Genomic DNA, 72089 nt, shown 5'->3' with positions numbered 1-72089 from the left:
AAGAATACACATGGGGGCTTTAGAATAATTACAACTACAAGCAAGGAGCTTTTATTAGCTATTAAGGAACATAGATGTGAATCACTGTCAACTGGTAGACCAACATGCTGGTCTACGGATTGAAACAAGATCATTGATTTAATAGACTGCATCACTAATAATATTTCAATATTATTTACCTAGACATTGACGACTGTTGGAACTTAAATTCTGATCATTTAACCATCGTACTGACTATGAGTGACAAGATTATTAATATGGAAAGTACCTACATTCATTTTACAAACAGTTTAAAGGATAGGGCAAGTTTTAAGCTGAGCCTAAAGAAAGAGGATTCTGAGTGAAAAATATTCAGCCAGCAGTATTGCAAAACACTCCTATACTGAAATCTAGGTTAGAGGGATACAATTATCTAGAGGAAGAAAGTAACATGATACTGTAATTGAGCAAAGAATGCTGAGAAGAATTTGACAACAAACAAGGGTTCCTCAAGATAAGGCTTGCGGTCAATTCAAATAAAATCGTGCAAGTCAAAAACTAAAAGGACTATACTATAAATAATGAATAATACATTCTAGATGGTCTTTGGTACGTGGTCAACAGTAACCTTCACAACTACCTAGGAATGGTCTTGGGCCTAGGAATGAAATTGTGAATATAATCATCAAGAAGATGTCAGAAAGTCACGACCAACGACTTCATAAGCACGAGAATATTAAGGCATATTAAGGCAATCCAACTTCTCGATACTATTGAGTAAACTAGAAGATTAAAAAGGACAAAGTCTTTTGAATTAGTTTGTGTTATAATAAAAAGCAAAGCATAGTAATTGTGCGCATGAGCATGTTAGAATATTGCACTATCTTGTTTAGATAAAAAAGACTATTGGGTAAGCCCTTAACTTTAAGTAACAGTAGAAATTTAAATTAAATTACTCATTGTATTGAATTATTATATTAAATTATTGGTCATTCATGACCACATTATAATGTAAATAATTTAAATTATTTAATTTAAATATAAATTTAATTTAAAATTAGTTTAAATATAATTTAAATCTACATAAAGGTGAAGCAAGCTTTGCAATATGACTAGTATGCTGTTAACGTAATTTTGTTTTCGTTCTGAAATAATATTGTGGAATTTTGCAACTGTTTTCATTTCTTTGCTGTTGGAGGATCTTCACTGCTGTTTCGGTTTAAAGTATGAAGAAGATTAGATGCTTTCTTTTGCAACACAGCGACAACTTTGGGTTCCATGAAGGCCAATGTAAGCGTTACCACGACGGACATTTTGAATTTACATAATGGTTGGTAATCGCTAACACCACCAAATTTCTTATCAATCTTTTATTGTTTCTTCCAATATACTTATTGAATACATAATTATGATATTTAGTTGATGACGGTAACCATTGTATTTTTCCCGAAGTGCCACTCTCAGGCAAACCCAAAACTAACTGATTCTGCGTAATCTATTCGCGCATTTTTAATTTATTGGATAGATCTGTTTGTATACTTTTTTACTTTCCTATTTGTGTCAAGTTTAGGTATGATATAATATGTTATTGCTTACTTAGCAGAAATCACTATGTTATCAAAACACACCTCGTTGTGTGTGCTCTACATTCGTCGGTAAACAATTGATCATCTGTTTTGTTATTTAGGATTCTATGAATAATACCCTATTAACCATGTATTTTAAAGGATTTCAAAACTCTCTGAAATATATAATATATTACAGTTTCAGATCTTATACTGTTTGTTTTGTGCGCATGGAAAAAACTGTGAAATCTGTGCGCTATTTTTGCTTTTTTATATTTCTAATTTAAAAGGTTTTGGTATGAGAATTTTTTGTTACATTTAAATTTTTTTTGTCTATGATACACTGTTAAGATGTAATTTAAAAATTTTGTTAATCTCTTCGACCAAATTTCTTTAGTTGACTTAATTTCTTTTCATGTGTTTCTGTGGATAGTTGGATTGGATAAAATGTAGCCCTAACTAACCACATTCTTAAATTTTGAAACAAGCTCAAATAAACTCCGATCTCCGTTGTCACACCCCATATTACTTAATAAAAACTTTACACTCTGGTTCCTCCTGTAGCTTCATAAAAGTGTTTTTACGACACACGACAAACAACGCGCCAACCACGCAAAAACCACCCTTCCCTACAAAGTAAAACATTTTTAATACGCAGTTCGAGGTCGACATATAAATTCTCCAAAATTTATACTGTCATAACAGGAGGTAATTGCACTATTAATTACTCTGATATCACTGGTACATCATGCACGGCATAATGAAAATACGACTTAGTTCTGTTATGTAAGAGGGCTGGAGGGTGGATTTATGACGGATTGTAAAATGTACAATGTTAACGGGAAATGAGTTGAACTACTGAAGCAAAATTCTCCAAAAGTTTTTCTTTGACTGATAGCCCAGGAAATGACCGTTTTGGAGTGTAATTTTCAGGGGCAACTCCGAATTTCATGAAAATTTGGATTTAGGTTCTACTTACCCTATACTTCAAAATTGAATTTGTGCCGTTAGTTGCTTTTACTTGTGGGGTGACAGTTACTTCTTCTCTGGGGTGAAAAAACGCGTGCTTAAAAGAAGCACAGAAATGGATAAACTGACTGATTATAAGCAACTTTTTCAAGGCAGTACTTTTCGGGTTATTTGCGATTGAAAATGTTTTCTTTTCGACAAAACTTTCGACGGCTTTTCGCAAATAACTCAAAAAGTAAATATTTCACCGAAAAAATATTCTTAGCAAAGGTGAAGCTTATAAAAAACGAAAAGATGGTATATCAGTAAAGTCTATAAACAAAGTAAAAGCAAAGTTGTAGCTCATGAAAAATACTTTTTTATTCGTCTAATTCCAAATCGAATATGTCAACATGAAATCACCAAAAAAATAAGCAATTTTCGGGAAAAATAACATTAACATTTTTTATAGTGTTTAAAAAAGGCTTTATTTTTATCTTTTTACAAAAGTTTCTAGAACCAAAAATAAACGAGTTAGTTTAAGACCCCTTTTTTTGATGAAAAAAAAAATCATGAGAATCTCCCTCTATTCTGCTTCTTCTTCTTCGTCTAGCCATTCACGTCCACATCTGAACATAAGCCTCTTCAAGTCTTCCTTTCCATTGTTTTCTATTGTACGCTACTTCTAGCCAATTTTTCCCGGCAGTCCATTTCAGATCATCTGTCCATCTCATAGGAGGTCTGCCTCTGGGTCTTTTGTGTTCGTATGGTCTCCACCATACTGTACCATATGTTAAGATCGCTCCTAGCTACATGTCCAGCGTATTCCCATTTTAATTTTAGTGATTTTTGTACCACATCGGTGACTTTGGTTTTCTGTCTTATCCATGTGTTTGTTTTCCTGTCCTTAAGTGATATGCCAAGCATTGCTCCTTCCATCGCGTGTTGAGTGACTCTGAGTATGTTCATATTCCTTTTTGTGATTGTCCATGTTTGTGCCCCATATGTTAATATCGGAATAATGCATGCATCAAAAACTTTAGATCTAAGATGTAGTTGAATTTGCTGATTTCAGAGTATAATAATAATAATAATAATAATGACTTTATTGCTTTTTTTTTCAAAAAAAAATACAAACTAGACAAACAGTAATAATTATAATAAAGCAAAAGGCGACGTTCGCTCTTAGATGATGTTCCTAGAAACACCAGCTAAGAAGCGCTCTTCCACGTAACCGCAATACAAATAATTACTATGCTAGTGTAACCTAAAGACCTTATTTACATGCTAAAATAAATTTATCGTATATGATAATAACACTAATTATCTATTTTTATTGAATAAATTTTTATTGAATAAACTTTGCAATCATTCAAACGAATGCAGCCTTTACTTGTTTATAATCTAAATTTAAATTTTATGCTATTATTAAATAGAGACTTTTTACGTTGGATTTAAATTGAGAGATGGGTAAAGTTTTGAAATTTTCAGGGATCATATTGTACAGATTAGCAATATTGTAAGAGAAGCAAGATCGAAATAACGAGGTTTTATGTTTCGGTATATTAAGTTTATTTTTGAATCTGACATTAATATTATGTACTTCTGACCTTTTTTTAACTTTTTTATATAAATAATAGGGCTTTTTGGTTAGCATTATTTTATGAAATAATACTGATCCGTGAAGAATACGCCTGTTACTAACATTTAACCATCCTAGATCCGCAAGATGCTTAGAAGTTGGATTTCGACGTCTGATACCACAAATGAAACGGACACACATATTTTGAATTCGTTGCAAACGATTCTGATCTAGTTGTGTTAATGCTGGTCCATATATTACATCACAGTAATTAAACTGTGAAAGCACTAAACTATTGCAGAGCATAATTTTAGTGGTTCTATTAAACATTTGTCTATGTCAGAATAAAAGTTTTAAATTACAAAATGCTTTCTGAATTATTGATGAAATATGATTAGAGAACGTTAGGGAGTCATCTAATATGAGTCCCAGGTTTTTTTCACAATTAGATAGAATTACATTTTCGTTATTGATTTTTAAATGTATTTTATTATTTACTCGATTTTTCTCAATTCTACGTCCAAACAGCATGGCTTTGGATTTTGAGGGATTTATGCTAAGCAGAATTTGTTTGAAATGTCTGAAATAGATTTTAGTCCAGAAGCGTTTGATTTTATTGAAAGTATTTTTTCATATACCTTTAACTCATCAATTACTGTAAAACTAAAATTATCAACACCAGGAAATTTAGAAGAAGAATAGTGGTTTAAAACGTCAGCATCAGGAATGTCGTGACCACCAATTCCATGAACGAAATAATTATTTATAGAATCCGGATCTTGCAAATGATCAGGAATAAATGACGACGATTTTTTATTACTAATGATGTTATGCTTCTTCATTTCTTTCCACATATTTTTCCTCGCCGTAACTGAAATTCAAAATACGCCTTCTTTTCGCGTTTAATTGCATGATTAACTTCATTACGAATTGATTTGTAAAAATTCCAATGATTCTCATTTTTTGATTTTTTAAATTTTAATAATGCTTTATCCCTTAATTTCATCATATACCTTAATGTGTCTGTTAACCATGGAGCCTTTTTTCTTGTAATTTTAATTTGACGAAGAGGTGCATGAATTTGAAATAAATTTAGAATAGTGGAATTTAATACGTTGATTTTACTTTCAATATCATTAAGTAGATAAATTTGTTGAAGGTCGGAAGCTGCTAGATCTCGATGAAAATAATGCGGTTCAAAATTTCTAAAGTCACGAAAAGTGAATTCAAAAGGTTTAAATTTTTTTATACCCGGTGATCCAAAGTAACAAGATGGCATGGAGTGATCTGATACTAAAGGACACTTAGTAACTTTTACATTACTGATTTTTAAAGCTTCCGTACATAATATAATATCGAGTAGTTTTGGACCTCTTGTTGGTTGGTCAACAACTTGAGTAAGGCTGTAAGTGTCAAAAATTGACTGTAGAGTTCTACATTGTAGGCTACTCGGTTCTAAAAAATTAATATTAAGATCCCCAGCAAAAACAATATAGTCATACGATGGCGATAATGTACCTAAACATAAGTCAAGATCGTTAGCGAAATCGTGATAAGAAAAATCATTAGTGAATTGGCCTGTAAAGTGAACCCAAAGCGTAAGTTTTATTATTATAACAAAACGAAATCCATAACTGTTCGGAAGTAATATTGTCCAGATTAGTAATAGGTTTAGGCTTTAAACTATTTTTAATATATACAGCAGTACCTCCACCTATTCTCAAAGATCTATCCCGTCTGAAAATTTTGTATCCCGGTAAATCGACTACTCTATTTACAATATTAGGTTTTAGCCAGGACTCCGATACTGTAATTAAGTCAAATTTATTAAACACAGCATCTTTAAAAGCAATAAAGTTAGCCAAGATAGATCTTGCATTTATATGACAAACAGATAATGGCTCATTCATTCTATTAAATAAGTACAAAATCCACCAAAATATATTCAAACTAAATAATACCCAAATTTAAGCGTGCTGAAAAGACGTATTATGAAAATAAAAAAAAAAAAATTTACAGATATACTAAGCTGAAAAGAATTGAAAATAAATGTACAATTTTAAAATATTGTTTTTTTTTTAGTTAATGTCGTCTATATAAGCATTCATATAATTTTTAGTTGTTATATTGACGCATAGTTACAAATATTGATATGAACGACATAAAACTCATTTAATTATAAAAATAAATAAATTCCCTAATCACCAGAATACAAAAGAAGAAAAATAAATTAGTATAATCTAGCATAAAAATCTAAGAAACAAAATTAGAGTTCATTCCACCAAAAAGAAATAAAGGAGCCTTTATTTTCTAGCGTTCGCAGTTTGTTTCTGATTTCTCGTTTTAGGGCTGTAGTTAATTTTTCCTCGCTTCCGTTTCTTGAACACTGGCTTCTCACTCTGTTAGATCGAAGTGCCGGCCTCAGTATGTTCATGAACAGTAATATTTTGGTTGGATTTAGTGCTACATGTATCACTTTCATCTGAAGACGGCGAGTCTACTTGTTGTTCTAGGTCTTCCAAATCATCTACTGTGTATATCTGGTCCTCTATTTCTAATTTATAACCTCTTATCTTAGCTCGCAGGTTCTGTTCCCTGGCTAACTTTAAATGTTTTGAGAGTTTTTTTTGTATTACCCGGTCCTCAACGGATGCGTCATTTACTATTGATATACCTGTTCCTTTTAATTTTACATTATTTTTATACAGATCTTGCTTTCTTAAAAAGGAGACAAACTCGAGAAATACAGGAGACTTTTGAGGATCTCTTTGTGTTTGATAGACGTTGTTGATGTCTTCTGCTTTGAGATTTATCTCTAAAAGGGAATTTAATTTTGCAAGAACTTCTGACAGTAAATTATTCTTATCTGTGATTTTGAAGCCAAATATAACCACATTATTTTTTCTTATCTTTTTATCTAGAAAGCAAACTTTATTTTCAAGTTCAATTACTTTTTTATTTTGTTCTATTATTTGCGAAATGTTGTCCAAACTAGCAGCAATTTCATTTTTAATTTCAAGTGTTTGTTTACTAGTAACTTCTTTAATCGCGTTATGTATAAGATTGGTCAGGTCTGAAACGGTAAGTTGAGATATATTTGTAGCTTCGTTATTAACGTCTACCATTATTTACCGCAGTGACTCGTCTATTAATTTTGGTGGAATTGATGTCTAGCCAGAATATTCGACAAAAAGTGACTTCAGCTACTTTACTGGATTTTAGTCTTTATTCGCTTCTATTTAAGCATTTTCTGCAATTTAGGTGTATTTATCTAATATTTTAACTCACTTTTTAGATGAAGATGTCCGTGCACTTTTGTGGATTAGTTGTTGAAGAACTCACTTGTTTTTATCATTTTTGTACCACTTAAATTTACTAAATAGCAGGAGCGATTTTATACACGTGTATACACCAGCAATTACTAATGGGTTTCTATATATGGGTATATAGTTTATTTTGCCGAATGATGCCCATGCTAACTTTCTTCTTCTTTTTATTTCTTCCGTTTGAATTTCCCTATTTAGTAAAATTTTTTGTCCTAAGTATATATATTCTTCAACTTTGTCTATAACTTTGTTGTTTATTATTGTCATCGTTTCTTCGGAGTGCATGACTTTTGTTTTGTTTAAATTCATTTTCAGTCCTATTTTAGAAGATTCTGTGTGTAGTTCTGAAAGCATGGTTTGTAGTTCTTGTAGGTCAGTAGCTATCAGGATTATGTCATCCACAAATCGTAGATTACTGAGGAAGCACCCCAAATAAAATTAGTCGTTACCGCTTTACCATTTACTTTAAAAGTAATATTTGTTTTTTTATATGTGTTTAAAAGTAATATGTTTTTACGATCTGTATGTTTGACCGGTTTAAAGTGTTTATTTTTAAAAAAATTTGGTTTTATAGTAAAAAAAAATTCTAAAAATTTTAGAAAAAATTCTTTTTTTTTAAATAAATTAAAAAGTATTAGTGATACGAAAAATCTAAAAGAGTAAATAAATGTAGGTTTTGCTGTTATAAATATGCTATTTTTATTTTGTTTTTCTGTAAGACAAAAATTGGTTAAGATATTGCTGTTCAAAGTTTGCATACACTCGTGATTAGTGACTCGTGCGACCCCTTTCAACTATAAGCCTTTCAAAAATACGCACTTTAAACCAGCTAAACTGACAGATTATACAGGGTGTTTCATTGGGAAAGTAACATACGTAATTGTAGAAAGAGGACACTTAGACGGTCTAAAAATAGCATACTTAATGGGTCTTACTCCATCAATAACAAAGATACTGAGTGTTTTATCTATTTTGCCATTTTCTTACTTGGTTCATAACTTTTTAACCACACTGTATATTTATTTTATATTTGGCAAGCAAATATCACTTAAGGTGTACAATAAATTAGTTTATTTACAAATGTAAAAAATCCAGGTACGGATTAAAAAATATTGGAAAAATCTTCCAACCCAAAAACAACACCCTATACATTAAATTTTTTTAAAATGGATTTTTCAGTTGAAAAGAAGATGAAAAACTAAATTTAGTGGTATGCTTTAAATTTTCGGCAAAATGATTTTTCTGGTAAAATTTTGATTTTGAATTCTGAAATTATGTTATTTGCGAGAGCTCTAAGTAGAAATAAATTGAAATACAGCTTACAACTTGTCAACCGCACTGTACATTTATTTTATATTTAACACGCGTATATTTTTTTAGGTGTCCAATCAATTAGTTTATTTGCAATTATAAAAATCCAGATCCGGATTAAAGAATATTGTATAAATATTCCGACCCCAAAAAACACCCTGTATATTAAATTTTTTAAAACGAATTTTACGTATGAGGAGAGGATGAAAAACTAAATTTGGTGGTATACTTTAAATTTTCGGCAAAATGATTTTTCTGTTAAAATTTTTAATATGAATTCTGAAATTATGTGAATTGCGAAGCTCAAAGTAAGAAAAATTAAAATATGACTTAATTTTAAGTAATAGAATTATTTAATCTAAATTGGTAAAATATTAACATTTTGACACATAACAATAATTTTTGATGGTGATAATTTTGAATAAGTAGGTTTTACTATAGTTCTACTTTAGTTTTGGATATGTAGTTATTATGCTGCAAATTTTCGCTGTTTTGTTATAACTTTTAGATACTTTGTTGATTAAAGTGATGTCTTTATTGACTGTTTATTATTTATTCATTATTTAAAGATGAATATTCGCCATAAACTATTTGTCACACATAATAAAAAAACGCTGAAATGTTAACATTTTACCAATTTAGATTAAATAACGGTATTAATTAAAGTTAAGTCGCATTTTAATTTTTTCTACTTAGAGCTCTCGCAATTGACATAATTTCAGAATTCAAATTCAAAATTTTATCAGAAAAATTATTTTGCCGAAAATGCCAAGTATACCACTAAATTAAGTTTTTCATCCTCTTTTCAAATTCAAAATCCATTTTAAAAAAATTTAATATACAGGGTGTTTTTTGGGTCGAAATATTTTTACAATATTTTTTAAACCGGACATGGATTTTTTATAATTGTAAATAAATTAATTGATGGGACAGCTAAAAGAATATTCGCATGTTAAACATAAAATAAATAAACAGTGCAGTTAACAAGTTGTAAGTTGTATTTAAATTTTTTTCTACTTAGAGCTCTCGCAATCTCATAATTTCAGAATTCAAATTCAAAATTTGACCAGAAAAATCATTTTGCCGAAAATTCAAAGTACCTATACCACTAAATTTAGTTTTTCATCCTCTTTTCAACTGAAAAATCCGTTTTAAAAAAATTTAATGTACAGAGTGTTGTTTTTGGATCGGAATATTTTTCCAATATTTTTTAATCCGGACCTGGATTTCTTGCAATTGTAAATAAATTAAGTTATTGTACACCTTAAAGGGTATTTTCGTGCCAAATATAAAATAAATATACAGTGTGGTTAAAAAGTTATGAACCAAATAAGAGAATGGCAAAATAGATAAAACACCCAGTATCTTTCTTAATAATGGGGTAAGACCCATTAAGTATGGTATTTTTGAGACCGCCTAAGTGTCCTCTTTCTACAGTTAACGTATGTTACTTTCCTAATGAAACACCCTGTATATAAAATAGATAAGTAAAGTAAATTGTTTGTAAAGCGGTATCGATTAATTATATTTGAGGAACTAAAGACGGGGAGATTTTCTTGATTTTTTTACCAAAAATAAAGGGGGCCAACTTTATTTTGAATTTAACTCGCTTATTTTTAATGCTAGAAACTTTTGTAAACAATTAAAGTAAAGCTATTCATAAACACTTTAAAAAAGTTTAAATGGGCTTTCCCTGTAAAGTGCTTCATTTTTTGGTTATATTACGATGAAATATTTGATTTGGAATTGGACGAATAAATACCTAATTTTTATAAGCTACAAATTTGCTTTTGCTGGATCTATTGACTTAACGAATACACAACTCCATTTGTTTTTTTAAGCTCCATTTTTGCTAAAAATATTTTTTTGGATAAAATATTTACTTTTTAAGTTATTTGCGAAAGACTTTATAAAAACGTAGTAATTTTGTCGAAAAATAAACATTTTCAAACGCAAATAACTCGAAAAGAATTGACTTAAGGCCATGGGTACATAATTCGCAAATATTTTACGGCTATCCCTACTTTTTCTGTGTTTACACGGCAAATTACGTGTAGTAAAATTCACACTGGTATGGATATGTAAACATTACTAGAATGTCATTCTACTTGAAAATGCCTTGATTAACTTAAAGAGATGGCTTTTGAATGTTCTTGGATAACTGTTATTTGTATAATTGGAAATTATTAATTCAGTTAATAAATGTGATAATTTTTTCACTAACTTTGTATTCAGTGAATTTAATAATTTATTTGTAAAACAAAAACTAATACTCAATCGAGAAAAGAGGAAAAGTGTTAAAGTGATTTTTTAATAATATATTGTTACTATGCAACGCTTACAATTTGAAACATCTTTAACAACAAAATACTTGGATCACAGAATATATTATCCTGATGTATTCTCTGCTTGGATCGTTCACAAATAATACACAATAAATAACTTTTTATTAAGTTCACGTCTTAAATCAATTATTTATCAAATACACTATATATCAATAGTATTTAATTAACAACTCAAAATATTCCCGATGCCATGTCAAATATTTAAAATTGTCACTGATTGTCAGTGTCTGACTGACAATATATTGACAATATTCTATTCGGCTGAGTGCGTTGTAAGACAAAGATAGATTTGGAAAATATTACCACGGACATTGTGTTCATTTTTTTCGAATCCTGAAAAAACCAATAAATATTTTTGAAAAATTTAAACGCAGAATGAAAGACTAAATTATTACCGAGGGCAGAAAGTCCCTTAGAATAAATAAAAAGTTTATTTTGAATCAGATATTTGAAATTAAAAATCACATTAAATTTTCTTTTATTTTTTCACCCCTGTAACTTATTAAAATAAACATTATAGAAGCTCTAAGGGACATTCAGCCCTCGCTAATAACGTAATCTTTCATTCTGCCTTTAAATTTTTCAAAAATACTTATTAATTTTCTCAGGATTCGAAAAAAATTAATCCCGCTTTGAAAACCACTGCAGCCGAAAATACGTACTCATCCCCTTAAGTATATAAAAAAACTCTATAGAACGAAAGTTGCTTATAATCAATCAGTTTATCTATTTCCGGGCTTATTTTAAACGTATGTTTTTTCACCCCCGAAATGGGGTGATTGTCACCCTCATGTAAAAGCAATCAACGGCACAAATTCAACTTTGAAGTGGAGGATAAGTAGAACCTAAATCCAAATTTTCATGCTCTGAAAATTACACGGAATCGCCGTATTTTTCGTTCATTTACTGAACTGTGAACAATAAAATGCAAATTGCAAATGCAATAAAACTTCGTTCATTTACTGCAGGGGATAGAGAAAAATGGTCAAACGTGATCTCGAACACCCATTTGTGGATTGCGTAAGAAGAAGAAGAAGAAGTTTTATCATAAAGCCACTATAGTCACTATAGCACACAATTATTAAGGATAATTTTAACAATAATTCAATTTGTTATATTTTTTAAACTTGCTACCTACCCTCCATGAATTTTTTAGTGTCTAAAAGGAATTACGATGTTACTCTAAATACTTCGTAGATTCGTCATTATATCTTACCGAAAAAGATACGTTCTCATGATTTCTATATAAAGATCTTTGTGAAAGTATACTTAGTCTCTTTCAAAAGTTAGAAACAAAATCTCTTAGAGCAGTTCTTTGTTTCGCAGTTTTTATTAAAGGGAAGTGACGGGTGATTATAAGTTAAGATAAGAAAAAATCCACAATCCAGTTTCGAAAGTTAATGCTCTTTTGCTTATTTCTTTATAAAAGTTTCAACGACAAGTTTCGTAGGCCAGTTAAGGGTTAAGGCAACGATACATTCATATGCTTTATGTATCTTTAAAATGTTATCTTTGTATTTCTGAGTTGTGTTTCTAGGACGAATTTATTGGAAGATATTTTATTAGATTACATAAAATCAACTTTAACTAAGAATATACCAGGTAGACAAATAATGATTAGCAAGTGTCTGATGTTTCACAAGATATCATAGCGATTATGAAAATAAAATTGTCATACCAGTGACATTAAAAAAATTAGACATCTTGGATATTAAAGCACCCTATGTAACGCACCGCCGGCACAGCTGAATGTGGCTGAATTTTTATGTACAGTGTTGCCATGCTGTTTTCTATATATTTCTTTCATAATTTCAATCAATGTTAAATGTACCTACAAGAATAATAGAATAATAACATTTACTTCTCCGTCATTATACTAGGTATAATGACAAATGAGGTGTCAAATTAAAGCTTATAATCCAAGGATAGTACTAAATGTGGGAAATTAGATCTAGGTTGTCTGTCCGTCTGTCTGACCGCGAATATAACTCCTCCGTCACTATAACAGGTAGAATGACAAATGAGGTGTCAAATGAAAGCTTATAATACAAGGATCGTACTAAAGGTGAGAAATTTCTCACCTTTAGTACCATCTTTGGATTATAAGCTTTCATTTGACACCTCATTTGTCATTCTACCTGCTATAGTGACGGAGGAGTTTTATTCGCGGTCGGACGGACAGCAGGACAGACAGCCTATGTCAAACTTCTCACCTTTAGTACCATCCTTGGATTATAAGCTTTCATTTGACACCTCATTTGTTGTTCTACCTGGTATAGTGACGAAGGAATCATATACGTAGTTGGACAGACAGACGGACAGACCGCCTAGGTTAAATTTCTCACCTTTAGTACCATCCTTGGATAAGCTTTCATTTGACACCTCATTTGTCATTCTACCTCGTATAATGACGGAGGAGTTGAGTTTGCAAACAGACAGACAAGACGGACGGACGGACAGACGGACGTGGACAATTCAATGTTTTCACATTTTTTCAAAATTGGTGAAAACAACAACATAATAAACTTTACTTAATTGGTGTTTCAGAACTACTTACTTTTAACACATTACACAATATTACAAGGTTTCTAGCAAGTCAAACGTCACAATAATTTAAAATAATCAAGTAAAAACCTATACATATATACATAATATATTAGAACACACCTAAAATACACAAAAGTGATACATTTCACACACAAATATAATATCACAAAAGATTGTAACGTGATAGTATGAAAAAATAGAGGATACGGCAACGGTGTTACATGTGACGGTCGGACCGAGTCGGATCCAATGCCAATATCTACACAGACATATTTGAGGGTGCTTTAATATCCAAGATGTCCAAAAAATGTGCCCAATACATAAGACTACAATATGATTTCCATGTATATTCACATTTGTATCTCGTTCTCCCTACAAGGTGTCTCAAATTTAACAAAAGAAAAACGTTTCTTTTCTTCCACTTGGTGTACAATAAAGAAGTTTGAGTAAACCTTTGTCAAACTGTGTAAATACTAAAGAAACATCTAAAATAATAAAAAAAATTAACGGAATCTGTTAATATGTTCACGAAGAAATCAACTATTAAAATCAGCATAATTTTCTATATCCCTAACTTCTATCTATCCCTAACTTTCTATATGCCTCGCAGTAAAATATGTCTGAATTGTTAATATGAATGAGGCGAATAAAATATACAAAATAGTTATTTACGTCAGTCAATGAGAGCAAAAACAGGACGTTACCTCCGAATTATATCTTACTCCATTAGTCCAGAAAGCCACTGCGCATCCGCTAGAAAAAATATTCTAATTCGGATTTTTTGCACAATCTTACTCAAAAAGGGCTCCTTTTAACAAATTTGCATGTTGCAAGGACCAAAAGGTGGTCAAAAATTTTTTAAACGTTTTTTTTTTGTTTTTATCCTAAAATTATTTCTTTTACATGGAAAAAAATTTTTTTAGGTTTTTTGGATCATTCCAAACAGAAAAGATCTTTAGTGACTTTTCTCTAAAAGTGATAGTTTTTGACATATAAGCGATTAAAAATTGAAAAATTGCGAAATCGGCCATTTTTAACCCTCAAAAACTATGTGAAAAACTGAAAATTTGAATGTTGCCAAGGTAGGTAGATATTCTTTAAACATCGATTGATGAAATCCCGAAGAGTTTTTTGCAATACAATATTCAAAACTCCTTTGTTTTTTAATTGCTAATCAAGTGTGCGCGACACTATTTTCCACCGACAGTATGGTGCAAATGAAAGGAATAAATTCGTTATTTCGTAAACTGGCGACTTTAAGAAAAAACTCCGAAATTGGTCGATTTTTATTTTTAAGTTGTGATATTGTGGCATTTATGGTATACTAGTGACGTCATCCATCTGGACGTGATGACGTAATCGATGATTTTTTTAAATGAGAATAGGGGTCGTGTGCTAGTTCATTTGAAAGTTTCTTCAATTCTCTATTCAGTAATATAAACATTTACATAAATATTTATACAGGGTGTCCAAAAAACTTTTATTAAATTAAATTATTTGGCAAAAAAAGAAGTAGAAGCACACCCTGTATGAATAATTATGTAAATGTTTACATTACTGACTAGAGAATTGAAGAACCTTTCAAATGAGCTACCACACGACCCCTATTCTCATTTTAAAAAATCATCGATTACGTCATCACGCCCAGACGGATGACGTCACTCGTATACCATATATGCCACAATATCATAACTTAAAAATAAAAATCGACCTGTTTCGGGATTTTTCCTTAAAGTCGCCAGTTTACGAAATAACGAATTTATTCCTTTCATTTGCACCATACTGTAGGTGGAAAATAGTGTCGCGCAAGCTTGATTAGCAATTAAAAAGCAAATGAGTTTTGAATATGGTATTGCAAAAAACTCTTCGGGATTTCATCAATCGATGTTTAAAGAATATCTACTGACCTTGGCAACATTCAAATTTTCAGTTTTTCACATAGTTTTTGAGGGTTAAAAATGGCCGATTTCGCAATTTTTCAATTTTTAATCGCTTATATGTCAAAAACTATCATTTTTAGAGAAAAGTCACTAAAGACCTTTTCTGTTTGGAATGATCCAAAAAACCTAAAAAAACTTTTTTCCATGCAAAAATAATAATTTTAGGAAAAAAACAAAAAAAAAACGTTTAAAAAATTTTTGACCACCTTTTGGTCCTGGCAACATGCAAATTTGTTAAAAGGAGTCCTTTTTGAGTAAGATTGTGCAAAAAATCCGAATTAGAATATTTTTCCTAGCGGATGCGCAGTGGCTTTCTGGACTACATGGATTTTAATGAAATTTTGGGAATAGCCTCTACTTATCTCCTAATTCAAAGTCTACCATATTATACCGGTGTGCGATTTTATCTTGGTGGTGGTGGAAAAATTTTTTTGGTCAAAATAACCACGGAAGTTGCTAGAGAACCTAATTCTAAGCAAAATCTATTCCACAATTTCTTTTTGAAAACTCAATCCTTTTAGAGTTATTTGTGGTTGAAAATTTGTCATTTTCATTGATAAATGTCCCATTTGTGGACGTTTTTTACGAATACCTTAAAAATTATGAACCTAGCGAAAAAACTGTATAAAATATTTTTGTAGCTTATGAAAAAATGAGAGAGATTTGTTTCTTCATAGATCTTTTAGTTATAATACAAAAGGAGAAAAGAGATTTTTTTTGGTGCATGCTTAAATTGGTTGGTTCAACTTAAAATAACAGAGAAATTGTTGATTTTAAGGTATAATAGTACCAATTACTTTTGTAGTGCTTGACAAGATCTTTAAAACAAGCACTGGTAAATGTCGATTACATTCAAACTAAGTGAGATATGGGCAAAAAAAATTGATGACTAATGTATTTTAAGATAAAATTCGAAGTATATTTATGCACCCTCAACCACCAGATTTAAATGCGTCGTTTTACTTCTACAATACATTTTACCATAGTGTTATTTCTATGTTCAAAAAGTTGCACCGGTTTAAAATGATGGTTTTCGAAAAGATAAGGTCAAATTGTAGAGCGCATTTTTAAATTTTCTTAAAAATCTTCCTTTTTCTCCATGTAAGTTGAAAAAGATAAGAGATGCAGTAACGTAATGAAAAATAAAATTGTTATCTGAAAAAACCCTACGTTTTTGTGCTGTGTCTTTTTTCATACCTCTTATCCTTTTCGAGTTATATAGAAAAAAAGGAAGATTTTTAAAAAAAAATTTAAAATGCACTCTATAATTTATTCTTATTTTTTTTCAAAAGTCAATCATTTTAAACACGTTTAACTTTTTAAACATAGACATAACACTATAATAAAAGGTATTGTAGATTGAAAACGATGCATTTAAATTCTGATGGATGAGAGATTAAATACACTTTTCATTTTTCCTTAAAATACATTAGTTATCAATTTTTTTTGCACTATATCTCGCGTAGTGTGAATGTAATCGACTTTTAACACTACTCATTTCAAAGGTCTTTTTAAGCACCACAAAAAGTAATGGCATTATACCCCTAAATTCGACCATTTCTCTATTATTTTAAGTTAAATACACCGATTCGAGTACGAGTACAAAGATTCGAAAATCTTTTTTCACTTACCATATTATTTCTTTTTGTGTTATAACTAGAATATTTATGAAGAAATGAATCTCTTTGATTTTTCGTAGGCTACAAAAATGTTTTATATAGTTTTTTTTTTCGTTAGATGCCTAATTTTTAAGATATTCGCAAAAAACCGTCCGAAAATATGTAATTTTTCAATGAAAATGGCAAATTTTCAATAACTAATGCCTCAAAAAGTATTGAGTTTAAAAAAAAACTATGGGACAGTTTTCGCTTAGAATTAGGTTCTCTAACCACCACCGTGGTTAATTTGATCAAAAAAATATCCACCACCGAGATGTGGTGGGAACCACATCCCAAGATAAAAGTGCCATAGGATATAGAGTAGACTTGGTTTCTTGAGCTATTCTTGAGATCGGAGCCAAATACCCAAACTGACTGCACTAATGAATGTTAACTTGCCTAATTTGCAAATTTATATTTTTAAAATAATTCCTGAGCTGAAACATGTTGGTCTTTTTTGCAAAAATATATTATTAATTAAAAAATCGTTTAAATTTTTTTCGAACGGGTCTAAAATATCGAAAGCATAAAAGGGACAAAGACTAAATACTAAAGACGCACCAGCACGAGCAAAGAAAGACGGCGATTTTATGAGACATCTTTCTTGATAATAGAGTGAAGATTCATTATATGCTATTAATTATCGAAAACTTCTGAACAGGAAACAGCACTTTACCTTTGGGAAAATTAGCAGGATTTGGCATCACTTTCAAATTGCTGCAGGCCCGGACCGATTAGTCGCCGATTAAGTTTCACAGTTAGTTAATACTTTATACCAAGTGTTTTAAAATTATCTTCGATTCAAAAATAGTGAAGGCACTAAATAAATATTTTTGGAATTAAATATACTAATATTTCGTTAATCGGTTCCACATATGCCCATCTCAACAAGGTTAAAATAAATAAGTAAATAAATAAAAGCAAGAAAACAAATACGTGAGAACAGAAATAAATAAGAGATGAAGAATCGAGGAAGACTTCAATAACCAGTAGGGGTTCTAGAAATGTGCCTTGGATGGGGAAATTTGCCTTGGAAACCTTCAATGAAACGCCAAACAAAAGACATAAAAAAGATAAACACAAACTACATATTCGCCATAAATAATAAACTGTAAGCATTAATTTTTCTTAACTTTCCTAACTAGCGAGCTTATTGGGTTGATTTTGTCTGTCTATGGTATAAGTTTCATGAACTTTGGACTTTCTTAGGGGAAGAATTTCCCTTATTCCCTTGTAGATGCACCACTGTCAATAACATAATAGAGAGTACAGAAAAGTTATGTCAGGCTCTAAATAAAGGATCATTTAACGATAAAAAAATCAATAAAAAAATGACAATATATAAAATAATATACGGGGTGTTCGGTAAAGACTGGGCCATAGCTTAACCTTAGATTCCTATTTTTGTTTGTTTTTATGATGATGTTATTACTCCACAGTATCGGCTTCAATTTCTGGTATGAAATCTCTTATTTGTCGTAGTCTATTTTATATATCTTCGTCAGTTGTTCCTCTGTTTAATATTATGAAAACTAAATACGTGTACTTGTATGTTCCTTTAATTTGTTTACCTTCGTATATGTGTTAGGTATTCAGGTTCGCAACTGTGTTAGTTATTCAGTTTTCGTTAGTTTTATTTCCATCTCATTATTTGTATATTCCTGTTCCAGTTTTCTCATAATAAAATTGACACTTTCTGTTAAGCAAGTTTTTTTAATTTTATAGCTTAATCTCATTTAAAAGGTATTTGTGCTCCAATATTTTGTTTTTGATTTAAATTTCCTTTACTTACTCCATTAAAATGTTACATTTTTTAAGCCATACCTTGCATTTGTTAGAGGAGTCAATTTAATTTCTTTAATATGTAGGGGGGATCAATAGAAGCTTAAGTTCAAGTTTTTGGGGTCGCCACCATTGTTCCCCGGCCGCCATCTTGGAAATGGGGTGCCAAAAGGTTTCGCGCTATATCTCGTAAACTACCAACCCTACTGAAAATCTAATAAAACATAAAATATAGCAAATTAAATTTTCCACAATTTTGTTTCTATTAGTTTTTATCGTCAAGTGACTAACAAAAAGGATATAAACAAAAATATATAAAAAAATTTTAACAAGTTTCCTGTTGGAGGTTATAACTTTTTTTTCAGTTCATTTAAATAAAATAACATTATAGCTATTTTTTAGAGGGTTTTTTAGCGAACAATTTCCACTATAAAGTTGTTTAATTCTATTTATTTATATAGGTTTTACAGCGCTCCAAACTTTACCACATTCTCGAATGCTCATACAATAAAAATAAAGTTGGCTTACTTTTCTATCTATACATATTATTTATTCATACAATTTATTATGATTTTAACATTCCTATGCTATTATTAATTTGTTTTTGACCTTTCTCCCTACTATAAAACTTATAACCCTAAGCATATTATATAGAAAAAGCCCAAGATGTTGTTTGCCGGTTCAGAAGAAGAATGACGAAAACGCAAAATGCAAAATTCTCAAGAGGAGCAAAAAACGAATTTTTGATATCAAAATCATAAAGTAAGATCAAAATTAGCCATTCACCACACCGTGGTCAGGATCTCGAGATACAAGCGTTTTTTGAGGTGTGCCGCTTGTCTATGAAGTAACATATAACTTTTTTCCTATTGTATATTTTGACTTAAAATTTTCCCAAAAACTTCTTCATGATTTATATTTTATTGTTGTGTTGGTTAAAATTGTAAACTAAAAAATTTGTCACTCAACTTTTTTAACCTTCCGCCGGTAACGTGAATTCTTGTAACATAGTTGGTAACGTCGGTCTACGACACCGACTTTTTTAATAATGAATATCTTAGGTTGTGATTTTGTGTTAATATTTTGATGTGACTAAATGATTAATATAACTATATTTAAATAACAATATAGTAAGAAATGATCAATATTTATTTATATTCGGGAAAAAAAGCACATTAAAAAAAGTGGCTTCTTTTAGATACTAACATAATTGACAAATAATTTACAAAAACATGTTAAGTTTTTGAATACAAAATATCAACAAACATATCGACAAGGGTTAAAATGTCACAAAAAAAATAAAATTATTCAACAAATGTCCAACACAAACTGAAATTATTGTCCGTTTGTTTCCTCACTTTTTTATACACTCCACTGCACCGCACTGTACGGTTCTGGTTCGGAATTAGCAACAATTTCATCAAAAAGTTGTTGCAACCTGATTTGTTCTCTTTCATAATCAATATTCATATACAACTCCTAAAATTAACATCTATTATTTAAACTGACTATGGACCAAAAACGACAAAAACCCACCGTTAAGTATAACATAAATGGTAACCTCGGTCTCTCACACCGTCAGGTCAAATAACATATGAACTATCCACACTTGGCCACAGATTTTTCAAGACTAAATAGTGTGATGAGAATTTGAAAGCTACCTGGCCGCGGGGACAAAAAGGAATGCGCATTCGAGTTTTACCGCGAAAAATCCGCTACGTCGGTCTCAGGGACCGTACGTTACCACTCGAAGGTTAAGTAAACATTAAACTAACGAAATAGGATGACAAAATGTTTAAAAACTAACAACTCCTTTTTTAATGTGTTTAAACATTTTGGACAAATTCCATTGTTATTAACATACTTCAAAGATGACACAGTAAAATTTCCAAAAGGAAATATTTACAGCGACCAAGGATACAGCGAGGTAAATTTGAAAAATCATCAAAGCTGATTTTCGGCAATTTTTGTATAAAATTTGATTTTTGAACATGTTCCACCAAATTTAGATAAAAATAAACTGCGTATTCGGATTCAGAGACCTCGAAAACATAAAAATAGACCAAAATTGGTCATTCACCTTAAATTTGATTTTCGCGGTCGGCATAACGATTGCTGCCGCTCGACTAAATATAGATAGAAAAGTATTTTTTTTATTGTATTCCTATGAGAATTCGAGAATCTGGTCAAGATTGGAACGCTGTAAAAACTAGAAAATAAACAAAAAATTATAGACTATAGGTGAAATTTCTTAATCATTTTAGGCACGATGGGACCCTATAACTTAAATAGTAGAACCTAAAAGACAACGTTTGAACACTGTGCCGTCACTTTTCAGTGGCACATGCGTCGACAGTGGCGCATCAAACATTCCACTTATGGACACGGGAATTCCGGGATATTCCACTTATTCCGGGATAAATAAATTAAAAGTTAACAGAACTTACTAACAGAATTAATTTTTTTTATTTTTTTAAGTTCTATGTGATTAACACATAGGATTCATCGTGATTTTAACCCACCACCCCCTTCCCCCTGCCCCCACCATCAAAAACTTCATTTTTCGTTTTTATTTTTCTTGGTGGGATGCAATCAATTTTAAAATTTAAAAAAATTCACACGCATAGTTGAGGCTTTTATAAAACATGCCTATTTTTTATAGACCCATAGGTAGAGTGTACATAACCTCAAAAAATTAAAAGAAATTTTTTTATCCAAAAAAGCGTATAACTTTTTTTGAGGAATAGCTGCAGGTCTAAGTTTTTCTTAATCTTGTGTGTTTTATCAAACACTATATTTTTAATTTTTTTCAGATTTTTCCGTAAGTCTCCCCACCTTCAAAAATCCGAAAAACTGTTTTTTGGGGGGTTTTGGGGGATTTTCCCTATTTTATAGACTTCATAATATATCAAATCAATTTTGTTTTTATAGGTTATATGTAACTTGAAGTAACTGAGTTCTTTAGAATATTTAAAAATCAGAAAAACACGTTCAAACCCCCCAAAACCCCCTTAAAAAACAGTTTTTTGGATTTTTGAAGGTGACTGACGTTACAGAAAAATCTGAAAAAAATTAGAAATATAGTGTTTGATAAAATACACAAGACTAAGAAAAAATTAGATCTGCAGCTATTCCCAAAAAAAAGTTATATACTTTTTTTCAAAAAAAAAATTTTGAGGTTATGTACACTCAACCTACACGTCTATAACAAATAGCCTAAAAAATAGTGTTTTATAAAAGCCTTAACTATGCGTGTAAATTTTTTGAAATTTTAAAATTGATTGCATCCCCCCAAAAAAAATTAAATCGAAAAATCAAGTTTTTGATGGTGGGGGTAGGGAGAAGGGGGTGGTGGGTTAAAATTACGATGAATCTTATGTCTTAATCACATAAAACTTAAAAAAATGAAAAAAATTAAATTCTGGTAATGAGGGAGGGTATTTTTTAATTTATGTATCCCGTCCATAAGTGGAAAGTTTGATGCGCCACTGTAGACGCATGTGCCACTGAAAAGTGACGGAACAGTGCTCAAACGTTTTCTTTTAGGTTCTACTATTTAAGTTATAGGGTCCCGTCGTGCCTAAAATGATTAAGAATTTTCACCTATAGCGGCTCTTAGTCTATTAAACAACTTTATAGTGAAAATTATTCACTGAAAAATCCTCTACAAAATCGCTATCATGTTATTTTATTGTGAAATGAACGGAAAAAAAGTTATAACCTCCAAAAGAAAACTTCTTACAAAATTTTCTCATATTTTTGTGTATAACTTTTTTGTTGGTCACTTGACGATAAAAAGTAATAAATATAAAATTGTAGAAAATTTAATTTGCTACATTTTTTGTATAATGAAATTTTCTGTAGGATTGCTAGTTTAGGAGATACGGCGCGAACGCCCTTTGCACACCGTTTTCCAATATGGCGGCCGGGGACAAGGGTAGCGACCCCAAAAACTTGAACTTAAGCTTCTACTGAACCCCCCTACACATTAAAAAAATAAAATTGACTCCTCTAAGAAATGCAACCTAAATGTAACATTTTAATGGACTAACTATATTTAACAAAAACTAATAAACTGCGTCTTTGTTATTCTTCAGATTGAAAATTGCTTTTAAATTAATGCTTATAACTTTTTCTAGTAATTTAGCGTTTGGTTTAAAGGTCCTATAGCTTTTACGTAGTAATTAAAATACGATATCTTGAAAACTTTAAGAAAGAAATGAAAAACTTGCGAACTTTTCTTCGGGCCATCTTGTCCCAGTTGCATACGAAATTCCCCAGTTTGCGTCCCTGATTAAAATTCCAGCGAGGAGGGCCATGCATCGTCAGAGTCTCAAAGTGAAAAGAGAGATAAGAGTGCTCAAACGCTCTCTTAACACGTCTGGAGCATATGAAAAGGTGTCGAAATTGCTATTTATGTAGTTCCAAATGAAGGCTCGGTATGTACAGACCCGAACAAAGAGATGCTATCTAGAAATGAACCGTTTTATGAAAGGGAGTGGTCTTTCCTCCCTCTTTCCATCAGAATCTCCACGGAACAAGACTAGTCGTTTAACGACAGGGAAAGATGTCTGTCATGAATGCGAAATACACTGATTCTAACTATTGATATCCTGCGTATATAATCTGTTGGAAAGATAGTGTAATATGATAATGTAGATGAAGCTATTTATTACAGAAAATTAAAATGCTAGTAAGTTATATACAGTCGGAAAAATGAACGATTACCCATCAACGATCACATCAATCATTTATTTTGCCTTTCCTGTCTTTTTCTATAACAAACGTGTGTTATTTATAGAAAAAGACAGCAAATACAAAATAAGTGATTGATATGATCGTTCATGGTAATCTTTCATTTTTCCGATTGTAAATGAAAAAGGATAATGAAATATTTAAGAGGGCAGAAGCAAATATTTTACGACTATCCCTACTTTTTCTTTCTTTATATGGAAAATTACGTGTAGTACAGTAATTATTACTGGTACTTGGATATAGTATTTGGATATGTACATAAACATTACTAGACAATGACATTGTCACCCTTAACTTAGAGATGACTTTTGAATGTTCTTGGATAACTGTTACTTGTATAATCGCTTAAATTATTAATTCAGTTAATTAATATGATAATTTTTTCACTATGCAAAGTTTTTGAAAGACTGATGCTACAAAAAATGTACGCAGATCATGAATTCCTAACATTACTACCAGGACATCAGTTTGGTTTTGGGAAAAATCTGTCTACTACACAACAAGTCTATCGAATAATAAATGAAATATCAAAAACTCTCGAAGAAAGGAAATTCTGCAACGCTATATTCCTAGATACCTCACAAGCGTTTGACAAAGTTTGGCAAAGAGGTCTGCTTTACAAAGTAAAATTAGCACTCTCCAGTAACTATTTCCTCCTAATCATATCCTACTTATCAAATAGATATTTCTCTGTAAAATTCAAAGACCAACAATCCAGCCTCTGTCCTATTAACTCCGAAGTTCCTCAGGGTAGCGTTCTCGAGCCGCTGCTTTTCTCACTCTACACAGCCGACGTAGCAATACTAGCTGTAAATGAAGATTCCATACAAGCCTTATAAGACCTATCTGGACATACTCAGTGAATGGTAAACAAAATGGCGAACAAAAGTAAAGAAAACAAAATCATCTCAAATAACATTTACCAACCGAAAACCAACATTAACAGACGCTAAATACCTTGGCCTCCATCTTGACCGACGTCTCACTTGGAGGAAACATATCCAGACCAAAAGAATACAGCTCGACTTAAAATTCCGGCAAATGTATTGACTTCTTGGACGCAGATCAAAACTCAGTATCCAAAACAAAATTCTTCTGTACAAAGCTATGCTCAAACCTATTTGGTACTACGGACTACACCTATGGGGCTATGCAAATTTAACATCACTGAATATCATCCAAAGATTTCAGTCTAAAGTTCTAAGATTAATAGTGGATGTACCATGATACGTAAGTAATCAATCACTTCATGAAGACTTAAATACATCTTTCATCAGAGGTCTGCTTTCCTACTTTCCATCGAGCCACGGAGTCAAAAATTGAGCATACCACCATTAAAATCAGTTAGTAAGGGAACTATTCCACAATGGCCCTGCCACAAGGAGACTAGATAGAACCTGGCATCAAGACCTATTTTAAAACTTAAAAAAGGTGAGACATCATTGGAAATCTCTTCCTCATGCCCAAAAACATGGAGCACGTTTACTTAATACTATTGAAATAATGTGGATTGTAAATAAACATAGTTATATTAAAAAAACTATGTATTCAGTGGTTATAATATTTTATGTACTATGCAATAAAAACTAATACTTAATCGAGAAAAGAGGAAAAGTGATAAAGTGATTTTTTTAATATGCATATTGTTACTGTGGAACGCTTAGAGAAATTTTGAACATCTTTAACAACAAAAGAGTAGGATCAAAGAATAATTATATCCTGGTGTATTCTCTGCTTAGGATCTTCCATAAAATAATAAAGAATAAATAACTTTGTATTAATCAAAAATGAATCCGTATGGCTTGAAAATTGTAGAAGCCTCAGAGGTGTAACCAGAGAAGGTTCCCATTGTTTTCAGTCTGGTGGGATGTAGAGTAGCATTACGTTATTTTATATGCCATATAAGTGATAACTTAATTGGCTTATTCTGAACAAAAAAGGTCTCGTCATTTTTTTCTAAAATTGATTGTTCTCGAGTTATATGCGATTAAAAATTTGAAAAATGCGAAAATGGCTATTTTCAACGCTTAATAACTCGATTAAACATTATTATTTTGAAATTCAAAAAGTCACCCAAACAAGTTTCAAATCCCTTCTTCAAGGTTCTAAAGAGATTTTTGTCATTATTTTATTAGAAAACTGTTATTTTTAATTATTAACAATTAGCGCTGTAGTCCCGGATTTATCGTCGCCCCCGTTAGTGAAATTATTCCGATTCAATTTTTTTGCAGAAACTTACTCAAAACGAGGTCCTTATAACATATCCACAGGGTGCTCGGCGGTGACGTGGTCGAAAAATTGTTTAAATAATCTTTTTTAAACAAATTCACAAAAATAATTTTTTCACTTCGAACAAATTTTTTTTAGATAAATTGGGACATTTTGAGCAAAAAATGTCTCTTGTGATTTTTTTCTAAAATTGATTGTTGTCGAATTATACGCGATTTATAATTTGAAAAATGCGAAAATGGCCATATAACTCGACAACAATCAATGTTAGAGAAAAAGCACAAGAGATCTTTTTTGCTCAGAATAACTCAAATTATCTAAAAAAAATCGTTCGAAATAAAAAAAATATTTTTGTGAATTTGTTTAAAAAAATTGTTTAAACAATTTTTCGACCACGTCACCGCCCGGCACCCTGTGGATATGTTATAAGGACCTAGTTTTGAGTAAGTTTCTGCAAAAAAATGGAATCAGAATAATTTCACTAACGGGGGCGACGATGCATCCTGGACTATAGCGGTAATTGTTAATAATTAAAAATAACAGCTTTCTAATAAAACAATGACAAAAATCTCTTCAGGACCTTGAAGAAGAGATTTGAAACTTGATTTGTGGACTTTTTGAATTTCATAATAATAATGTTTAATCGAGTTATTAAGCATTGAAAATGGCCATTTTCGCATTTTTCAAAATTTTAATTGCATATAACTCGACAACAATTAATTTTAGAAAAAAATTACAAGAGACCTTTTTTGCTCAGAATAAGCCAATTTATCTAATAAAATTTTGTTCGAAATGAAAAAATAATTTTTGTGAATTTGTTTAAAAAAAAATTTTTAAACAATTTTTTGACCACGGCACCGCCCGGCACCCTGTGGATATGTTATAAGGACCTCTTTTTGAGTAAGTTTGTGCAAAAGAATCGAATCGGAATAATTTCGCTAGCGGGGGCGACGATACTGTCCGGTCTATGACAATGATTTCGATTTGGAAAATAATACTAAGAACAAATTGTTCATTTTTTCGAATCGTGAAAAAACTAATAAATACTTTTGAAAAATTTAAACGCAGAATGAAAGATTAAATCGGGCCGAAAGTCACTTAGAACAAATAAAAAGTTTCTTTTGAATGATATATTTGAAATTGAAAATAACACTAAATTTTCTCTTAGTTTTCACCCCTGTAACTTATTGAAATAAACATTCTAGAAGTTTTCAGGGACTTTTGGCCCTCGGTAATAACGTAATCTTTCATTCTACGTTTAAATTTTTCAAAAATAGGATTAAAAAAATAATCCCATATAAATAGCATTGGAGCCGAAAGTTTGCGCCTATCCCCCTAACTGAGTAACACAATACAATTACATATTTACAACAAAATCGATTGAAACACTAGTTAGACAAACTAAACTTTCTAAAATCAAGTTGGAGAGCTTGGGTTCTAATAAAGAAATTTGGAGATGGTAAAAGCTTTCAACAACGGAAGGCAGCTATCAACCCAAACTCAGTGGCACTTCATATTATTATTATGACATCAAGAGCGATCAGAGATAAAGATAAAATACGAGACGTAAACAAACAGTTAAAATTCTTGATAATCGATAAGATCCAAAATTCTCACTTTTTCATATAAGTGAAGAAATAGAGACCAGTCTTACAGACGTTTTTGCATGGAAAAGTTTTCGAGGGAAAAAACTTGGCTAGTATATTTCTTCAAAAACATCATTCAGATTTTCAGAATCCTAAGAAAATGTATACATTTAAAAGTTATAGATACCTATACTAAAGCCGGGAAAATCAGCTGACTATGGTTCTTTTCACAAGCATTTTTCAGTGCGTCACAGTTTTTCGATTTCTCTCTAACGCATTAAATTGTATGTGACAGAAAAAACTGCACGTCGCTGATTACATTTTGTCGGTGACATTTATAAAATTTGATCTAGTTGTCAATAGATGGCGCTAATAATATAATATTAAATAATATTATATTATTCTATACAAAAAAACTTTAATCTGTACAATTTATAAGACTATACAAATCAAAGAAAATACCATTTTATAAATGCAATAAACGCAATTGATTTGTTTTTATACCAAATTGCAAATAAAATGTGACAACTGTCAGATTTAACTAAAATGTCATGTTAGAATAAATGTCATAAATGTGTATTTATCAGGGACTAACCTTTTTTTCTATTATTTGTGACGCACTGAATAATGCTCATGAAAAGAACCATACCCAAAAACCTATCGACCAACTGTTCTATTGTCTATAGAGCATAATAGCCTACTTAAAAGATCAGTTTTTGATATAATTAGGCCAATAAATCGGCTGAGATCAAATCATTTCCTTACGCCATCTTACATGCAATCAGTTTAACAGAAAGAAATCTACGAGTAGTATAATATTTGAATGATATTTTTATGATAAAATGATAAAATTTATTTTTGAAGGAAATGATAAGAGCAAAGTGTGGATCGTAGAAAGATTGGATGAGCATAGGCAGTGGCGTGCTGGAACCTTTCAAGCGGCCCGGGCGATTTTTTAGAAAAGCGGCCTCCCGTCCTCATTTTACCTTCCATTATCAAGATTTTTACTCGTTATTTATAAAACAAAAACAAAATAAAAAATATAAATTATTTTTGATTTTCAATGCATTTATTTCATTTATTCAATGAATTTTTAAAAAAATTTGCTGTCTTTTTATATCTTACATATCTTTTTATATCTTATTTTAAATCTTACAAATAATAAATATTATCAAATGTATGACAATATTGTTTACAGTAAGGAAGAAATCATAATTTCATGGATAAATAAATATGATTTTTTTGTAAATTAAGATAAAAGTAAAATAAAATTTTGAGAATTTCTCAATTATGCATTCAGTTGAATTTTAGTAAATCAATTATACAAGAGAGTACAAATACAAGTAGGTACAGAACAAATGCTTTAATTTAGCAATATTTAAATGTTAATACAACCTAATAATCTAAACATTATTTTTTTGAGCAGTAGATTTTTGAGCAAATCCGTCGATTATTTCATCCTTTTGAAGCTCATATAAAGCGTCTTTTTCTATTATAGCCATTAGCATAAATGTTTTCAAGTGATTTTGTGTTTAAGTACTTTTTAACCGATTTTTTTTATGTATTTCAGTGTTAAAATACTTGTGTCATTGAAAGAGTTGATAAATGCTTATATACTACATTTAAATTTGGATAAGCACACTGATCTTTTGTGCTTATGCAAAACAGCGTAACAGCAAGCTAAAAAATAACCTTAACACTTTTTAGAACCACACGGAGGTGAAGCTTTCACGGTATCAACAACATTGTCATTAGTTACTTCATGTTAATTATCACTTAGATTAATACTTCTTTCATATTTTCTGTAGACTGAACATATTCATCATTAACTCGATCTTTTATAATTTCAGTATTTTGCAAAATCCTATTTTTTAATATAATCTATTTATCAGCAAAATCAAAGAGTTCTTCTCTAATTTCAGTCGCAGATATGGTAGTTTATCTTTAAGTTTCATATTTGTGGAAAACTTATGAAATTTTTTTTTCCAATTTTATTTTCTGTAGAGAACATATTTATTAGCTGTTAGAAGAAAAATGGAAAACCATAAATATACTTACGAAAATAAATATTGTCTGTAGCAATCATTTATGTATATAGAGTCTTATTCACTTACTTAGACGGTATTTTACAATTGAAAAAGCTTTAAATGTTTTGTTAATATCATTCGATTAAAAATTAATTTTTTTTGTTACATCTAAAATTTTTTGTGAAAAAAGTTATTTGACCGGCCTCAAGAGGCCGCGGTCTCTCGGTGATTGCACCGTTTCATTTATATGGCCAGCACGCCACTGAGCATAGGAGAAAAATTTGGTATTAATGTTAGGTGAGCATGAGGTTGGAGAGATAGTTTTCCTAGTATGACTAGGCATATGATAGATAAAAAGATGGAAGAGACACAGTGTCGAGCTGAGACTAGAGCGTTCAAATCAAATTTTTGTGGACACTACAAAGAATTACGGAAAGAAGGAATCAACATACAGTATCTAATGGAAATGTGCAATATAGGGGACATTTGGTGACTGCTCAAATTAATATGTAAAGTTCTGTATTTAAATGATCGACCTAGCAGAAATAGTGAAAGGTTTTGTTGAATGTGTAACTCGAGGGAAAGGGAAGATGTTATATATTTGGTAGGCAGTGCTACGATGCTAGATCTGCTCTGTCCTTTTTATGGTGTTAAATCGTGGATCTTAAATGAAGATATGTGCAGATGTGCACCATATATCGGAGAATACTTAAAATCCCATAGACTTACCAGGTCACAAATAATGAAGTTACTCAGAAGAAAGAAAAAGAACTGAGATGTACTTATCACCATCGCATTTTGAAAGTTAGAATAGTAGTTCGGACAACTCCTACAAGCCATCCTACAAGGAAAAACTATTTGAACAACGGGATATAGAAAGAAGAACATCTTGGTTAAAACAGAACCTGGTTCAAAACAACATCTATGCAGCTTTTTCGCGTTGCTGCAGATAAGATAAAGATTGCCATGATGGTGGCAACATTCGTCGAGGAACATCAAGGAGAAGAAGTAGATTTTTTTTAAAGATAGATTTTCTTTACATAAAACAATATGTGCTATATATTAACAAGTAGCGGATAACTAAATTACAGGTATCTTTAAGGTGTCCTTTGAAAAGGACGATTTCCTTGTTTGGGATAAAATAGAAAAATCTTGACTATTGTTTGTATTTAAAAATGGTCAAAAACCGGCCTAGTAGGTATTTATACAGTGTGTCAATTTTAAAATTTATAATAGCTATATCTCACGAACAAAAGCTGAAAACGAAAAATGCTGGAAACCGTTTCTAGGATAGTAAGGGGGAACTAAAATGACATGAAAGAGAACTCACCCCCCATTAACCCCCTAGGCCCCACCCACCACAACCAAAAAAGTTTAATTGCAAACCGCTACTTGTGATACATCATTGAAAAGGCTATAAAAATGCTATCCAATGGTATAAATAATAATTATACAGGGTGAAACAATAATTGTGAAACTTTGGCTTAAATGAAAAATTTAATGAGGTTTTGTTGAATTACAAATTTGATAAAAATGTCAATTAAGTAAATGTTCAAAGTGGGTTCCGTTGTTTTGTAAACAATAATACAGTCTATTTTCAAATTCTGCACGAAATTTGACAAACGTTTTTCTAGTAATAGGGCGACATGCTTGAGTAATTATTTCTCGCAAATTTCCCAAGTGACGCAAGTTAAGTTTTATAAACAACTGATTTAAGGCAAAAATGGCAAATTAAGTTTTAATTAACAAAAAAAAGTACGAGCGGACACTTACCATTTAAAATAATAGTCCGAGAGATAGCATTACAAATGCAAAAGTCATAGTAAGCCAGCCGATATTAACACCCTGTATAATTATTATTTATACCATTAGATAGTACTTTTTATAGTAGGATAGTATATTACTTTTTTCCATGGGGTTACCCTAAATCAGTCGTTTATAAAACTCAACTTGCTTCACTTGGGGAATTCCGAGAAAGAATTACTCAAGCATGTCGCCCTATTACTAGAACATTTGCTAAATTTCGTGCAGAATTTGAAAATAGGCTGTATTATTGTTTACAAAACAACGGAACCCACTTTGAACATTTACTTAATTGACATTTTTATCAAAGGACATCGCACACATCTTATGGAAAATATAATGTCACTCAAATTCAATAAAATTTATACGAATAGATTCGTTTTAAATTAACGGCCAAATCTTATCATTGCCCCAACTCTTAATTATGATTAATTACGGCGCAAATTGCAATTAAAGTTTATCGAAATCACATTTTTGGAGTCAGTAAAACTGTCAGTTACAATTACTATTGCTCTGGGTGCTATTCAAAAGAGCCTTAAACCCCGCTGGGCCTAAGCGGATTAGTGAAACTAATCCGCTGATTTATGGAGTACCGACAATTTGGGTATTATAAAATATTTTTCTCTCTCTAACTTATGTACGTATCCATTTGATTTCAGATTTATTTATATCAATTTCTGCTCTTATTATTGAAAATATGGAGTTGGCGCAATGATAAGATTTGACCGTTAATTTAAAACGAATCTATTCGTATAAATTTTATTGAATTTGAGTGACATTATATTTGCCATAAGATGTGTGCGGTGTCTTTTGTAGTTCAACAAAACCTCATTAAATTTTTCATTTAAGCCAAAGTTTCACAATTATTGCTTCACCCTGTATAATTATTATTTATACCATTGGATAGCATTTTTTCTAGCCTTTTCAATGATGTATCACAAGTAGCGGTTTGCAATTAAACTTTTTTGGTTGTGGTGGGTGGGGCCTAGGGGGTTGATGGGGGTGAGTTCTCTTTCATGTCATTTTAGTTCCCCCTTACTATCCTAGAAACGGTTTCAAGCATTTTTCGATATCAGCTTTTGTTCGTGAGATATAGCCATTGTAAGTTTTAAAATTGACACACTGTATAAAGTTGACCTGTTTCTTTTCCCCGGTATACTTAATTTGCTGTAGCTTGTCCATCATCTTTTATTTTAATTGCTTTAGACTATGAGTCAGTACAAATAAACAGACGATAGCGTTTTACTTTAAACAGGTGAGACATGTCTGAAAAAAATAAAAAAATCGGGAGCGCTAGCGCTTCCTACCTAGATAGTCCTTAATATTAACAGACTTCCTCTTGTTTCTGTCAAATTTATCTGGTGCTCTCTCCGCCAAACGTCTTTCTCGCGTCAGGTTGAGTTGATACTCGGCGCTATTCTGTGAGTTAATTTCTTCGGAATATATAGACATGTGGCACTACAGTGGCAGATGCATTTAACGTGTATCTCGATGGTAATCTGGAAAGCGATGTGGAAATGATGGGTCGCGAATTTAATCAGATCGAAAAGCGATCGCGATTGTCTGGATTTGCTATTCGATTTTAGATCCGGTTGTAATAAGATATTTGAGATATACTTAGATGCACAATCGGGATATAATGAATTAAAACTTGATATATAGGGTGTCCCAAAAGTAGTGGAACGGTCGAATATTTCGCGAACTAAACATCGGATCGAAAAACTGAAAAATATGTGTTCAATCATTTTCAAAAATCTATCCAATGACACCAAACACCAATCCCCACTACACCCTCTGGAGGTGGGGTGGGGGGTAACTTTAAAATCTCAAATGGAAACCCCTAGTTTTTCTTGCAGATTTGGATTCGTTACGTAAAAGTAAGCAACTTTTATTCAAGACATTTTTTCGAACTGTGGATAGATGGCGCTATAATTGGGAAAAACAATTTATCCTGATACCATAGGTAAATTATAGAAACGGTCTAATATCTCGAGAAATACACTTCCAAATAAGAAACCAAAAACAGGTTTTTAATATTTTTCGAAAACCTATCGATAAACACCAAAAATGACCCTCCAACCCACCCCCTGGAGACGGGGTGGGGGGTAAATTTAAAATCTTAAATAGCAACACAAACTTTTTATTGCAGATTCAAATTCGTCATGAAAAATTAAGCAACATTTATTCGAAACATTTTTTAAAATTGCTGATAGATGGCGCTAATAAATCGTATTTTTCCAATTAAAGCGCCATCTATCAACAATTCTAAAAAATGTTTCGAATAAATGTTGCTTAATTTTTCATGACGAATCCGAATCTGTAATAAAAAGTGGGGGTTGCTATTTAAGATTTTAAAGTTACCCCCCACCCCACCTCCAGGGGGTGGGTTGGAGGGTCATGTTTAGTGTTATTCGATAGTTTTTCGAAAAGTATTAAAAACCTGTTTTTTTGGTTTCTCATTTGAAAGTGTATTTCTCGAGATATTAGACCGTTTCTATAATTTACCTATGGTATCAGGATAAATCGTTTTTCCCAATTATAGCGCCATCTATCCACAGTTCGAAAAAATGTCTTGAATAAAAGTTGCTTACTTTTACGTAACGAATTCAAATCTGCAAGAAAAACTAGGGGTTTCCATTTGAGATTTTAAAGTTACCCTCCATCCCATCTCCAGAGGGTGTAGTGGGGATTGGTGTTTGGTGTCATTGGATAGATTTTTAAAAATGATTGAACACGTATTTTTCAGTTTTTTGATCCGATGTTTAGTTCGCGAAATATTCGACCGTTCCACTACTTTTGGGACACCCTGTATATAAGAATGCACAGTGATGTAAAATTTGGATCGTCATTTAAATATTTCTTAATCTTATAAACAATTTGTCAAAATAAATTACTATTTTTTTGGAAATTAAACCAAATTTTACTTTAAAATATGTTTATTTTGACGTTTTGATTTCCACTACGAAAATCGTTCTCAAAATTAAACAAATTCAATTCAAATAAACAAATGTTGTTTTGATACTATAGAGCAAAAAGGAAATGCACAGTCAAGAAACAGCCATGCAAGGAAATAATTAAAATACATAAACTAAGGAAAGAAACAACGAAAATCCGATACCTACAAGCAGGATTCAGAGAAGGAAATGAAGAAAGTAGAAGTCACACAAATAATGCAAAAAGTATTGGGAAATTTAAAAATGCTACAGTAAATACAGTAAAACTATTAGACCACAAGAAATAATAGAAAAGGGAAACGGACACGGAAAAAATGCACAAAAAGCATCCAAAGTATGAAAGATACAAAATACATAGGATAGAAGTTAAAGAAATAGTCAAAACTATGAAAATGGGATGCTGGAAAATAGGAGAAAAAAATTCAAGAAAACATTAAATAAAATGTAAAATTGTTTTATAGAACAATGAAAAACCTACGAATCCATAGAATGAAAAGATTCCTTTTTTTTTTCAATATTACTTGTGATTTTTTGAAACACAATTTTTGCTCGAAATATTCAAGCCAATTTGAGCAGATTTTATAGTAATTTATTCATCTCTTGTAATTGTTATTATATTCGATTAAACATCGTCAAGGTCCGAATTGAAAATCCTCATTACAGTAACAAAATTTATCAGGTTGAACGAAGATAGGACAAATAATCCCCGGACCAATAATAATCCCAGACAAAAAATCCCCGGACAAATAATCCTCGGACAAAAAATCCCCACAATTATTTGTGCACAAAATATCCCCACAAAAAATCCCAGACAAAAAATCCCCAAGAAATATTTGCTGTCGAATAGTTCTCTAAAAGTTTTCCTGAAATTTTATCAAATTTCGAATTCCAATTCCATGCTGAAAATATGTGTTATATTTTTGTTAATTTTATTTGTTTATACATTATGACAAAAAAGTGTGAGTTTTTTCAAAAATCGTGGAAAATCTAGGAAATGAGCTAAGGCCCCGTTTTCATGACAGGCGCTTAACGATTTTTGAAAAAACTCACACACTTTTGTCATGTAAAATTTGAAGTTTTGAGCATGAAATTAAAATTCGAAATTTGTTAAAATTTCTGGAAAACTTTTAGATAACTATTCGGCAGCAAATATTTTTTGGGGATTTTTTTTCCGAGATTTTTGGTGGGGATATTTTGTCCCAAAAAATTTGTGGGGATTATTTTTCCGGGATTTTTTGTCCGGGGATTATTTTTCCGGGAATTTTTGTCCGGGTATTTTTTGTCCAGGGATAATTTGTGTAGGGATTCGTTTCAGTACACGTGACGTGAGCATTAACAAAACTCAAATATATACAAGCTATACTTTCCCGTCCAGGAGGAGGCCCAGGAAGAAGGAAATGATCTGTCTCTTATGTTCTTCCTGGCTGAAGAACGTAAGAAACTGAAGAGGCATGGACACGCATTCGATACTAAGAACAGCTCAAGATAGAGAGCAATTTGCTGTAGTTATAGCCAATCGTCAGTAATGGAGAAAGCATCTTAACCCATTCACTGACTATCGAAGAAGATAGAACTCGGTTAGGAGCCATTCTGTTGAACCGCACCTGACTAAAATAAGCATATCACGCTCTGACGAGCGATCGGCAGCGAATGGGTAAAGAAGAAGATACATTCCAGAGGAACTTGATTTCACTTGAAGATTCTTTTTGTGTGGGAGATCATCCCATTCCAGGTTTGATTTTACAGTTTTTGGTGTCACTTGGCGGTTTTCAAAACTTTTCTCCATTTATACCTCTCTTTGATTATCCTTCTTATATTTCCAATTTCGATACTCTTTAAGTCCTCTTTCACTTGTCTCGATCTCAGTTTGGGTCTGCCTCTGGTTTGTTTATCTGGTCGCATCCATTTTATTGTAATTACACACACCGGCAAAATTAGCCGAACACGTTAAAAATGGGACATGTTTGATGTCTCGTATTTCATAAACCAGTGGTCCGATTTGAGTGATTCTTTTAGTATGTTATAGCCTTATTATTTAAGAATATCGGTGTAATAATATTGTTGCTAGACAGGTAAATGTCATTTTATACCGGGTGTAACAAACATACTGTGTTTTTTTCTTAAAGTTCGGAACACCCTGTGGAGTATTCCAGCAGATATAAAATATTAAAATTAAAACTCGATTGTAGAATTATGCTTTCTTAATATTTTCTTTTTTGATTTATTTGCTTATGTTGGAAAATAAAAAAGTTATGTGCTTTTACAACTAGCCATGTTTTTTATCAATAAATCCTCATAGTAGGGGAGAAAAGTATGCTAAATTTGCAATTACTTGAGCGTTCTTGTGACCTAGAGTGGATTGTGAAGAGTGGGTGCTACAACCAAAAAAGTTAAGTTAAGTTTTCCATAAAGTATGGGACTCTCCATTTTTCAATTTAATTTTCCATTTCCACCAATCGTTTTTTCCGATTATTTATCCATAATAGGAAAAAATGTTGCGAATAAAAGTTGCTTATTTTTACGTAAAGAATCCAAATCTGCAATAAAAATTGGGGGCTCCTATTTAATATTTTAATGTAACCCCCCACCACACCTCCGTGGGCGGTCGTGTTTGGTGCCATTCGGTAGATTTTTGAAAAATATTGAATATGTGTATTGTGCAGTTTTACAATCTGATGTTCATTTCGCAAAATATCGCAGGGTTCGTATTTATAATTTTTAATTTACCCCCACCTCTCTCCGTGGGGTGTCACGAGCCCCCACGGAGGTAGGGTGGGGGATTTAATTTAAAATCTTAAATAGGAGCTCCCAATTTTTATTGCAGATTTGGATTCTTTACGTAAAAATGAGCAACTTTTATTAGACATATTTTTTCGAATTATGGATAGATAGCCCTATAATCGGAGAAAAATGATTGTTTCAAATGGAAAATTAAATTAAAAAATGAAAAGTCCCCAACTTTATGGAAAACTTAAATTAACCTTTTTCTGATTTTAGCACATACTCTTTACAATCCAATAGGTTCCCATAACGCTCGAGTAACTGCAAATTTAGTATACTTTCCTCCCCTACTATGAGGATATATTGATGAAAAACATGGATAGTCGTTAACGCACATAACTTTTTTATTATCTTACATAAGTAAATGAATCGAAAAGGAAAATGTTAAGCAAGCCTAAGTCTACAACAGAGTATTAATTCTAATATTTTACATATGCTAGAATATTCCACAGGGTGTTCCAAACTTTAAGAAATAAACACAGTATGATTGGTACACCCGGTATAAAATGGTATTTACCTGTCTAGCAACAATATTATTACAACGATATTCCTAAATAATAGGGCTATAACATAATAAAAAGATCACTCAAATCGGACCACTGGTTTATGAAATACGAGACATCAAACATGTCCCATTTTTAACGTGTTCGGCTAATTTTGCCGGTGTGTGTATTAACGGATTGATCTTCTCTATTCCAATTATGTGTCCACACCATCTAATTCCCTGTGCTTTTATTGCTCTAACTATGTTCTCTTGACTTATCCATTCTTGTATTTATTTCTCCATTATCTTGCATCCTCTTCGTTGTCCATCTTTAGCCCCAGTATTTTTCTCATAATTTTCCTCTCAAAAACTTTCATTATTTGTTCCTGTTCTCTTGCTGTTAATGTAAATGTGTCCAAAGCATATACCACTATTGGTCTTGTAGTCATTGTGTAGATTTTAATTTTTGAGTTTCGGCTTCTTCTTATCTCTAACCATTTTTTAATTTCTGTTGAATGCTTTATTTCCCGCTTGAATTCTTCTTTTTATATCTACACTTTTATTACTTTTATTGACTAATACTCCCAAATATTAAAACGTTACAACCTCTTCGAAGCTGTGTGCGCCTATTGTCACTTCTCTCATTTGTATCTTCTTTTTTTGCTTACACACGTTTATGTACATATCTTCTTTTATTTTCATTTATTTCCAATCCTCTTAGTTTGGCGTCGTTCTATATTTCTTGGAAGGTTTTCTTGAATGCCCTTTTACCTGTTGCTACAATGGTTATATCGTCTGCATATCGTATTATTTTCTTTGCATTCTGATTTAAAGTTCCTTCGTTTGATAGATTTTTTTATTATCTTAAATAGTGACAGAATCAATAAAAGTACCGTTGAGAGAGCATACGTTATCTTGTTATTTTTATTTTTATTATTTCTGCTCTTTCTCTTGCGGTGTTTATAGGCTATTGATTATGTACTATAGAAAGGAACTACAACGTTAACGGGGTTTTATTATTTCATATGGTCAATGAATCTCTATATATGAAAAAACCGTGGAGTGCTACCATTTAAAGGGGTGCGTTTTTGAGAAATGGGTGAATTAGTCCCTGGGCACAGGTTACATTAGGGTGAGTTCTATGCACTTTTGGTACAAACACGTCTACATAAAAATTGTTCCTGGTTAAATTTCCTATCTAAATATAACTTTTTAAAGTCAAAGATACTTTTTTTTACAAAAATATATTCAAAAGAAAAAGCACAAAGAAACCCAAAAGAAAGAAATTTTGTTTTTTGTCCCCTAACTTTTGTCCACGGGATTATAGGTATAGACATTGCTTCACAGAAAAAAAACTTACAAACTTTATCTTTAAAATGATGTTTGGTAGAGGCCACTAGGATTTACAGTTTTCGAAATATGAATTTTCAAAATTCACCACTCACAGCAATTTTGGGCAATTTTCCTTGTTATTTCGCAAATATTGTTCTGTAACTTTTTTCTACGTAACTTTAGGTATATGCAATTGTACATGTAAGAGGAATAGAAATCAATTACCTTTAAAATGGTTTACTTTATAATGTTGTACGACTTCTTTTAAAGAGGTTATCTTTTTCAAGACTTTTAACGAGTTTTTATATTTTTACGATTATTTTTTAAATTTCCCATTATAACTTTTTTTCTATATGGTATATATTATATAATAAAAAAGAAAGCTTATTCTGTTTACTTTAAAATGGTGTATTATAAAAAATTCTATGGTTATTTTTGAATAAGATATGCTTTTTCAAATTGTAATAAGTACTTGCAACGATTTTTGATTTTAGGATTATTTTTTAAATTCCTCATTATAACTTTATTATGTGATTGTGTGTTGTGATTGAATCTAATTTTTTATAGGTAATACTTTTGATCCACTTGACTCGGCCGGGCAAACTTGAAAATATGGATTAATTCCAATATTTACTGTCAAAGCTCCTGCACCTCATGCTTGAAAAAATAGCATGTAAATGTACCAAAGGATGTACAAAAAAACTGCGGTTGTAGGAAGATAGGAATTAGTTGTTCAATATTCTGCAAAGGGTGCATTGCATGGGTACTAAGAGTGGGAACTCTAAGATAACTGAGGTGTCAGGGGAAGATATTGAAGCTAATGTTAACTAAGAGATGGACTTTGATTTTGAAAATTTTTGAAATGTCAACGTTTAAATAATTTTAACTAAAGTGCTGTTTTTTAAGACTAATGTTTTTGTAAGTTTTGTAAAAGAAATAATTTTCACTCGGTTTCCATTATGTATTTAAATATAGATGATAGACCATTTTAAAGAACAGAAAGTAAGCCCTCTTTGTTGCGAAATATATAGATAGTATATTCATGTACAAGAAAAAAAAGTTATAATGAGTAATTTCAAAAAATAATCGTAAAAAATGTAAAAAATAATATTTTTTTTAAATTAGGTATTATATAATATATAATATATTATATAATAATTTTGTTTTATTTTTATATTATATTATAAAAAAATCGTTAAAAGTATAAAACCTTGAAAAACCACAATCTCTTTAAAAAAAAGTCAAACAACGTTATACAGTCGACCATTTTAAAGGCAATTGATTTCTATTCCTCTTACATGTACCATTGCATATACCTAAAGTTACGTAGAAAAAGTTACAGAACAATATTTGCGAAATAACAAGGAAAATTGCCCAAAATTGCTGTGAGTGGCGAATTTTGAAAAATCATATTTCGAAAACTGTAAATCCTAATAACCTATAGCAAACATCATTTTAAAGAGAAAATATGTAAGTTTTTTTTCTGTAAAGCAATGTCTATACCTATATCCCTGTGGACAAAAGTTATAGGACAAAAAATAAAATTTCTTTCTTTTGGGTTTCTTTGTGCTTCTTCTTTTGAATATATTTTTGTAAAAAAAAGTATCTTTGACTTTAAAAAGTTATATTTAGATAGGAAATTTAACCAGGAACAATTTTTATGTAGACGTATTTGTACCAAAAGTGCATAGAACTCACCCTAATGTAACCTGTGCCCAGGGACTAATTCACCCATTTCTCAAAAACGCACCCCTTTAAATGGTAGCTCTCCGCGGTTTTTCCATATATAGATGTCCATTGACCATATCAAATAATAAAACCCCGTTAACGTTGTAGTTCCTTTTAGCTATCTTATTTTTAATATAATCAATAGCCTATTATTTTTGCTTGGGAATCTCGCATTGTTATTTCTGTCATTCCTATAATTTAATTTGGAATGTTCAATCAAATTTGAGCAGATTTTATTGTAAAGTATTCATCTGTTCTAATCGTTATTATATTAAATTACACATCGACAAGGTCCGAATGGCAAATCCTTATTACAATAACAAAAGTCATCAGTTTGAACAGACACGCAACCCTTCGCTTCCAACTTTCGTCCATTCTACATACCGGAAAACTCAATTTGGAAATTCAATCCACACAACACACAGAAACTATTCAGGATAGTGCACGGTGGAGTAGCGTCGGCGTGTTAGTGGCTACAACGATTCGTTTCAGTTCACGTGACGTGAGCATTAACAAAACTCGAATATATAGTCAAATAAACGGAAAGACGCTCAGCTACAGTTGATGTAATAAAATTCCATTAGGATACGCATGGTTAAGCACTTAATAAAAACAGAGATAGGAATCGGGAAGCTGAGCTGCGGAGGCAGCGTGAACGAGGAGCATGGCGTATCGAAGACAGTGGTGGAACCGATTAATAAGGGAAATACACAACAAAGAAGACATTGTTCCAACGGATATCCAATATCTGATTTAATTTCGTTGTATGAACTATTATTAATTTAAGTTTTGACATTTTAGAATATGTCGGAGAAGAATCGTCCTTTCAATTTTTCTGGGTAAATTGTTACTAAAACCAAAATCCACAAATAAAAGGCAAAACGTTTCGGTCCTAATTTTTTTATACAATAAACACCAATAAGATGCTTAAAAATATTACAATATGATCAAACAATACGATCAAGGAGAAACTTTTTCCTAGCTTAAATTACTAAACCTCACTAGTATCCCTTAAATTGTGTTAATTTTTGCATAAAAATATTAACATATTATACATGGTGTCCCGAAAAGATTGGTCATAAATTATACCACACATTCTGGGATCACAAATAGTTCGATTGAACATAACTTACCTTAGTACAAATGTGCTCATAAAAAAAGTTATAGCCCTTTGAAGTTACAAAATGAAAATCGATTTTTTTCAATATATCCAAAACTATTGGATATTTTTTTATTGAAAATGGACATGTACGATTCTTATGACAGGAAAATCTTAAAACAAAATTATAGTGAAATTTGTCCACCCCATAAAAGATTTATGGGGGTTTTGTTCCCTGAAACCCCACCAAACTTTTGTGTACGTTCCAATTAATTCATTATTGTGGTACCATTAGTTAAACACAACGATTTTAAACCTTTTTTGCCTCTTAGTATTTTTTTGATAAGCCAATTTCTATCGAGATGCGGCTTCTCTTTTAATATGTTTACATAAAAATTTTATGGGGGTTTTGTTCCTTTAAACCCCCCAAATGTTCGTGTACGTTCCAATTAAACTATTATTTTGGAACCATTAGTTAAACACAGTGTTTTTAAAACTTTTTTGCCTCTTAGTATTTTTTTGATAAGTCACCTTTTATCGAGATGTGATTTCTTTTTCAAAATGTACCTAAAAATGTAAATTATAAATAAATTTTCAGATTATTATCAGGTCTCTATAATCGCACTTAACCTTTCGTTACTCGCGCCAACTTTTTGTGATCGGATACTCGCACACGGTGCAGGAGACCGGGTCCAAAAATATGGGTCAGCAGTGTTTTAAAATTATTTTTTTTTGCAAAATTGTGTACGATTAAATTATTTAATGAATATATGATCATATAATTTTGTAGATATGCGTTTGTGTTCACATTATATTACTTTAATCAAAAATTTAATAATTTTCATTGTTATCCATTTATATGTATATACAAAAACTTTGGAAGTGAAAAAAAAATTGAATATGGTTAAATTTGTTTACTAAGAACTTTAGATCTTAATTCAATACACAAAAAAATTAAAAATAAAGAGTAATTGTAGTAACAAAAAAAGTTATAAAAATTAATTAACGTTTTTAAAACATGAAATACACAATGGTGTCACATTCATTGGAACAATGGTGTTCCAAACACAGATATTTTGTGCATATTTGGCAGTAAAACTTTGTTTTTCTATTTTTCTTCCAATCACAAACAGCACAGCGATCTGAAGTTCCTGGTGTTACGACTGGTACTTGTTCTGTTGGTAAACCACATATCTCCCTAAACCTCATTCTGATGGTTCTGGGTAAGTTATATATTTATATTTATATATATAAATATAAATAAACTAATCTATAAACATTGAAAATAAGGAAAAGATCTTAAATTACCTTACTAATTAAAAATATCGATGTGTGATCCAAACACAAAAATTGGTGCACAAATACTCGCACACGGTGTACGGGACCGTGTTGCGTACTAACAAAAGGACAGTACTATTTTTTACACTGCGAACTGACGTTACCCACAGTTGATTGACCACTGAAGAAGTATACGAAGTAGCCATTCAAAATCCCCACTACAAGCAGAGTTACAGGAATTTATTTACAGGCCCGGTCTCCCACACCGTGTGCGAGTAACGGAGGGTTCCACATACAAATATGTGGTGGATTCGAAAAATATTCAAAATATCTCGATAAACACTTGCTTATCGAAAAAGTACTTAGAGGCAAAAAAGTTTTAAAAACATTGTGTTTAACTAATGGTGCCACAATAATAATTTAATTGGAACGTACACAAAAGTTTGGGGGGGTTTAAGGGAACAAAACCCCCATAAAACTTTTATGGGGTGCACAAATTTAACTTTAATTTTTTTTAAGATGTTGCTGCCATAATAATACCACATGTCTATTTTCAATAAAAAATCTCTACGATTTTTCGATATATGAAAAAAAATCGATTTTAATTTTGTAACTTCAAAGGGCTGTAACTTTTTTTGTGTGCACTATTGTATATAGGTAAGTCAGATTCAATCAACCTACTTTTGACCACAGAATCTGTGGTATAATTTATGATCAATTTTTTTTTGGGGACACCCTGTATAAATATTAATATTTTTGCATAAATATTTAAGGTTCCGCTTTAGGTTCTGCAGGGTTTGTTCCGCTTGAGTCTTCTAGCCATATCCGTGTTGTCAGGAAGCTGGATGGCATCAACATTGACGTGTTGAAGAAGTCGCTGTTTATGTCATTTTGCAAATTTTTCAATGGTCTTGTTAACAGTATCGACTTCTAGATCCCTATGGAAATCACTGTTCCCATAGTACCAAGGGGCGTTGACAACCCTCCTTAGCGTTTTTAATCGCTGAGAATCAAAATTAACGCAGTACCTTAAAAATGGGACATTTTTGATGTCTCGTGTTTCCTAAATCTGTTGTCCGATTTGAGTGATTTTTTTAGGATATGATAGCTTTATTATTCAGGAATATCGACGTAGCAACATTATTGCTAAACAAGTAAATGTCATTGTATACCAGGTGTAACAATGATAGTGTGTTTTTTCTCAAAGTTTGGAACACCCTGTGGAATATTCTAGCGTATATAAAATTTTGTAATTAAAACTCAACTATAGCCTTAGGCTTTCTTAATATTTTGCTTTTTGATTCATTCGCTTATGTTAGTCCATTCTTTCACGGTTTTTGCTCTAGATTTTAAAGAACCGCTTGGATTGACATGAAATTTGGCATACGCATAACTTACATGTCAAAGAAAAAAAGTGATATTGTGCCGATGTGTGCTTTTGCCCTGGGGGTAACTTTCACCCCCTCTTTGGTGTGAAAAAATATAAGTCCAAAATAAGTTCGGAAATGGATAAGCTGACTAATTTGAAGTAACTTTTGTTCTATAGAGCTTTTTCGCCAAGTCAACAGTTTTCGAGTTATTTGCGAGTGAATATATAATTTTTCAACAAAATAACTACATTTTTAGACGGTTTTTCGCAAATAACTCAAAAAGCAAGTATTTCGTCGAAAAAAACGTTCTTAGCAAAAATATAGCCTGTAAGAAAGTAAAAAAAATGGTGTACGCGTTAGGTGCCCATACCTCTTAAAACCAGTGTTATAGCCAATGAAAAATAGATCCATATTCACCAAATTTCAAATAGAATATTTCGAAGTGAAATATCCAAAAAATTAAGCACTTTTTGGGGAAAACCCATTATAACTTTTTTAAAGTGTTTAAAAAACTTTATTATTGTTTTTATAAAAAGTTTCTAGCATTAAATTTAAGCAAGTTACGCTCAAAATAAAGTTGGTCCCTTTTGTTTTGGCAAAAAAAAATCAGGAAGACCACCCCCCAAATTAGCAATTTAAATGAAATTAATCGTTACCGCTCCACAAATTATTTTACTTATGTTTGTCTTTATATGATCTGTAAGTCTCATCGATTCAAAGTGCTTATTTTGGAAAAAATTTGGTTTTAAAATAAAATTTTTAAAAATTTTAATTTTGAAAAATATACTTTTTTTCAAAATAACTTAAAAATTGTTAGAGATACCAAAAAGCTCGAAAATCAAAAAAAGTCAACATTGCTTTTCTGATTATTATGTATTTTCTTGTTTTTCTGTTAGACAAAAATTGATTAAGATTTGGTGTTTCTAAATTTGCATACATTCGTGATCAGTGACTCGTTCAACCCCTTTTAACTACAGCCCTTTCAAAAATAAGGACTTTGAACGGATTAAACTTACAGATCATATAAACAATACATACACGAGTCAAGAAACTTGTGAAGTCGTAACGATTAATTTCATTTGAGATACTAATTAGGGGGTGATTTTCCCGATTTTTTTACCAAAAAAAAGGGACTAACTTTATTTTGAGTGTAACTTGTGTAATTTTGTTGCTAGAAATTTTTTTTATAAAACAAAAATGAAGCTTTTTTTAAACACTTTAAATAAGTTGTAATGAGTTTTCCCTGAAATGTGCTTCATTTTTGGTTATTTCACGTTAAAGTATTCCATTTGGAATTTGACGAACATGAACATATTTATAATTAGCTATAACTTTGCTTCTACTAGGTATAGAAACGTGATATATACACTATTTTTTTTTATTTTTACAGGCTATATTTTTGCTACAAATGTGTTTTCGACAAAATACTTACTATGTGAGTTATTTGCGAAAAACCGTCTAAAAGCGTGGTTATTTCGTTGAAAAAATTAACATATTCACTGGCAAATAACTCGAAAAGTATTGACTTGGTGAAAAAACTCTATAGAACAAAATTTGCTTAGAATTAGTCAGTTTATCTAATTCCGAACTTATTTTGGACATATATTTTTCACCCCCGATAAGGGGTGAGACTCACCCCCAGGGCAAAAGCACACGTCGGCACAATATCACTTTTTTTCTTTGACTTATTAGATATGTGTATGCCAAACTTCATGTCAATCCAAGCGGTTCTTTAAAATTTAGAGGTTTTGCAATATTTTACCGTTAAAGAATGTACTATGTGTGATAATAAAAAAGTTAGGTACCTTAACAACTAGCCATGTTATTCATCAATACAGGGTGTTCCTAAATAAGTGCGACAAACTTTAAGGGATAATTCTGCATGAAAAAATATTTACCGTTTGCTTTATAACTATAGGTCCACAAATGCTTCGTTTCCGAGATACGGGATGTTGTGGGAAGCATTTGTAGATATATGTTTATAAAGCAAACGGTCATTATTTTTTTATTCAGAATTACTCCTTAAAGTTTGTCGCACTTATTTAGAAACACCCTGTATTGATGAATAACATGGCTAGTTGTTAAAGTACCTAACTTTTTTATTATTACACATAAGCGAATGAGTCAAAAAGCAAAATGTTAAGAAATCCTAAGGCTATAGTTGAGTTTTAATTTCAATATTTTATATACGCTTGAATATTCCACCAGGTGTTCCAAACTTTGAAGAAAAAACACACTATCGTTGTTACACCCGGTATACAATGACACTTACCTGTTTAGCAATAATATTATTACACTGACATTTTTGAAAAATAAAGCTATAATATACTAAAAAATCACTCAAATCGGACAATAGGTTTAGGAAATACAAGACATCAAAAATGTCCCATTTTTTGGGTGGTGCGTTAATTTTGATGCTTAGTGTATGTTTTTTTTCTTCGTACTCTTATCTATAGGTATAAATGTCTGTTCGTCAGTCGTAATATTCATGAGTTTCAAATTATTTTCTTGGTTTTCGAGTACATTGTCTTCCATGGACCAATAAATACGCATACATAGAAAGGTCGACAAAAATATTTTTGGAAGTTTCCTTTTATTTATTTAACGGATATTTTTATTTTTCCATTGTGACGCCACTGACTTTAAAGGCAGGTCTTAAAGCCCAATGCACTTTCGGCGTATTCTCCAAATTTGAGAAAGGGAATCTGCCAGCAGATCTGAAAGTGATTATTCAGCTGATGAGAACATCAAAGGGAATCCGATTGATCTTTTTTTGGATTAGCTTTTTTTATTCTGTTATTAGTAGCTCGTTCATAAACAGTTTAATCAATAGGGTCGGCTGTTCTGATTGGAGAATCCTGTCTGGAGATTGTTTTTCACAGAGATTTAAAAATTAAATAGGGCAAACAAAAAATAAACGTGGTAGATGTAAGAAAATCAAACGGATCAAAAGCTTGTTAGAGATTTACAAAAAGTTGGATTACGAAAATACAAGCTTCAATTTATTAAACTCTAGCTTTAACAAAAAGAACTAAAAAAAATTTACCGCTATTTTTATTATTAAACTGAAAACTTTAGAAAAACTTCAAGGCTATTAACAGAAAATTTCGGAATATTGCTTGTTTAATCTTAAATATTCATCATTCTTATCTTCGTAATTAAACAATACAAAACCACACCCCATATATCAAAGCAAAGTTATTGCTATTGTTACTATACACCACGAGTACGAGCTAGTGAAATTCGGTGCATAAACAATATATTTGGAAATGATACAAAATCTCTGACTACAGTAAAAACTAACTACCTTTGTTCGATGCAAGAAACAATGGGCCTAGTGTCAATGATGACCCAAAATTGGAATCTATAAAACTATGGTACAGTTCACCTAGAGAATGATTCTCAGTTCAACCGTCATACTAAGCGGTCAGCAAAGTAACGTCGTTAGGTCTCCCGGGAAGTTAGTGTCATTTACAGAAATAAATTATCATCTGCATGATGTGGTGGTTCATCAGCTTCTATTTCCTTATAATAATTGGAGTCAATCTTAAGTAGAAATTGACAGTATAATAGACAGCTTAAACATAAAAGCACTGTAAAAACAAACTTAAAAATGTATTGTCTTCTTACTTTAACTCAATCATATCAAAAATACTCTTCAAACAATAAGGTTATGTCGACTTTTCAGTCTCAACTCAAACTTGTCAAGTTTATTTCTAATAAAATTAAAACCCACAAACTTATAATAACAAAAGCAGATAAAGGTAATTGTCTTTTGATCATGTACAATATAGATTATATCAACAAAGTAGAGTCTTTACTATCTGACAACGCATTCATTTAAGTTAACAAAAATCCAATGAACAAAATGATAAATGAACTTAAAACTAACATCTCAAATGCTACAAATTTATTTCAAGAATCTAAAATCAACCCAAAAACTTTTATTTCTAGCAATCCTTCAATGCCACTACTCTACGGTCTTCCCAAAATCTATAAGATCAATGTTCCAATAAGACCTGTAGTCAATTTTGTGAATACTCCACTAGCTCCATTAGCCAAATTTATCAACACCCTTCTCCGAGATCTTCTTAATTATACTCCGAAATATACTATCAAAAACACTCTTGATTTAGTATCCAAACTTTCTTCAACTAACCCTCCAAATAATTTTACTATGGTCTCTTTTGACGTAACTAATCTTTTCACTAATGTTCCTAGACTAGAAAGCATTTCAATTGTCAACAATCTTGTAAGTTCAAAGAACATAGACCCAAACAAATGTTCTCAAATAACCTCACTACTTCAATTTTGCCTTTCTGAAGATTTCTTCGTCTTCAACAACAAAATTTACAGACAACCAGAAGGTCTAGCAATGGGAAATCCTTTATCACCACTACTTGCAGATATTTTTCTAAATTCTCTTGAAAATACTTTTGTCCATTCACAGTCACAAATAATCCTATGGTACAGATATGTGGATGATATTTTAGCATTTATAGAAGGTCCTCCTTCAGAACCTAACAACATTCTTTCGATAATTAATAACTTACATCCAGCAATTAAGTTCACATTAGAGTTTAGAAACCAACAACATGATCAATTTTCTAGACTTAACCATCAGAAAGAATACATCTTCCGTTTCTTCATGTTCTACTGCTCTAGAATATTGAGTATTTAGAAAACCTACTCAAACCGATCATATGATACCCATATCGTCTAACCATCATTTTCAACATAAGATAGCAACTATTCAATGTTATGATCACAGACTTCTAAACATCCCCATGTACCTAGACAATTACAACAACGAAATTTCAATTATTAAACAAATAGAAAACAACAATGGCTTCCCCTCTTCTACTGTAGATAAGATCATTAGAAGGTCAATATTCAAAAAGAGACTAAACCAAGCTTTTAACATAGAAAACGAACCCAACACTACCTCTATTTATAGATTTTTTTCCTACTTAGGACCAATTTCAGAAAAAGTATCAAGATTACTTTGTAATAAAGTCAGTAACCTAAACATCTCTTTCAAAACCAAAAATAACATCAAATCCATCTTCTGCCACACCAGAGATAAAATCGACAAACTAAATAAAAGTGGTATTTACAAACTGTTTTGTGGGGATTGTAACATGACTTATGTGGACAGAACTACGAGGACCCTTTCTCAGAGGATCAAGGAACATCTCAACAATCCAGAAAAATCCAATTTTGGTTATCACGTTAAACTTAGCAACCATTCCTTCTCTCCGTCCAAAAACAGTACAATTTTACATAACATACCAACCAAAAACTCTAGACAAATTAACCTAAATCAATTTTTATAAAAAATAAATTTTTTAAAAAAATTTTAATTTTTTACTAATTTATCATTATAAAACAATATTTGTAACTAATTATTTGGCATCTTATTCTTTAAAAATCATATTTTTTTAAAAATTCATTTTTAATTTATTTTCCATCTTCGATACACCCATAGTGCACTTAATGAAATTTGTGACTTATCCAATAATATGGAGAAAAAAACTTCACCATCAAGTTTCTTTGCATCTTATATTAATCTTAAAAAAAGATTTAAGTTCAGTTTTTGAAGCATAACTTGTCAACTGATTTATCTAAGACCTTAAGTCTTTTCTCAATATGTATTTCATTATCTTTTAAAAACCAGATTTATGTAACTACAGACTTTGCTAAAAAGCTGTTCAATTCAATTGCTAAAATGTCATATGTCAACTATCACTTGATATGAGAAAAAGTGAAAGCACCTTAACGAGTACACCCTGTCTGTGTCGGTTGTCATTAAAATCCTCCATCATGCCACCATTCTGCATGCTGACACCGTACACTTTAGATGGTAGGGTTTCTTGACCTTACAATGATCAAATAAGCAAGCAAGCATAGTGATTTAACCCAGCCTGAGAGACTTGTTTACCCCTGGAGAATGACATTCGGGTGATACAATTCATTGGGGCGAGGAGGATTAACTCCCGTAAGCAGGAATCACTCCACCCCGCTTCAATGCTCCAGACCATCCACTTACCCCCCGATAGCACTCTGATGCGCTATAGGGGCTCTCAATCAGCAAAGTGCTTATCATATGGGAGTCTTGGGTACACGGACTCCCATATGAAATCCTACCCCGATCAATGCAGGCCAGCGTGAGGCGCTCTATTCCCGCTATCTCTAGTGACTTATCTTCGATCTGTTTTGCTTGCTCGGGCGCCGAGTCCCCGCTCTGGGCTATGTCCAGTTCGGTGACTGGGCGCTCGAGGATGTTGGCCCCTCATGCCCGTTTTTTGGGTTTTGTTACTAATATTTTTTTGTGGCTTTCGCCTATTGTTAATATTTTATTGATTTGTTTAGTGGCTGAAGCCGTTTTGAAGTTTTTGTATATTTTTTTTTGAGGGATGTCTGAAACGTATAAAAATCAACATTAATAAATATAATGAGATGCCAAAGGTGAGCAAGTTGTTTTCTTTTGATAGAGCTACGATTATCTAGCCTTTATTATATATTAACTAATATTTGCTGTTTGGGTCTCCTGTGTTTCCATCTATGGTACACATCATACCTTAATATCTCTTACAGGATCCGGTTTGGGTGGTCTTCTAGCTCAGAAAATTTTGTTCTGGCTTTTTCCTCCATAATATCCAGTACTCTTATTTGTTTTAGGTCTCTAAATAAGAACCGTTCGGCGACATATCTGGGCACGTTTGCAGCTTCTCTGAGGCAGTTGTTGTGTGCGGCTTGTATCTTCTTTTTGTTACTTTGACTCGTGTGACCCCATGCAAGAGATGCGTATGTAATTATTAGTAACTATTTATAAGTCTTAATTTTGTTTTCATAGCTAATTTGCTTCTTCTTCCTGTGAGTCCTCTTATTGCCGCTCTGGCCGCTGCTGTTTTCTGGACTGTTGCTTTGACATGTGATGTGAATGTTAGACCTTGGTCCATTGTGACTCCTAAATATTTAGCTTTGTTTTGCCATTCGATAGGTCTGTCTTGCAATTTTAGCTGTTGTTCTGGGTTATCTCTTCTCTTTTTGAAGATAACCGCTTGGGTCTTATCTGGATTTATTGCTATTTTCCATTGGATACTCCATTCTTCTATTGTATCCAATGCCGTCTGTAGATTTCTTACAGCTATATCTAGGTTCATGTGTTTTGCAGCAATTGCAGTGTCGTCTGCATAAAGGCTGATCAATGTCCCGGGTGTTCTTGGAACATCTGCTGTATATATTCTATATAGAAGGGGTGATAAAACTGCCCCCTGTGGTACTCCAGCTTCCGGCATTCCGTGTTCTGACAGAACTGGTCCTATCCGGACCCTAAACTTCCGGTCGCTTAGGTACGAGGAGATTAGTTTCGTCATGGCCCCGCTGTATCCATAATCTCTCATGATTAAATATTCCTTATATGTAATTTAATTTTTGTGTGAAAGTCCTTTGTGCTCGTATTTGATGTTTTTAACTTTTCCGACTACAAAAACCAACAGCAAAATTGAGCAATTTTTTCAACAGACAGACAAGGTTTTTTTCCATCTTAAAAAAAGCTGCATAAAAAATAGAAGTATTTTTATATCGTACATGGGATCCATATCTCTTCATAGTGGTATTTTGAACTTTTTGACGTAAGTTAAACTTTTGAATTCTAAGATCAATTATTCATTAGAGACCATTTTATTGTAGCGTAGATCTGAAGATGGCTTATAAGCCGAAAGCGCTCAGCTAGGAATTATTTATTTTACACACTTCAAAAGTACACTTCTCTCTGTTTATCTGTAGTCATAAGTGTGTACAAAACTATTTCAGTCTTTAAATTTGTCAATTTTAAATAATCAAGACACAGTCTTAAACATTTATTTTTTTTAATATTTATTCTTTTATTTTTACAATACTAATTCGATATTGCCAATTTATTTTTGGCGAATATCGACATTTTCAGATTTTTATAATAAAATAAGTTTGACTTTTGCAAAGCAGTTTACTACTAATTAGCCCAGTAAATGAACGGGAAATGCGGCGATACCGTGTAATTTTCAGGGGTAACTCCGAATTGCATGAAAATTTGGATTTAGGTTCTACTTACCCTCCACTTCAAAGTTGAAATTGTGCCGTTGGTTGCTTTTACTTGGGGGGTGACAGTCACCCCTTCTCGGTGGTGAAAAAACATACGTTCAAGATAAGACCGGAAATGGATAAATTGACTGATTTTAAGCAACTTTTGTTCTATAGAGTTTTTTACGTAAGTCAATACTTTTCGAGTTATTTGCCATTGAAAATGTTGATTTTTCGACAAAAAAACTACGTTTTCAGACGGTTTTTCGCAAATAACTCAAAAAGTAAATATTTTATCGAAAAAAATATTCTTAGCAAAAGTGTAGCTCATAAAGAACAAAAAAAAAATGGTGTATCAGTAAAGTGTATCAATCAAGTAAAAACAAAGTTGTAGCTCATGAAAAATACGTTCTTATTCGTCTAATTCCAAATCGAATATTTCAAGGTGAAATCACCGAAAAATTAAGCACTTTTCGGGAAAAACCCATTTAAACTTTTTTAAATTGTTTATAAAAAGCTTTATTTTAATTGTTAACAAAAGTTTTTAGCATTAAAAATAAGCGAGTTACGCTCAAAATAAAGTTGGCCCTCTTTTTTTTTGTAAAAATCATGAAAATCTATCCGTGTTTAGCTCCCCAAATGAAATTAATCGATACCGCTTTACAAAAAATTTACTTACCTATCTATTTTTTATATGATCTGTCAGTTTCACCGCTTTAAACTGTTTATTTTTGAAAGGGTTATAGTTGAAAAAGCTTGAATGGGTCACTAATCACGAGTGTATGCAAATTTTGAACAGCCATATCTTAACCAATTTTTGTCTTACTGAGAAACAAAATGAAACTAGCATATTTATAATAGCAAAACCTATATTTTTTATTGTTTCAGATTTTTCTTATCACTAATACTTTTTACGTTATTTTGAAAAAAGGAAATTTTTCAAAAATTTTTAGAAAATTTTTTTTAATATAAAACTAAATTTTTTCAAAAATAAGCACTTCAAACCAATCAAACTTACAGATCATATAAACAATACACATACAGTTAAAATAAATGGTAAAGCGGTAACGATTAAATTCATTTAGGGTGCTAAATAGAGGGAGGTTTTCACGATTTTTTTTACCAAAAAAAGGGGCCAACTTTTCTTTTCAATGTAACTCGTTTATTTTTGATGCTGGAAACTTTTGTAAAAAACAAATAGTAAGATTTTTTTAGATACTTTAAAAATGTTAATAAGGTTTTCCCGAAAAGTGCTTCATTCTTCGGTGATTTCGCGTTGAATTATTCGATTTGGAATTAGACTAATAAGAATGTACTTTTCATGAGCTACAAGTTTGCTTCTACTCAATTTATAGACTTTACTGGTACACCATTTTTTTCGTTTTTTTATAAAATATGTACTTTTTGAGTTTTTTGCGAAAAACGGTCTGAAAACGTAGTTTTTTTGTCGAAAAATCAACATTTTAAATCGCGAATAACTCGAAAAGTATTGACTTACGTAAAAAACTTTATAGAACAAAAGGTGCTTAAAATCAGTCAATTTATCCATTTCCGGTCTTATCTTGAACGCATGTTTTTTCACCCCCGAGAAAGGGTGACTGTCACCCCCCCAAGTAAAAGCAACCAACGGCACAATTTCAACTTTGAAGTGGAGGGTAAGTAGAACCTAAATCCAAATTTTCATGCAATTCGGAGTTGCCCCTGGAAATTACACTCCAAAAACGGTCATTTATTGGGCTATAATATGTAATAGGTATTAGCTTACACCGTTCTACGACGCCTTCCGACTTCTAACCGCCATTCTTTTCTATTTAACCATATACCTGGAGGGATTTCTCCTTCCTCAAGTTCTTTTTCAATTCCCTCCCTCCAGCTTCTTCTCGGCTTTCCTCTTTTTTATGCCTTGTGGTCAAAATATGTTTAGAAATCCATTCTCTGTGCATGGACGTACCTACCATATTAGTTGTTGTATTTTTATGTCATCAATTATAACAATTATAACTTAAGATATTTCCGTTTTAAAACTATACCTATAATTTAATGTATTATTGCATTATTTAGCAGAAAAATACTAAACAAAGACACAAAAGGCTACAGCCGTGTCAAAATCCCCAATTGCTTTAAACACATCAAATCACAATGAGCCTATTCACGGTACATATTGATTCGCCATGATTGAATATAATTTCCAACAATATAATTTCTGTATGGTCGAGGTTTTCATTAGCTTCATAATGGAATTGAGACTAGGTCATGTTGATATTGGTACTTGGCAAGGTTTAAATTTAGGCGGTTTTTCAATTCAGCTAATAATAGGAAAAGCCATTAAAAGTTAATTAATGGAATTATTTATTTCAATTCTGTTTTGTTTAATTTTCAGTTGGTTGTAATTGAGTCTAAATTACACCTGCGAGTTAAGAGCAATAATATATAGTTATGTACGAAACGTATATTGTTTAATTTTTAAAAATTCTTGAAAAACGACCACTAAATATAATGGTAGGGGAGCCCAAGAGGGTATTTTTGCAGTAACTCGAGCGCGTCAGATTATCATATGGAAAGAAACCTGGTACAATATAGATGTACCTCTACCATTTATATTGGCTCTAAACACAGGGGAGTTCGTTAAGGGGGGGCCGAAAAAAACATATATCCTTAGAAAAACTCGAAATTGTCAGATTAAGATAAGGTAAGTTAAATACATGCAAAACAGTGTATATTTAAAAAATCTGACGATTTGGGCGGGGCGTAAGGAAATGGGCGAGTCATAAAGTTTCACAAGAAAAAAGCGAATATTGCGAATGAACGATAGATCTAAAAACTAAAAAATACGTTCTCAATATTTGTCAAAAATCTATCAAATGACACCAAACACGACTCCCCGCGGAGGGGGGTGGGGGGTAAATTAAAAATTTTAAATACGAATCTCGCGATATTTCGCGAAATGAACATCAGATCGAAAAACTGAAAAATACACTTTTTCAATATGTTTAAAAAATCTATCGCATGGTACCAAACACGATACACCACGGAGGTGAGGTGGGGGGTTACTTAAAAATTTTAAATAGGAGCCCCCATTTTTTATTGCATATTCGGATCCTTTACGTAAAAATAAGTAACTTTTATTTAAAACATTTTTTCGAATTATGGATAAATGGCGCTATAATCGGAAAAAACGATTGTTGGAAATGGAAAATGAAGTTAAAAATTTAAAATCCCCACTAAAATGTAAATCTTTACTTGTACCCCAGGCTGTGTGTGTGTCGATGCCAGGAATAACTTCTACTAAAATGTGACCAAAAATATTGTGAGCTTTTTTTTAATTGCGATTTTCATTTGTTAAATTTGCAATTTTTAAAGATTTTTAATTTTGCAGCTTAGGATATTGATTTTAGAGAAAAACTTTTTGATAGAAAGTTGTAGTAAATTAAAAAACCTACAATTTGAGCTATGGTAAGTATAATTTCGTTTATTTGTTATTGCAAAACAGCATGCGAAAGTCCAAAATGGCCGTTTTTTACAATTGCGTTATTTATTGTACAAATAATTCTTTTTATTTGTTAAAGCTTTAAAATGAAGATCTTTCAATTCCAAACATAAAAAAAAATTGCAAGGCCCGATTAACGAATTTGTTGCTTAGATATTATAAATTGTTTATCCCAAGAGGTCAAATGTCGAAGGCTATAACTTTTTGAAGAAAAATCGTAGAGAGTTGTTGTAACAGCCAATCTCCTTCTAAGGAGTTATATTTTCATATTATGATGTAAATAAATGCGCAAAATATTTTTAAACCTCTAATTTTTGGGTTTGAAAATACGGGGGCAAATTTCGTTATAAACATTTAGAGCTGAAGCGGCCCAGTACATCCTATGAGTTTTTAACTTACAGATTATTGTTGCTGAAGAGGAAACGAAGATTTATAAAAAAATAAAAAAATTCTACGACCAGCTGAAGCCGAGCTAAATGTTGCGTTTGAAAATAAGGGGGCAAATTTCGTTAAAAACATTTAGAGCTGAAGCGGCCCTGTACATCCTATGAGTTTCTAACTTACAGATTTTTGTTGCTAAAGACGAAACGAAGATCTATAAAAAAATAAAAAAATTTACAACCAACTGAAGCTGAGATAATTGTTTATTTTTTCTTAAATCGTAGTGCCTTTATTTGTAACAATTAAGAAATCATTTTACAGTCATTGACTAAAGAAAGACTTATATTATCTTAAAATAAAAATTATTTTAAACTATAATTACATTTAATTATTAAAAATAGCTCTAGCTTCAAATCCGCGCGCTCGGAAAATTTTTACGTAACTTGTAATAAATTTTGACCGAAAACAATTTAATAATATTACCATTATAATATACAGTGTATTTACCACTGTATTTGTTTTTCTTGATAAACTTTTTTATGTGAAATCTCATTTCTGAAAAAATAATAATACAAAAATGATACATATAACTATATTTTTAATTTTTGCATTGTTATATAAATATAATAATAATAATGTTACTTCTTATTATACAATATAAAACTTTTTCTTCTTGTAGTCACTATCCGTTTTGGATGTTGGCGACCATCATGGCAATTTGGCAAACCCCATTTGGAAACTGAGAACCAGGAAGGCGAAAGATTACCTTGCTAGAAAATTTACGTACGTCGTTCAACACAACAACTACAAATCTTTTTAGAGCAGCAGTACCGATTTAATGTGCAAGTACAGATTGACATGATGGTCGCCCACATCCAAAACGGATAGTCACTACAAGAAGAAAAAGTTTTATATTGTATAATAAGAAGTAACATTATTATTATTATATTTATATAACAATGAAAAAATTCAAAATATAGTTATATATTTCATATATTATGTATCATGTTTGTAATAGTATTTCTTCAGAAATGAGATTTAACATATAAAAGTTTATCAAGAAAAACAAATACAGTGGTAAATAGACTGTATATTATAATGGTAATATTATTAAATTGTTTACGGTCAAAATTTAATACAAGTTACGTAAAAATTTTCCGAGGCGCGGATTTAAAGTGAGCCGGGCGATTTGCAAAATTCGGACGCTTGCAAAAGAACCGATTTTAAAAATAATTTTTAATAATTAAATGTAACTATATTTTATAATTATTTTTAATTTAAGATAATATAAGTCTTTCTTTAGTCAATGACTGTAAAATAATTTCTTAATTGTTGTAAATAAAGGCACTACGATTTAAGAAAAAAGAAACAATTATCTCGGCTTCAGTTGGTCGTAGAAAATTTTTATTTTTTTATAAATCTTCGTTTCGTCTTCAGCAATAATAATCTGTAAGTTAGAAACTCATAGGATGTACAGGGCCGCTTCAGCTCTAAATGTTTATAACGAAATTTGCCCCCTTTTTTCAAACCCAAAAATTAGAAGTTTAAAAATGTTTTACGCATTTATTTACATCAGAATATGAAAATATAACTCTTTAGAAGAAGATTGGATGTCTCACCAACTCTCTACGATTTTTTTTTCAAAAAGTTATAGCCTTCGATATTTGACCTCTTGGGATAAATAATTTATAATATCTAAGCAACAAATTCGTTAATCCGGCCTTACATTTTTTTTATGTTTGGAATTGAAAGGTCTTCATTTTAAAGCTTTAAAAAATAAAAAAAATTATTTGTACAATAAATGACGCAATTGTAAGGAACGGCCATTTCGGACGTTTCGCAGGCTGTGTTGCAATAACCAATAAACGAAATTAAACTTACCATACCTCAATTTGTAGGTTTTTTAATTTACTACAACTTTATATTAAAAAGTTTTTCCCTAGATTCAATATCCTAAGCTGCAAAATTAAAAATCTTTAAAAATTGCAAATTTAACAAATGAAAATCGCATTAACAAAAAAAGCTCACAATATTTTTGGTCACATTTTAGTAGAAGTTATTCCTGGCATCGTCCTTTACAACACCTGATAGGTTTCAAAAATTCCTGAATTATATCCTGAAATCGACCTATTTTCACCCACAGCCTGGAGTATTAAGTTTTTTTGGTTTTAGAACCTACTCTTCACAACCCAATACGTCTCTAAAGCGCTCGAGTGACTGCACATTTAGCATACTTTTCTCCCCTACTATAAAGCAACTTTTGTTAATTAGAAAAAATGAATAAAAAAGAATTTCGTCTCTTACTAAAACATTACTTTTTAGCAAAAAAATACTGTTGAAGCCAATACTTTGCTTGATGAACATTATTCGGAGTCTGCACCAGGAAAATCAAGCGTTGAGAAGTGGTTCCCTAAATTTAAACAAGACGAAATGGATGTTTCTTTTAAATTTTTAAAAAATTCGCGCAGTGGATGCCCCAAAGAGGATGTTATCGACAAAAACAAAAAAAAAGTCCACAAAATAATTTTGGATGCCCGTAAAGTGAAATTATTGGACATAGCGGAGACTCTAGAGCAGGGGTGGGCAAACTTTTTTTAATAAGGACCACAAAAGGTTTTCGGTCTATTACCAAGGGCCGCAATGTTTTCGAATGATTAACTTTGGCGGGGGGGGGGGGGGTTGATGTTAAGCAATTTTTTTTAATTTGTTTGAAACTATGGTAGAATTATTTTATTTCTAAATTAAATAGACATATTCAGTACAATTCAAAAAATATCCGAAAGAAATGTTTCAAGACCAACTATTGAAAAATAAGCCCACGGTGGCAAATTTTTACCGACATCTAAACAAAATGAATTTTTCAGTAGACATCAGAACTCGTTATTGGATCATATGAAACAAGAAATTCAAAAATATTTTATTAGCTTATGAGTTTCTCGAGATAACATTGTAGAATTTCTTTTAGTTTTGACGATTTTTGCGTTTTTGATATCACTCAGAAGTGAAAATACCGAAATATAAAATTTACACATTTGTTATTGTTACCTCACGAAATGTCTAAAGAAAATATATGAAAAATTTTAGGTGGATCTGTCCAGTAGCCTTTGAGTTACAATGTCCACCGCCTATAAAAAGCAGTTGAGCAGTTTTGAGAAAAACACGTTTAGTTTTGACAACTTTTATTTTCAATTCCTTCTGTCTGTCAAGTCGTAAAGTGATGAATCGTAAAGTAATTTACAAAAGAAAATGGAACAGCTGTTGAACGTTTCTCACTACGCTCAACAAGCTGCTGCAAAGCCAGTCGAAGGTAGGGATCTATTAAACATGCTGTATTTCTGGTAGTTTTCCTACGGTCAAACTGAATTTTTCAGAGAATATTTTTGAAATTATGTATTTTTACACAAAATAATAAAAAAAATCGAAAATTTCAAAAATTTTCAAACCATATCCCTACCACCCATACCTCATTCGCACTTATTTAAGCACGGTATTTGCCGCAAATATACAGGGTGTTTCATTGAGAAACGGGAATACTTAAATTGTGAATAAAGGTCACTAAGGCGGTTCTAGATATACTACATTTGTTGCCTCAATGATTTTTATAATTGAGTTACAGAGTGTTTTATCGATTTTGCCCATGTCTTTCTGGAAGCATAAATTTAGAACCACCCTATATATTTTTTGATATTTGACACAGATATCTCTTATTTAAAATCCAAACCACCCAACTTCTAATCACAAGAATAATCCAGATCCGGACTAACCAAATTTACTGGGAAATAATTGGACTTATCCTTTCTTTTTTATATGATCAATGAATAGTTTGGATTTCATTACAAAAGTTTTATTTTGCGATCAACACTTATAAATTTAGCAAAGTAGCAGTTAGTCCTGTCGCCAGGGGGGGTACAACGGCCTCCTTAATTCAGATGGACTTACCCAAGTTTTTTTTATATATTTTGACCCGCAGAATACGAATTTTTTGGGTAACAGTTGATCCGGATGTCGATAAGATTGTTATAGACAAAGAACTTGAGGAATTACATAACAGCGATTTCTCGCAAAACAAAACATCTTTTTGTATTTTTTGGGTCATTTTAAGCAAAAAATATTCCTACAAGTTTTTTCGTAGAATGCATAGTTTTCGAGATAACCGCGGTTAAACTTTCAAAAAATCGAAAAATTGTAAATTTTAAACCCGAATAACTTTTGATTAAAAAATAAAGTAGCAATTCTGCTTACCGCATTTGAAAGTTTAAGTCAAATTATATCGGTTTTGATTATTTGCATTGCTAAAAATTTATTATTTTATTGTTAAACAAAGCTGTAAACTGTAGTAAACACCTAGTATGTGAGTGATGTTTTCTATGATTTCTCATTTAAAATCGAACGAGTAGGTAGAGTAGCTACAAGTGCAAGCGAGGCAATTTCTACGTAGCATGCGGTAAAACGCATGTATTAGGCACGGGAAACCTATGTGTTTATAGATTAGTTTAACAATAAAAAAATTAATTTTTAGCAATGCAAATAATCAAAACCGATATAATTTGACTTAAACTTTCAAATGCGGTAAGCAGAATTGCTACTTTATTTTTTAATCAAAAGTTATTCGGGTTCAAAAATTGCAATTTTTCGATTTTTTGAAAGTTCAACCGCGATTATCTCGAAAACTATGCATTCTACGAAAAAACTTGTAGGAATATTTTTTGCTTAAAATGACCCAAAAAATACAAAAATATGTTTTGTTTTGCGAGAAATCACTGTTATGTAATTCCTCAAGTTCTTTGTCTATAACAATCTTATCGACATCCGGATCAACTGTTACCCAAAAAATTCGTATTCTACGGGTCAAAATATATAAAAAAAACTTGGGTAAGTCCATCTGAATTAAGGAGGCCGTTGTACCCCCCCTGGCGACAGGACTAAGTGTTTAATTTCTAAATAATTGCCTCCACTAATTCACAGGATCTTTTAAGAACCTTTTCTAAAGTTAATTATTATCGAATATGATTGTTGATTGTGGTATAAGACATCAGTGTGTTCTGTCTCTAACTCTTCCAAAAATGCTTTGGATTCACGATGATTTAATCCTATTGAACTAATACAGTTAACAATATTAGTTATAATTGAAATGACGTTGTCAACTTGCAAAACATTTTTTTTGCACAATATCTGATGATGGATTATGCAGTGAAGAATAATAAATCATGTTCTGGAAACTGTTGAACGAAAGTTCTGACTACTTCGAAAATATCATTTTCATTTGTTGAAATTTCATGGATTTCATTGAGGGAACCGATAAATCTCTGTGCCAAAAACCCATATCATTGCCCGCGTTATGTTGAAAATTTGCGGAAAAATTACCCGCTGCGAAAGTGATAATATTAATAGCTGCAATATCTATCTATATTTAATTATCAATATTAGCAATAATTAGAAAAAATTTTGAAATGAAAATAATTCACTTGTGTTGCCCAAATGCAAGACCAAGACGAAACTTAGTCTTGGTCTTGGTCTTGCGCCAGTACACTTGCTCTTGGTCTTAGTCTTGGTATTGCGCTCCCGGTCTTGGTCTTAATCTTGCAGCAAGAGTGTTGCAAGTCTCGCAGGTGCTCATTAGCCTATTGCATATCTTAGAACAACGTAGAACAACGTAACAGAGAGGTACATATTAAGCTTGAATATCATAGCCATAGTAAATACTTGCCAAATTAATAAATATCTAAACAACTGACACCGGGTGGGGTTTGAACCTACGATCTAAGTGATGCCTGCCTATGTTCTAGCTAACGAAAGTTAAAACTACCTCTTAAACCCACAAAATTTCATTTGCATATCTCAAACGGTTTTGGAGCAATAAATAAATCGTCAGTTTGTAAGAAAAATTTCAACACCCCCTATTTGGGAAACGAAGCATTTATAAAGTAAACGTTTATGAAGCAAACTGTCATTACTTTTTTTGTGCAGAATTAGGTACCCATTAAAGTTTGCCATACTTATTTAAAAACATCCTGTATTGATGAAAAACATGGCTAGTTAAAAAAGTACCTAACTTTTTTATTATCCAATATAAGTGAATGAATAAAAAAACAATTCTAAGAAAATACAGGGTGTTAGTAAATAAGTATGAAAAATTTTAAGAGTTAATTCTACATGAAAAATTAATGCCAGTTTGCTCTATAAACATATGTCCGCAAATGCTTAGTATCGGAGATACGGGGTGTTGAAATTTTTATTTCAAACTGCCAATTTATTTATTGCTCTAAGAGCAGTTGAGCTATGAAAATGAAATTTGGTGAGTTTTAGGAGGTAGTTATTACGAATTTTATGACATACAGTTAAGAATTTTGTATTCATCATTGGCGCGCCTACGGACAATGGTGTGAATTATTTTAAAGAAAAAAATAGTACGCCACTGAGATATTTCGAACTAGAAATTATTTTTAAATTCCACGTCTAATTTATGTTAAAAAAGCTTTCTTTCCTTTTTTCATATGATGCACCGTTTTTATGCAGAAAAATAAAACATTTTGGCGCATATTTTTCATTTCTTAATACATCATCAAGAACTGTCCAATATAATAATACTAAACTAGAACAATAACAGAAAATATTACTAATAACATTTCAACTAGGTGCAAAGCTGCAAGAAATGTTTAAAATGAATGATCTTCTTTACAGGTAACAGAAGAATTTTATATTCATCATTGGCGCGCGTACGGGTAATGGTCTGAATTTTTTAAAGAAAAAAATAGTACGCCACTGAGATATGTCAAACTAAAAATCATTTTTGAATTCCTCATTCAATTTAGTACAAAAAATATTTTTTGCCTTTTTTTCATATGCGGCGCCGTTTTTATACAAAAAAATTAAACATCTTAACGTTTACAAAATATTTGAACTAAGTTTCTATGCATATGGAAACTACCTCAAATACTTGGTAAGCGTTGTTTTATTTTTTTGTATAAAAACGGCGCCTCGTATGAAAAAAAGGCAAGAAAGATTTTTTGTTGTAAATTGAACGAGGAATTCAAAAATTGTTTTTAGTTTGACATATCTCAGTGGCGTACTATTTTTTTCTTTAAAAAATTCAGACCATTACCCGTACGCGCGCCAATGATGAATATAAAATTCTTCTGTTATCTGTAAAGGAGATCATTTTAAACATTTCTTGCAGATTTGCACCTAGTTGAAATCTTATTAGTGATATTTTCTGTTATTGTTCTAGTTTAGTATTATTATATTGGATAGTTCTTGATGATGTATTAAAAAACGAAAAATACGCGCCAAGATGTTTTATTTTTCTGCATAAAAACGGTGCATCACATGAAAAAAAATCAAGAAAGGTTTTTTATCGTAAATTAGACGTAAAATTTAAAAATAATTTTTAATTCGAAATATCTCAGTGGCGTACTATTTTTTTCTTTAAACAAATTCAGACCATTGCCCGTAGGCGCGCCAATGATGAATACAAAATTCTAAATTGTATGTCAAAAAATTCGTAATAACTACCTCCTAAAACTCACCAAATTTAATTTTCATAGCTCAACTGATCTTAGAGCAATAAATAAATTGGCAGTTTGAAATAAAAATTTCAACACCCCGTATCTCCGACACTAAGCATTTGCGGACATATGTTTATAGAGCAAACTGGCATTATTTTTAATGTAGAATTAGTCCTTAAAATTTCTCATACTTATTTACTAACACCCTGTATAAGTCTATAGTTGGGTTTTAATTTCAGTATGCTATTCCATGCTTGAATAATAATTTAGCATAATGCTAGAATATTCCACAAAGTGAGAAAAGGCACGGTTTGATTGGTACAATCGGTATAAAATGACAATAATTGATCTGTCTAGCAACAATATTATTACAGCAATACATATTTATAAAGAATAAGACAACATATTAAAAAAAAAATCACATAAATCGGACAACAGCTTTAGGAAATTTGAGACATTAAAAATGAACCGTTTTTAAGGTGGTGCGTTAATTTCTTAAAATAATATTTCGGTATTTTATTTACACGATATCCGGGATTATCTGTACTTTTGTCTCGTATCATTATCTTATGATACTTTTAAATAATAGCCGCGCTGTTTCGATAAATTTTGTTTAGCCGAGTGACCTCATAGCACAGTCAGCATAAACAATACATAATAGTCTTACTATAATATGTATATCAATAAAATTTCTGGTGTTTGGATTCCTAGAAAACTAATAATGAAAAAAATTAATTACTTATAATTAAGTATATTTTCTATTAGCTAAGGTGTCACATTTTAAAAAGTTTGTATACGATATTCGATATTGCAAGCAAGCAAGCAATTTGATTTAACCCGACCTGTGGGATTTGTTCACCCTCTCGAAGGAGTACATTCGGGTGTAACAAGTCATTGGGGCGAGGTGTTTTGACCCGAGTTATACAGGGATCACCCCACCTCGCTCCAATGCCCCAGGCCATCCCTTTCCCCCCCATAGCACGCTGATGCGCGATGGAGGCACAACTATCGTAGCCAAATGCTCTTCACAATGGAACCCTGGGTAATAAGATTCCACTGTGGTATCCTAATCGAATGCAAAAAACTAGGCCCAGCGTGATGCGCTCTATGCCTTTATCTTCTTAATAACTTATCCGCGGTACTAAAAATTGCTTGCTTGGGCCCCGAGTCATTGTGCCGAGCCCCACTGAGCCCTGTTGGGCCCTGCTGGGCCCCGCCCGATGACTCGATGCTCTAATTTTTTTGTGTTTTTGGTTTTTTTAATTTTTTTGGGGGCTTTCGCCATTTTTTTATTTTATATGAATTTTTTTGGGGGCTTAAGGCCCTTCTAATTTTCTAATATTTGCTTACCTTGGAGGTGGTCGTGGTACTTGGACTTCGTGGGTAACGCTATCTTCGGCACTTGTTTCGAGCTACGAACACACTACTATCACTTATCACTTTTAGTTTATCCTATAATTTGTTGTTTCGGGCGTCTGTGCTTCCATCGGTGGAACTCGTCGTATCTTAGCGTCTCTCGCAGTATGTAATTTGGGTGATGTTCTAATTCTGCGAATTTGACCCTTGCCTTGTCTGTCATGGTTTCTGTGACTCTCACCTGTTGGAGTTCTCTGAACAGGAATCTTTCAGCTACATATCTTGGGACTCTGACGGCCTCCCTCAAGCTGTTGTTATGGACTGCTTGGATCTTCTTCTTGTGTGTATTACATACGTGTCCCCATGCGAGAGACGCATAAGTTAATACCGGTAGGATTATACTATTTATCAATCTTAACCTTGTTTTGAGTGTTAGTTTACTTTTTCTGCCTGTGAGTCCTCTTAGATTCGCTCTTGCTATGTTGGCCTTCTGGACTGTGGCTTCTACGTGTTTTTGGAAGGTTAATCCTTTATCCATAATGACTCCTAGGTATTTGGCTTCGTTTTTCCACTCGATGGGCCTGTTCTGCACCCTCAATTGTTCCTCTGGCTGCTGTCTCCCTTTCTTGTATAGAACCGCTTGTGTTTTCTCTGAATTTATGGCTATCTTCCATTTGATACACCATGCTTCAATTTCTTCTAGTGCAGTTTGTAGGTTGGTCACTGCTATATCTGCGTTTCTATGCTTGGCCGCTATTGCTGTATCGTCGGCGTAGAGGCTCATGAGGGTACCTGGTGTTCTAGGTACATCTGCGGTGTATATCGTGTACAGCAGGGGTGACAAGACCGCTCCCTGTGGTACTCCAGCCTCCGGGATTCCGAGTTCGGACAGGACTTGTCCTATCCGAATCCTGAACCTCCGGCCGCCCAAGTACGACGAGATTAGCCTCGTCATCGCTCCGCTGTACCCGTAATCCCGCATTTTGAATAGGAGCCCCTTGTGCCAGACTCTGTCGAATGCCTTGCTTACATCCAGGAACGCTGCTCCAGTGTACTGCTTATCATTGAAACCGGCTGCTATGTACTCGGTTAGCCTGAGGACTTGTAGTTCGCTGGAGTGCTCTGCTCTAAATCCGAATTGAGCCTCTGGGATGATATTTAGTCGGGTTGTTTCCGCTTGCAGTCTGCTGAGGATGACTCTTTCCACTATCTTGCTGATCGCTGGAAGTAAGCTGATTGGCCTGTAGTTCTGTGGGAATGTGTGATTCTTGCCAGGTTTTGGAATCATGATGACACGGGCCTCTTTCCATCTGTTTGGGAATGTCTTGAATCTTAATATTGCGTTTATAATATTTGTGAAATACACTATAGCTTTTCTGGGCAAATATTTTAGGGCTCTGTTGGTTATTTCGTCGAGGCCAGGCGCTTTTCTCGGTGAACTATTTTTGATATGTTCATTGATTTCTTCCGGTGATGTTGGGGGGATGAAGTCCTCTGGGTCTTCTGGTCCTTCTTCTTGTTCTTCGACTTCTTCCAGGAAGTCGTCGTCTTCATCTTGGTGGAAGTTCAGTCTGCATTCATCTTCGAGTGTAGTCCTCATTGCCTCTGCTTTGTCTTCTATGGTGTATACCATGCCGTATCTTCCATGTAGTGGGGGGATGGGTTTCCTGTCGCTTCTCAACATTTTCTGGAGCTTCCAGACATTTCTCATGTTTGAGTCTTGTTCTTCCATCTCTTGTACAAAGTTGTCCCATTTTTCGCTACGGTGGAGTTTTAGGGCCGTTTGGACCTCCCTATTTAAAGTATTTGCCCAGGATTTATCTACTCTGTTTCTTGTTCTTTTTGCTGTTTTCTTTGCTCTATTTTTTTCCCTTATCAACTCTTGTGTTTCTTGTGGTATGTCTTTGAACCTTCCCATGAATATCTCGACATCTTCCTCTGTTGTGCTGTTTCTAATTGCCTCTTGGATGATATTTTCGAACTCTAGGACTTTTCCTTCTATTTCTTCTGGATTGTTTATTACTGGCACTATGTTTATTCCTTCACTTACTAACCTTTTGTAGTTAGTCCACTTTATTTTCTTTTTTGTTCTTTTTGGCGGGTTTGTCTCTTCCCATGTTCCGATTTCTAATAGGATGGGGTGGTGGTCAGTTGATCCTTCGTCCAGCGTGATTAATTCTGATTGCAGTCCTAGGTTTTTGGCTACAACTAAGTCGATGTGTGTCGGAAGTGCGTTTCCTGGGTAGTGGGTAGGTTCTTCTGGGCCCATTGCTATTGTGTCTTCGTTATTTTCTATGTATCTGTTTAGTAGTCGTCCATTCCTGTTCGTAGCTCTGTCGTTCCAGTTGGGGGATCTTGCATTCAGGTCTCCTATTATGATGGATGGTTCGGCGATGTTTAGGAACGCATCTAGGTCATCGTCCATTAAAGGGTCTTGTGGTCTTACGTAGGCTGATGTGATCCTTATTGCGCCTTGCCTCATGTTAACTTCTATTGTTGTGGCTTCCATGTTGACCAGTGGTGGAGTAGTGTAACTGGTGTGTCTAATACCCTTCTTTACTAGGATGGCCGTTCCTCCTGATCTTCTAGTGAGGTCGTTCCTATATACGTCGTATCCAGGAAACTTTAGGTTGAAGTTGTTGGTCAGTTTTGTTTCCTGAATTGCTACGATGTCCATCTCGTATCTGTTGGCGAGTTCATCTAGTATGTTCTGATTTGTGGTTATGCCGCCCGGGTTCCAGGAGCCTATCCTCAAGTATCCCCTCTCTGCCATTAGTTCTGTGCCTGCCTGGTGCTGAGTATCACCTCTTGGACTACCTTAGTCACGATGTTTGTGACCATCCTGACTAGGTACTCTTCGTCTGGGAGGGTTGGTCGGTTGGACGGTGTGTTGTTCTGCGCTGGTTGGTCTCCCTGCGTGGCTTGCGCGTAGGATACCCCGGTTGCCTGCTGTCTTCGGTTTGGTGGTGGTCGCTGTTGTGACCTCTGTGGTGGAGGCCTCCCCCAGGTTGGGCACCTAGGACATCCTCTGTAGTTGGCTGGGTGGCTCCCATTGCAGTTGGCACACGTTGCCTTGACTTCTCTGGCTCTCTGGCACTGCTTTGAGTGGTGTTCTTCGCCGCACTTCACACATCTCGGGTCCTTGTGACACGAGTTCTGGGCGTGATGGTACCCTTGGCAGTTGAAGCACTGCGTCGGTCCTGCTGCCTTGTGTAGGTCCTCTACCACAACTTTCATGTGGCACAGGTTCGTTACCCGCTTTGCTTTTTCCACGTCTTCCTGATCCAGTGTCATGACAAACATGGGTAGTGGCCTCCTTTTCCCTACTCTCGTAGACATGTTACGTGCTGTGTGGCAGGTTATTCCATATTGGTTTGCCATGTCTTCTTGGATTGCCTTCTCGGTGGTATTCGTGGGCAATCCTCGTAACACTAATTTTGGTTTCCTGTCTTCGTCGAGTGGAAAGGCTATCCATTGTAGCCTCTTTTTCTCTTTGGCGGCGTATGCTTCTGCATATTCCTCCACTATCCTTGTCATCTTTCTGTAGTCATCCGGGCTTTTAGCCTGGATGAGCGTCTCTCTGCCACTTCTGGAGATTTTGTTTGTGGTGATGATGCCTTTGCCCTGGGCTATGGTAAGAATAGCCCCTGTCTCGCTGACACTCTGTAACTTAATTACAGGCGGTTTTCTGTATGGTGTTACCTGGTTTTCAGGTAACACGGCTTCTTCGGCGTCTTCTTCGTTTTGGTTTGTTTCCATTGACACTGTATCAGTTTGACTGGAAGCGGCAAGCGCGTCCCTATCTGTGCTCGTGGATGGCACTGGTTCTTTGGGGAGGGGTAGCTGTACCTGGGGAGCTAGTTTCATGGCTTTTTCTTGGTTGGACGTCCATGTGGCGTCTTCCTCGTCGGTTAGTGTCACCAGGGGTGGAAACTCTTCCTTTCTCTTTTTCCTCTGTTGGGTGGACGCCTCCTTCGTCGAGGTGGTAGCCTTCTGGCTGGGTGGTCGAGTCTGCTCGGTGGTCATCTTTTTGGTGGCAGGCTGCTCTACTGGTGGTTTTTTGTCCGTCTTTTCGGGGTTTTTCTTCTCCGGTTTCTTTGCGAGTTGTTTCTGGAGAGCTATCAACTCGTCGAATCTGGCATCCATCTTTTCGCTCATTCGTCGAATCTCCGTATTCAGCTCTTTGATCTCTGCCTTCTGTTGTGCGATCACCTCTTCATATTTTTTGTTGTTTGCATCAACGTTTGCTGCAAATTCTTTCATCAGGGTTCTGAGTCGGTTGATTTCTTCGTTGGCCCTTGTCAGCTCGTCTTCGCTGGCGGCATCCTCTTCAACCCGCTGACGTTTGGTAGTGCCCCCGCCTTCGGTGCCTGGGACGTCTTCGTCCATGTCCTCGACTTCCTGGGTGGCCTCGATGTTCTGGGAATCCTCGACTTCCTGGGTGGCTTCGGTGACGTTCTCGGTGGTCTCGACGTTCTGCGTGGAGTCCTTGCCTTTTGACTTCTTTTTCTTTTTTCTTGTTCTACGATTTTGGATCGTAAAACCGTCTTTTCCATCTTCCTGGTCGCTCGAGTGGTCATCGCTGCTCTCTTCAGGGTGCTGTAACAGGAGGGACTCTTTAGAGTCTGCATATCTTGGCGGGGAAAGCGCCTTGGATCTGGGGGGTGACCGAGATCTGACTCGTGTCATCTTTGGTTGGGAGCGGTAACCTAACTTTTAGAAGAAGCCTTTTTTTCAGCCGATTGGCCCGACACCACATCGACTTCAGGGTTGGCTCCCTGCACAACAGCGCGGTAGTTCTCGTACCTAGACAGAACTAGGTACGGGATCCTCTTGATTTTCTCAACTCTCTGACCTTAGGGGCCGGGGCTGCAAGATGTATTCTAAATAACTACACCTTGCAGTGTCGAGGCACAGTGTTTTAAACTGTACCCATTCCTAACGGAGGCACAGAGAGTATCCCGTAGCGGGCTCACGTCGAGCCCGCTATTGCTTATTCTGCTTTCCAACCCTTGTTTGCAATGTCTCAGAAAATTCAATGAAATCAAACTTCCTGAGTTTCACCACATCCAAGAGGTTGGCTTTTGCCTCTGCTTCCACGTCTTCGCGTCTAGCGAGAGCGAGCGCTCTAGTGTTGCTGTGCTTACATTCACAGCCGTACTAAGAAGTACGTTACACCAAAGCACTTCCCTCTCCTCGACTTGTTGCGCTGCTACTGCTGCTCGTCCGCACTCTGCACGTCTTGTCTCTTCGGCGGCTACCGAGAGACTTTTTCCGATATTCGATATTACTGTAGGCGCCGAACTTATATACTCCCTAAAACGACCCTCAGTTCTAACTGCAAGACGCAAGAGTCTCGCAGGGTTAGTCTTGTTCTTGCTTAAGGAGGGGGTATGGTTTGAAATATTTAAATTTTTTTATTATTTCAAATAAAAGTGCATACTTTCAAGAATACTCTCTGAAAATTTCAAAATAATCGGAGTAAAATTACCAGAGATACAGGGTGTTGAATATCCCTACCTTCGACTCGCTTTGCCGCGGCTTCGCGCCAGCACGCCGGAGCGTAGTGAGAAACGTTAAACAACTGTTCGCCTTCTCTTTTGTAGATTACTCCCCAATTTAAAAAACATATTCCAATGTTCATCACTTTACGATTTGGCAGACAAATAAGAAGATGAAGATGCAGTTGTCAAAACTTTAAACGCATTTTTCTCAAAACTGCTTTTTCAAATGCGGTGGACATTGTAACTGAAAAACTACTCGGCCGATCTACCTGATATTTTGCACAGATTTTCTTTAGACATTTCGTGAGGTAACAACGTCGAGATATTTTTCGTTTTGTGCTTATTTTTTGTTCAACAATATTAAATCTGTTGGTTTTCACAAAATTTTTATCAAAAATTTCGTATTTTTGACTTTTGAGTGATACCAAAAATTCAAAAATCATTAAAAATAAAAAAACTCGACGTTGTTACCTCGTTAAACTCATAACCTAATAACATTTTTTTAATTTTTTGTTTCGTATAATCCAGTGATGAGTTCTGATGTCCACCGCAAAATCCATTTTTTTTGAGCTGCCTGCCAAAATTTGTCGCCAATGGCTTATTTTTCAACATTTTGGATTGAATTTTTTCTTAAATATTCTTTGAATTGTACTTAATGTGTTTATTTAATTTAAAAATAAAATAATTCTACCATAGTTTCGAAAAAAATTTACAAAAATGTGCTTGATATGTTGATTTCAAACCATACCCCCTCCTTAAGTCTTGCACGGTAAGTCTTGGTGTTAGTCTGGCTAAAATTAAACGGTCTTGGTCTTGGTCTTGGTCTTGCGGAAACGCAAGAACAAGACCAAGACTGCAAGACCGAGACCGATTTTAAGCAACACTACTCTAGAGCTATCTATCAAAGGAACACGTTTGGTATATTGTGCATGAATATTTGCGAATGCGAAGTCTCTGTGTATAATGGGTGCCGCGACAGGTCACAATCGATAAAAAACAAACACGAATTGATAATTCTGAGGAGTGTTTAAAGCTGTTCTATCGTAATAAAACCGGATTTTCGCGCTGATATGTTACGATAGATGAAACATGGCTCATGATTTCACAACAGAGTCCAGTTGACAGTCAGCCGAGTGAACTGCACATAATGAACCGACTCCAAAGCGTGGAAAAATGCAACAGTCGGCTGGCGAGGTTATGGCATCAGTATCTTGGGATGCGCATGGTATAATATTCATCAACTATCTTGAAAATGGAAAAACCAATAACAGCGACTAATACATTGTGTTATTGGAGCGTTTGAAAGAAGAAATCGCGAAAGAGACGGCCCCGGTTGAAGAAATAGAAAGTGCTATTTGAAGACAACGCACCGTGTCACAAATC

General features: G+C 32.8%; 1 protein-coding gene across 1 annotated transcript; it reads right to left on the bottom strand.

The window, feature by feature from the left end:
- Positions 1–47880: 47880 nt before the first annotated feature.
- Positions 47881–69891, bottom strand: LOC126878605 (uncharacterized). The gene is made up of 2 exons (XM_050641419.1): positions 69253–69891; positions 47881–47955 (listed from the first exon to the last, which is right to left on the bottom strand). Exons 1-2 carry the CDS (start codon positions 69889–69891, stop codon positions 47881–47883), a joined length of 714 nt encoding a protein of 237 aa, XP_050497376.1.
- Positions 69892–72089: the final 2198 nt, after the last annotated feature.

This window comes from Diabrotica virgifera, chromosome 1 (assembly GCF_917563875.1).
Source record: "Diabrotica virgifera virgifera chromosome 1, PGI_DIABVI_V3a".
Classification (NCBI taxonomy): Eukaryota; Metazoa; Arthropoda; class Insecta; order Coleoptera; family Chrysomelidae; genus Diabrotica; species Diabrotica virgifera.
The sequence above is the reverse complement of the archived record's forward strand: the minus strand, read 5'-3'. Positions and strand labels throughout refer to the sequence as shown.

Bases quoted from the DNA above. Each gene is read 5' to 3' on its own strand.
- LOC126878605 (XM_050641419.1), bottom strand. From the start codon at position 69,891: ATGACACGAGTCAGATCTCGGTCACCCCCCAGATCCAAGGCGCTTTCC. The intron at 47,956-69,252 runs GTAGAGCAGCCT...TTTCTACTTAAG, and splicing joins AGACGGACAAAAAACCACCA to ATTGACTCCAATTATTATAA.